Below are 71,878 nucleotides of genomic sequence, written 5' to 3' on the forward strand. Positions count from 1 at the left end.
GAGGCAGGGAATCAGAGGCAGGGAATCAGAGGCGGAGAATCAGAGGCCGGGAATCAGATATGGGGAAACAGAGGCGGGGAATCAGAGGCGGGGAAACAGAGGCGGGGAATCAGATATGGGGAATCAGAGGTGGGGAATCAGAGGTTGGGAATCAGAGGCAGGGAATCAGAGGCTGGGAATCAGATGCAGGGAATCAGATGCGGGGAATCAGAGGCGGGGAATCAGAGCTGGGGAATCAGAGGTGGGGAATCAGAGTTGGGGAATCAGAGTCGGGGACTTAGATATGGGGAAACAGAGGCGGGGAATCAGAGGCGGGGAAACAGATGCGGGGAATCAGAGGCGGGGTTTCAGAGCTGGGGAATCAGAGGCGGGGAATCAGAGTTGGGGAATCAGAGGCGGGGAATCAGATATGGGGAATCAGAGGCTGGGAATCAGAGGCGGGGAAACAGAGGCAGGGAATCAGATATGGGGAATCAGAGGTGGGGTATCAGGGGCAGGGAATCAGTGGCAGGGAATCAGAGGCGGGGAAACAGAGGCGGGGAATCAGAGGCAGGGAATCAGACACGGGGAATCAGATATGGGGAAACAGAGGCGGGGAATCAGAGGCGGGCAAACAGAGGCGGGGAATTAGATATGGGGAATCAGAGGTGGGGAATCAGAGGTGGTGAATCAGAGATGGGGAATCACAGGCGGGGAATCAGAGGCCGGGAATCAGATATGGGGAAACAGAGGCGGGGAATCCGAGGCGGGGAAACAGAGGCGGGGAATCAGATATGGGGAATCAGAGGTGGGGAATCAGAGGTTGGGAATCAGAGGCAGGGAATCAGAGGCTTGGAATCAGATGCAGGGTATCAGATGCGGGGAATCAGAGGCGGGGAATCATAGCTGGGGAATCAGAGGTGGGGAATCAGATTTGGGGAATCAGAGGTGGGGACTTAGATATTGGGAAACAGAGGCGGGGAATCAGATGCGGGGAAACAGAGGCGGGGAATCAGATATGGGGAATCAGAGGTGGGGAATCAGAGGCAGGGAATCAGATGTGCGGAATCAGAGATGGGGAATCAGAGGCAGGGAATCAGAATCAGAAGCAGGGAATCAGAGGCCGGGAATCAGAGGCCGGAATCAGATGCTGGGAATCAGAGGCCTGGAATCAGAGGCGGGGAATCAGAGGCAGGGAATCAGATGCGGGGAATCAGAGGCAGGGAATCAGAGCAGGGGAATCAGAGGCGGGGTATTAGAGTTGGGGAATCAGAGGCGGGGAATCAGATATGTGGAAACAGAGGTGGGGAATCAGAGGCGGGGAAACAGAGGCAGGGAATCAGATATGGGGAATCAGAGGTGGGGCATCAGAGGTTGTGAATCACAGATGGGGAATCAGAGGCGGGGAATCAGAGGCAGGGAATCAGACGCGGGGAATCAGAGGCGGGGATTCAGAGCTGGGGAATCAGAAGCGGGGAATCAGAGTTGGGGAATCAGAGGCGGGGAATCAGATATGGGGAATCAGAGGCAGGGAATCAGAGGCGGGGAATCAGAGACAGGGAATCAGACGCGGGGAATCTGAGGCGGGGAATCAGAGCTGGGGAATCAGAGGTGGGGAATCAGAGTTGGGGAATCAGAGGCAGGGAATTGGATGTGCGGAATCAGAGAGGGGGAATCAGAGGTGGGGAATCAGAGGCGGTGAATCAGAGATGGGGAATCAGAGGCGGGGAATCAGAGGCAGGAAATCAGACACGGGGATTCAGAGGCTGGGAATCAGACGGGGGGAATCAAATGCGGGGAATCAGAGCTGGGGAATCTGAGGCAGGGAATCAGAGTTGGGGATTCAGAGGCGGGGAATCAGATATGGGGAAACAGAGGCGGGGAATCAGAGGCGGGCAAACAGAGGCGGGGAATTAGATATGGGGAATCAGAGGTAGGGAATCAGAGGTGGTGAATCAGTGATGGGGAATCACAGGCAGGGAATCAGAGGCAGGGAATAGAACGCAGGGAATCAGAGGCAGGGAATCAGAGCTGGGGAATCAGAGGAGGGGATTCATAGTTTGGAATCAGAGGCGGGAATCAGATATGGGGAAACAGAGGCGGGGAATCAGAGGCGGTGAAACAGAGGCGGGGAATCAGATATGGGGAATCGGATGCAGGGAATCAGAGGCGGGGAATCAGAGCTGGGGAATCAGAGGCGGTGAATCAGAGTTGGGGCATCAGAGGTGGGGAATTAGACATAGGGAAACAGAGGCGGGGAATCAGAGGCGGGGAAACAGAGGCGGGGAATCAGATATGGGGAATCAGAGTGGGGGAATCAGAGGCAGGGAATCAGATGTGCGGAATCAGAGATGGGGAATAAGAGGCAGGGAATCAGAATCAGAAGCGGGGAATCAGAGGCCGGGAATCAGAGGCCGGGAATCAGATGCTGGGAATAAGAGGCCGGGAATCAGAGGTGGGGAATCAGATATGGGGAATCAGAGGTGGCGAATCAAAGGCGGTGAATCAGAGATGGGGAATCAGAGGCGGGGAATCAGAGACAGGGAATCAGATGCGGGGAATCAGAGGCGGGGAATCAGAGCTGGCGAATCAGAGGCTGGGAATCAGAGGTGGGCAATCAGAGGCGGGGAATCAGAAATGGGGAATCAGAGGCGGGGAATCAGAGGCGGGGAAACAGAGGCGGGGAATCAGAGGCGGGGATTCAGAGCTGGGGAATCAGAGGCGGGGAATCAGAGTTGGGGAATCAGAGGCAGGGAATCAGATATGGGGAATCAGAGGCGGGGAATCAGAGGCGGGGAAACAGAGGCGGGGAATCAGATGTGGGGAATCAGAGGTGGGGAATCAGGGACAGGGAATCAGTGGCAGGGAATCAGAGGCGGGGAATCAGAGGCGGGGAATCAAAGGCAGGGAATCAGACACGGGGAATCAGAGGCGGGGAATCAGAGATGGGGAATCAGAGGCGGGGAATCAGAGGCAGGGAATCGGATGCCGGGAATCAGAGTCGGGGAATCAGAGTTGGGGAATCAGAGGCGGGGAATCAGATATGGGGAAATAGAGGCGGGGAATCAGATATGGGGAATCAGAGGTGTGGAATCAGAGGTTGGGAATCAGAGGCAGGGAATCAGAGTCCGGGAAACTGAGGCGGGGAATCAGATATTGGGTATCAGAGCTGGGGAATCAGAGGCAGGGAATCAGAGGCAGGGAATCAGAGGCAGGGAATCAAACACGGGGAATCAGAGCTGGGGAATCAGAGGCGGGGAATCAGAGTTGGGAATAAGAGGCGGGGAATCAGAGGCGGGGAAACAGAGGCGGGGAATCAGATATGGGGAATCAGAGGTGGGGAATCCGAGGTTGGGAATCAGAGGCAGGGAATCAGAGGCGGAAAATCAGAGGCGGGGAATCAGAGGAAGGGAATCAGATGTGCGGAATCGGAGATGGGGAATCAGAGGCAGGGAATCAGAGGCGGGGAATCAGAGGCGGGGAATCAGAGGCCGGGAATCAGATATGGGGAAACAGAGGCGGGGAATCCGAGGTGGGGAAACAGAGGCGGGGAATCAAATATGGGGAATCAGAGGTGGGGAATCAGAGGTTGGGAATCAGAGGCAGGGAATCAGAGGCTTGGAATCAGATGCAGGGAATCAGATGCGGGGAATCAGAGGCGGGGAATCAGAGCTGGGGAATCAGAGGTGGGGAATCAGATTTGGGGAATCAGAGGCGGGGACTTAGATATTGGGAAACAGAGGCGGGGAATCAGAGGCGGGGAAACCCAGGCGGGGAATCAGATATGGGGAATCAGAGGTGGGGAATCAGAGGCAAGGAATCAGACGTGCAGAATCAGAGATGGGGAATCAGAGGCAGGGAATCAGAATCAGAAGCAGGGAATCAGAGGCCGGGAATCAGAGGCCGGAGTCAGATGCTGGGAATCAGAGGCCTGGAATCAGAGGCGGGGAATCAGAGGCAGGGAATCAGATGCGGGGAATCAGAGGCGGGGAATCAGAGCTGGGGAATCAGAGGCGGGGATTCAGAGTTGGGGAATCAGAGGCGGGGAATCAGAGGCGGGGAAACAGAGGCGGGGAATCAGATATGGGGAATCAGAGGTGGGGAATCAGAGGTTGGGAATCAGAAGCAGGGAATCAGAGGCGGGGAATCAGAGGCGGGGAATCAGAGGCAGGGAATCCGATGTGCGGAATCGGAGATGGGGAATCAGAGGCAGGGAATCAGAGGCGGGGAATCAGAGGCAGAGAATCAGAGGCCGGGAATCAGATATGGGGAAACAGAGGCGGGGAATCAGAGGCGGGGAAACAGAGGCGGGGAATCAGATATGGGGAATCAGAGGTGGGGAATCAGAGGTTGGGAATCAGAGGCAGGGAATCAGAGGCTGGGAATCAGATGCAGGGAATCAGATGCGGGGAATCAGAGGCGGGGAATCAGAGCTGGGGAATCAGAGGTGGGGAATCAGAGTTGGGGAATCAGAGTCGGGGACTTAGATATGGGGAAACAGAGGCGGGGAATCAGAGGCGGGGAAACAGACGCGGGGAATCAGAGGCGGGGTTTCAGAGCTGGGGAATCAGAGGCGGGGAATCAGAGTTGGGGAATCAGAGGCGGGGAATCAGATATGGGGAATCAGAGGCGGGGAATCAGAGGCGGGGAAACAGAGGCAGGGAATCAGATATGGGGAATCAGTGGTGGGGTATCAGGGGCAGGGAATCAGTGGCAGGGAATCAGAGGCGGGGAAACAGAGGCCGGGAATCAGAGGCAGGGAATCAGACACGGGGAATCAGATATGGGGAAACAGAGGCGGGGAATCAGAGGCGGGCAAACAGAGGCGGGGAATTAGATATGGGGAATCAGAGGTGGGGAATCAGAGGTGGTGAATCAGAGATGGGGAATCACAGGCGGGGAATCAGAGGCAGGGAATAGAACGCGGGGAATCAGAGGCGGGGAATCAGAGCTGGGGAATCAGAGGCGGGGAATCATAGTTGGGAATCAGAGGCGGGGAATCAGATATGGGGAAACAGAGGCGGGGAATCAAAGGCGGGGAAACAGAGGCGGGGAATCAGATATGGGGAATCGGATGCGGGGAATCAGAGGCGGGGAATAGGAGCTGGGGAATCAGAGGCGGGGTATCAGAGTTGGGGCATCTGAGGTGGGGTATTAGATATGGGGAAACAGAGGCGGGGAATCAGAGGCGGGGAAACAGAGGCGAGGAATCAGATATGGGGAATCAGAGGTGGGGAATCAGAGGCAGGGAATCAGATGTGCGGAATCAGAGATGGGGAATCAGAGGCAGGGAATCAGAATCACAAGCGGGGAATCAGAGGCCGGGAATCAGAGGTGGGGAATCAGAGTCCAGGAATCAGAGATGGGGATTCAGAGGCGGGGAATGATATATGGGGAATCAGAGGCGGGGAATCAGATGCGGGGTAACAGAGGTGGGGAATCAGATATGGGGAATCAGAGGTGGCGAATCAAAGGCGGTGAATCAGAGATGGGGAATCAGAGGCGGGGAATCAGAGGCAGGGAATCAAACACGGGGAATCAGAGGCGGGGAATCAGAGCTGGGGAATCAGAGGCGGGGAATCAGAGTTGGGGAATCAGAGGCGGGGAATCAGATATGGGGAAACAGGGGCGGGGAATCAGAGGCAGGGAAACAGAGGCGGGGAATCAGATATGGGGAATCAGGGGTGGGGAATCAGAGGTTGGGAATCAGAGGCAGGGAATCAGAGGCGTGGAAACAGAGGTGGGGATTCAGATATGGGGAATCAGAGGTGGGGAATCAGGGGCGTGGAATCAGAGGCAGGGAATTAGATGTGGTGAATCAGAGATGGGGAATCAGAGGCAGGGAATCAGAATCAGAAGCGGGGTATCAGTGGCCGGGAATCAGAGGAAGGTAATCAGAGGCAGGGGATCAAACACGGGGAATCAGAGACTGGGAATCAGAGCTGGGGAATCAGAGGCGGGGAATCAGAGCTGGGGAATCACAGGCGGGGAATCAGAGATGGGGAATCAGAGGCGGGGAATCAGAGGCAGGGAATCTGATGAGGGGAATCAGAGGCGGGGAATCAGAGCTGGCGAATCAGAGACGGGGAATCAGAGGTGGGCAATCAGAGGATGGGAATCAGATATGGGGAATCAGAGTCGGGGAATCAGAGCTGGGGAATCACAGGCGGGGAATCAGAGTTGGGGAATCAGAGGCGGGGAATCAGATATGGGGAAACAGAGGCGGTGAATCAGAGGCGGTGAAACAGAGGCGGGGAATCAGATATTGGGAATCAGAGGTGGGGAATCAGAGGTTGGGAATCAGAGGCCTGGAATCAGAGGCGTGGAATCAGAGGCAGGGAATCAGATGCGGGGAATCAGAGGGGGGGAATAATAGCTGGCGAATCAGAGGCGGGGAATCAGAGGTGGGCAATCAGAGGCCGGGAATCAGAGGTGGTGAATCAGAGATGGGGAATCAGAGGCGGGGAATCAGTGGCAGGGAATCAGATATGGGGAATCAGAGGCGTGGAATCAGAGGCAGGGAATCAGACACGGGGAATCAGACACGGGGAATCAGAGGTGGGGAATCAGAGATGGGGAATCAGAGGCGGTGAATCAGAGATGGGGAATCAGAGGCGGGGAATCAGAGGCAGGAAATCAGACACGGGGATTCAGAGGCTGGGAATCAGACGGGGGGAATCAAAGGCGGGGAATCAGAGCTGGGGAATCAGAGGCAGGGAATCAGAGGCGGGGAATCAGATATGGGGAATCAGAGGCTGGTATTCAGAGGCGGGGAATCAGAGGCAGGGAATCAGACACGGGGAATCAGAGGTGGGGAATCAGAGATGGGGAATCAGAGGCGGGGAATCAGATTTGGGGAATCAGAGGTGGGGTATCAGGGGCAGGGAATCAGTGGCAGGGAATCAGAGGCGGGGAAACAGAGGCGGGGAATCAGAGGCAGGGAATCAGACACGGGGAATCAGATATGGGGAAACAGAGGTGGGGAATCAGAGGCGGGCAAACAGAGGCGGGGAATTAGATATGGGGAATCAGAGGTGGGGAATCAGAGGTGGTGAATCAGAGATGGGGAATCACAGGCGGGGAATCAGAGGCAGGGAATAGAACGCGGGGAATCAGAGGCGGGGTATCAGAGTTGGGGCATCTGAGGTGGGGAATTAGATATGGGGAAACAGAGGCGGGGAATCAGAGGCGGGGAAACAGAGGCGAGGAATCAGATATGGGGAATCAGAGGTGGGGAATCAGAGGCAGGGAATCAGATGTGCGGAATCAGAGATGGGGAATCAGAGGCAGGGAATCAGAATCACAAGCGGGGAATCAGAGGCCGGGAATCAGAGGCCGGGATTCAGATGCCGGGAATAAGAGGCCGGGAATCAGAGGTGGGGAATCAGAGTCCGGGAATCAGAGATGGGGATTCAGAGGCGGGGAATGATATATGGGGAATCAGAGGCGGGGAATCAGAGGCGGGGTAACAGAGGTGGGGAATCAGATATGGGGAATCAGAGGTGGCGAATCAAAGGCGGTGAATCAGAGATGGGGAATCAGAGGCGGGGAATCAGAGGCAGGGAATCAAACACGGGGAATCAGAGGCGGGGAATCAGAGCTGGGGAATCAGAGGTGGGGAATCAGAGTTGGGGAATAAGAGGCGGGGAATCAGATATGGGGAAACAGGGGCGGGGAATCAGAGGCAGGGAAACAGGCGGGGAATCAGATATGGGGAATCAGGGGTGGGGAATCAGAGGTTGGGAATCAGAGGCAGGGAATAAGAGGCGTGGAAACAGAGGCGGGGATTCAGATATGGGGAATCAGAGGTGGGGAATCAGGGGCGTGGAATCAGAGACAGGGAATTAGATGTGGTGAATCAGAGATGGGGAATCAGAGGCAGGGAATCAGAATCAGAAGCGGGGTATCAGTGGCCGGGAATCAGAGGAAGGTAATCAGAGGCAGGGGATCAAACACAGGGAATCAGAGGCTGGGAATCAGAGCTGGGGAATCAGAGGCGGGGAATCAGAGCTGGGGAATCACAGGCGGGGAATCAGAGATGGGGAATCAGAGGCGGGGAATCAGAGGCAGGGAATCAGATGCGGGGAATCAGAGGCGGGGAATCAGAGCTGGCGAATCAGAGGCGGGGAATCAGAGGTGGGCAATCAGAGGATGGGAATTAGATATGGGGAATCAGAGGCGGGGAATCAGAGCTGGGGAATCACAGGCGGGGAATCAGAGTTGGGGAATCAGAGGCGGGGAATCAGATATGGGGAAACAGAGGCGGGGAATCAGAGGCGGTGAAACAGAGGCGGGGAATCAGATATTGGGAATCAGAGGTGGGGAATCAGAGGTTGGGAATCAGAGGCCTGGAATCAGAGGCGTGGAATCAGAGGCAGGGAATCAGATGCGGGGAATCAGAGGAGGGGAATCAGAGCTGGGGAATCAGAGGCGGGGTATTAGAGTTGGGGAATCAGAGGCGGGGAATCAGACGCGGGGAATCAGAGGGGGGGAATCATAGCTGGCGAATCAGAGGCGGGGAATCAGAGGTGGGCAATCAGAGGCCGGGAATCAGAGGTGGTGAATCAGAGATGGGGAATCAGAGGCGGGGAATCAGTGGCAGGGAATCAGATATGGGGAATCAGAGGCGTGGAATCAGAGGCAGGGAATCAGACACGGGGAATCAGACACGGGGAATCAGAGGTGGGGAATCAGAGATGGGGAATCAGAGGCGGTGAATCAGAGATGGGGAATCAGAGGCGGGGAATCAGAGGCAGGAAATCAGACACGGGGATTCAGAGGCTGGGAATCAGACAGGGGGAATCAAAGGCGGGGAATCAGAGCTGGGGAATCAGAAGCAGGGAATCAGAGGCGGTGAATCAGATATGGGGAATCAGAGGCTGGTATTCAGAGGCGGGGAATCAGAGGCAGGGAATCAGACACGGGGAATCAGAGGTGGGGAATCAGAGATGGGGAATCAGAGGCGGGGAATCAGAGTTGGGGAATCAGAGGCAGGGAATCGGATGTGCGGAATCAGAGATGGGGAATCAGAGGTGGGGAATCAGAGGCGGTGAATCAGAGATGGGGAATCAGAGGCGGGGAATCAGAGGCAGGAAATCAGACACGGGGATTCAGAGGATGGGAATCAGACGGGGGGAATCAAAGGCGGGGAATCAGAGCTGGGGAATCGGAGGCAGGGAATCAGAGTTGGGGATTCAGAGACGGGGAATCAGATATGGGGAAACAGAGGCGGGGAATCAGAGGCGGGCAAACAGAGGCGGGGAATTAGATATGGGGAATCAGATATGGGGAATCAGAGGTGGTGAATCAGTGATGGGGAATCACAGGCGGGGAATCAGAGGCAGGGAATAGAATGCAGGGAATCAGAGGCAGGGAATCAGAGCTGGGGAATCAGAGGCGGGGAATCATAGTTGGGAATCAGAGGCGGGGAATCAGATATGGGGAAACAGAGGCGGGGAAGCAGAGTAGGAGAATCAGAGGTGGGGAATCAGATATGGGGAAACAGGGGCGGGGAATCAGAGGCGGGGAAACAGAGGCGGGGAATCAGATATGGGGAATCAGAGGTGTGGAATCAGAGGTTGGGAATCAGAGGCGGGGAAACAGAGGAGGGGAATCAGATATGGGGAATCAGAGGTGGCGAACTAAAGGCGGTGAATCAGAGATGGGGAATCAGGGCAGGGAATCAGAGGCAGGGAATCAAACACGGGGAATCAGAGGCGTGGAATCAGAGCTGGGGAATCAGAGGCGGGGATTCAGAGTTGGGGAATCAGAGGCGGGGAATCAGAGGCGGGGAAACAGAGGCGGGGAATCAGATATGGGGAATCAGAGGTGGGGAATCAGAGGTTGGGAATCAGAAGCAGGGAATCAGAGGCGGGGAATCAGAGGCGGGGAATCAGAGGCAGGAAATCCGATGTGCGGAATCGGAAATGGGGAATCAGAGGCAGGGAATCAGAGGTGGGGAATCAGAGGCGGGGAATCAGAGGCCGGGAATCAGATATGGGGAAACAGAGGCGGGGAATCAGAGGCGGGGAAACAGAGGCGGGGTATCAGATATGGGGAATCAGAGGTGGGGAATCAGAGGTTGGGAATCAGAGGCAGGGAATCAGAGGCTGGGAATCAGATGCAGGGAATCAGATGCGGGGAATCAGAGGCGGGGAATCAGAGCTGGGGAATCAGAGGTGGGGAATCAGAGTTGGGGAATCAGAGTCGGGGACTTAGATATGGGGAAACAGAGGCAGGGAATCAGAGGCGGGGAAACAGACGCGGGGAATTAGAGGCGGGTATCAGAGCTGGGGAATCAGAGGTGGGGAATCAGAGTTGGCGAATCAGAGGCGGGGAATCAGAGGCGGGGAATCAGAGGCGGGGAATCAGAGGCGGGGAAACAGAGGCAGGGAATCAGATATTGGGAATCAGAGGTGGGGAATCAGGGGCAGGGAATCAGTGGCAGGGAATCAGAGGCGGGGAATCAGAGGCGGGGAATCAGAGGCAGGGAATCAGACACGGGGAATCAGATATGGGGAAACAGAGCTGGGGAATCAGAGGCGGGGAATCATAGTTGGGAATCAGAGGCGGGGAATCAGATATGGGGAAACAGAGGCGGGGAATCAAAGGCGGGGAAACAGAGGCGGGGAATCAGATATTGGGAATCGGATGCGGGGAATCAGAGGCGGGGAATCAGAGCTGGGGAATCAGAGGCGGGGTGTCAGAGTTGGGGCATCAGAGGTGGGGAATTAGATATGGGGAAACAGAGGCAGGGAATCAGAGGCGGGGAAACAGAGGTGGGGAATCAGATATGGGGAATCAGAGGTGGGGAATCAGAGGCAGGGAATCAGATGTGCGGAATCAGAGATGGGGAATCAGAGGCAGGGAATCAGAATCAGAAGCGGGGAACCAGAGGCCGGGAATCAGAGGCCGGTATTCAGATGCCGGGAATAAGAGGCCGGGAATCAGAGGTGGGGAATCAGAGTCCGGGAATCAGAGATGGGGATTCAGAGGCGGGGAATCAGAGGCGGGGTAACAGAGGTGGGGAATCAGATATGGGGAATCAGAGGTGTCGAATCAAAGGCGGTGAATCAGAGATGGGGAATCAGAGGCCGTGAATCAGAGGCAGGGAATCAAACACGGGGAATCAGAGGCGGGGAATCAGAGCTGGGGAATCAGAGGTGGGGAATCAGAGTTGGGGAATCAGAGGCGGGGTATCAGATATGGGGAAACAGGGGCGGAGAATCAGAGGCAGGGAAACAGAGGCGGGGAATCAGATATGGGGAATCAGGGGTGGGGAATCAGAGGTTGGGAATCAGAGGCGTGGAAACAGAGGCGGGGATTCAGATATGGGGAATCTGAGGTGGGGAATCAGGGGCGTGGAATCAGAGGCAGGGAATTAGATGTGGTGAATCAGAGATGGGGAATCAGAGGCAGGGAATCAGAATCAGAAGCGGGGTATCAGAGGCCGGGAATCAGAGGAAGGTAATCAGAGGCAGGGGATCAAACACGGGGAATCAGAGGCTGGGAATCAGAGCTGGGGAATCACAGGCGGGGAATCAGAGATGGGGAATCAGAGGCGGGGAATCAGAGGCAGGGAATCAGATGCGGGGAATCAGAGGCGGGGAATCAGAGCTGGCGAATCAGAGGCGGGGAATCAGAGGTGGGAAATCAGAGGATGGGAATCAGATATGGGGAATCATAGGCGGGGAATTAGAGCTGGGGAATCACAGGCGGGGAATCAGATTTGGGGAATCAGAGGCGGGGAATCAGATATGGGGAAACAGAGTCGGGGAATCAGAGGCGGTGAAACAGAGGCGGGGAATCAGATATGGGGAATCAGAGGTGGGGAATCAGAGGTTGGGAATCAGAGGCCTGGAATCAGAGGCGGGGAATCAGAGGCAGGGAATCAGATGCGGGGAATCAGAGGAGGGGAATCAGAGCTGGGGAATCAGAGGCGGGGAATCAGACGCGGGGAATCAGAGGGGGGGAATCATAGCTGGCGAATCAGAGGCGGGGAATCAGAGATGGGGAATCAGAGGCGGGGAATCAGTGGCAGGGAATCAGATATGGGGAATCAGAGGCGTGGAATCAGAGGCAGGGAATCAGACACGGGGAATCAGACACGGGGAATCAGAGGTGGGGAATCAGAGATGGGGAATCAGAGGCGGTGAATCAGAGATGGGGAATCAGAGGCGGGGAATCAGAGGCAGGAAATCAGACACGGGGATTCAGAGGCTGGGAATTAGACGGGGGGAATCAAAGGCGGGGAATCAGAGCTGGGGAATCAGAGGCAGGGAATCAGATGTGGGGAATCAGATATGGGGAATCAGAGGCTGGGATTCAGAGGCGGGGAATCAGAGGCAGGGAATCAGACACGGGGAATCAGAGGTGGGGAATCAGAGATGGGGAATTAGAGGCGGGGAATCAGAGGCAGGGAATCAGACGCGGGGAATCTGAGGCGGGGAATCAGAGCTGGGGAATCAGAGGTGGGGAATCAGAGTTGGGGAATCAGAGGAAGGGAATCGGATGTGCGGAATCAGAGATGGGGAATCAGATGTGGGGAATCAGATGAATCAGAGATGGGGAATCAGAGGCGGGGAATCAGAGGCAGGAAATCAGACACGGGGATTCAGAGGCTGGGAATCAGACGGGGGGAATCAAAGGCGGGGAATCAGAGCTGGGTAATCAGAGGCAGGGAATCAGAGTTGGGGATTCAGAGACGGGGAATCAGATATGGGGAAACAGAGGCGGGGAATCAGAGGCGGGCAAACAGAGGCGGGGAATTAGATATGGGGAATCAGAGGTGGGGAATCAGAGGTGGTGAATCAGTGATGGGGAATCACAGGCGGGGAATCAGAGGCAGGGAATAGAACGCAGGGAATCAGACGCAGGGAATCAGAGCTGGGGAATCAGAGGCGGGGAATCATAGTTGGGAATCAGAGGCGGGGAATCATATATGGGGAAACAGAGGCGGGGAATCAGAGGCGGGGAAACAGAGGCGGGGAATCAGATATGGGGAATCGGATGCGGGGAATCAGAGGCGGGGAATCAGAGCTGGGGAATCAGAGGCGGGGAATCAGAGTTGGGGCATCAGAGGTGGGGAATTAGATATAGGGAAACAGAGGTGGGGAATCAGAGGCGGGGAAACAGAGGCGGGGAATCAGATATGGGGAATCAGAGGTGGGGAATCAGAGGCAGGGAATCAGATGTGCGGAATCAGAGATGGGGAATCAGAGGCAGGGAATCAGAATCAGAAGCGGGGAATCAGAGGCCGGGAATCAGAGGCCGGGAATCAGATGCTGGGAATAAGAGGCCGGGAATCAGAGGTGGGGAATCAGAGTCCGGGAATCAGAGATGGGGATTCAGAGGCGGGGAATGAGATATGGAGAATCAGAGGCGGGGAATCAGAGGCCGGGAAACAGAGGTGGGGAATCAGATATGGGGAATCAGAGGTGGCGAATCAAAGGCGGTGAATCAGAGATGGGGAATCAGAGGCGGGGAATCAGAGGCAGGGAATCAGATGCGGGGAATCAGAGGCGGGGAATCAGAGCTGGCGAATCAGAGGCGGGGAATCAGAGGTGGGCAATCAGAGGCGGGGAATCAGATATGGGGAATCAGAGGCGGGGAATCAGAGGCGGGGAAACAGAGGCGGGGAATCAAATATAGGGAATCAGAGGTGGGGAATCAGAGGTTGTGAATCAGAGATGGGGAATCAAGGTGGGGAATCAGAGGCAGGGAATCAGACACGGGGAATCAGAGGCGGGGATTTAGAGCTGGGGAATCAGAGGCGGGGAATCAGAGTTGGGGAATCAGAGGCAGGGAATCAGATATGGGGAATCCGAGGCGGGGAATCAGAGGCGGGGAAACAGAGGCGGGGAATCAGATATGGGGAATCAGAGGTGGGGAATCAGGGGCAGGGAATCAGTGGCAGGGAATCAGAGGCGGGGAATCAGAGGCGGTGAATCAGAGGCAGGGAATCAGACACGGGGAATCAGAGGCGGGGAAACAGAGATGGGGAATCAGAGGCGGGGAATCAGAGGCAGGGAATCAGACGCCGGGAATCAGAGTCGGGGAATCAGAGCTGGGGAATCAGAGGCGGGGAATCAGAGTGGGGGAATCAGAGGCGGGGAATCAGATATGGGGAAATAGAGGCGGGGAATCAGATATGGGGAATCAGAGGTGTGGAATCAGAGGTGGCGAATCAAAGGCGGTGAAACAGAGATGGGGAATCAGGGCAGGGAATCAGAGGCAGGGAATCAAACACGGGGAATCAAAGCTGGCGAATCAGAGGCGGGGAATCAGAGTTGGGAATCAGAGGCGGGGAATCAGAGGCGGGGAAACAGAGGCGGGGAATCAGATATGGGGAATCAGAGGTGGGGAATCAGAGGTTGGAATCAGAGTCAGGGAATCAGAGGCGGGGAATCAGAGGCGGGGAATCAGAGGAAGGGAATCAGATGTGCGGAATCGGAGATGGGGAATCAGAGGCAGGGAATCAGAGGCGGGGAATCAGAGGCGGGGAATCAGAGGCCGGGAATCAGATATGGGGAAACCGAGGCGGGGAATCCGAGGCGGGGAAACAGAGTCGGGGAATCAGATATGGGGAATCAGAGGTGGGGAATCAGAGGTTGGGAATCAGAGGCAGGGAATCAGAGGCTTGGAATCAGATGCAGGGAATCAGATGCGGGGAATCAGAGGCGGGGAATCAGAGCTGGGAATCAGAGGTGGGGAATCAGATTTGGGGAATCAGAGGTGGGGACTTAGATATTGGGAAACAGAGGCGGGGAATCAGAGGCGGGGAAACAGAGGCTGGGAATCAGATATGGGGAATCAGAGGTGGGGAATCAGAGGCAGGGAATCAGATGTGCGGAATCAGAGATGGGGAATCAGAGGCAGGGAAACAGAATCAGAAGCAGGGAATCAGAGGCCGGGAATCAGAGGCCGGAATCAGATGCTGGGAATCAGAGGCCTGGAATCAGAGGCGGGGAATCAGAGGCAGGGAATCAGATGCGGGGAATCAGAGGCGGGGAATCAGAGCTGGGGAATCAGAGGCGGGGTATTAGAGTTGGGGAATCAGAGGCGGGGAATCAGATATGGGGAAACAGAGGTAGGGAATCAGAGGCGGGGAAACAGAGGCATGGAATCAGATATGGGGAATCAGAGGCGGGGAATCAGAGGTGGGGAATCATAGGCAGGGAATCGGATGTGCGGAATCAGAGATGGGGAATCAGAGGCCGGGAATCAGAGGTGGTGAATCAGAGATGGGGAATCAGAGGCGGGGAATCAGAGGCAGGGTATCAGACGCGGGGAATCAGAGGTGGGCAATCAGAGGCGGGGAATCAGATATGGGGAATCAGAGGCGGGGAATCAGAGGCGGGGAAACAGAGGCGGGGAATCAGATATGGGGAATCAGAGGTGGGGAATCAGAGGTTGTAAATCACAGATGGGGAATCAGAGGCGGGGAATCAGAGGCAGGGAATCAGATGCGGGGAATCAGAGGCGGGGATTCAGAGCTGGGGAATCAGAAGCGGGGAATCAGAGTTGGGGAATCAGAGGCGGGGAATCAGATATGGGGAATCAGAGGCAGGGAATCAGAGGCGGGGAATCAGAGGCAGGGAATCAGACGCGGGGAATCTGAGGCGGGGAATCAGACACGAGGTATCAGATATGGGGAAACAGAGCTGGGGAATCAGAGGCGGGGAATCATAGTTGGGAATCAGAGGCGGGGAATCAGATATGGGGAAACAGAGGCGGGGAATCAAAGGCGGGGAAACAGAGGCGGGGAATCAGATATTGGGAATCGGATGCGGGGAATCAGAGGCGGGGAATCAGAGCTGGGGAATCAGAGGCGGGGTGTCAGAGTTGGGGCATCAGAGGTGGGGAATTAGATATGGGGAAACAGAGGCAGGGAATCAGAGGCGGGGAAACAGAGGTGGGGAATCAGATATGGGGAATCAGAGGTGGGGAATCAGAGGCAGGGAATCAGATGTGCGGAATCAGAGATGGGGAATCAGAGGCAGGGAATCAGAATCAGAAGCGGGGAACCAGAGGCCGGGAATCAGAGGCCGGGATTCAGATGCCGGGAATAAGAGGCCGGGAATCAGAGGTGGGGAATCAGAGTCCGGGAATCAGAGATGGGGATTCAGAGGCGGGGAATCAGAGGCGGGGTAACAGAGGTGGGGAATCAGATATGGGGAATCAGAGGTGTCGAATCAAAGGCGGTGAATCAGAGATGGGGAATCAGAGGCCGTGAATCAGAGGCAGGGAATCAAACACGGGGAATCAGAGGCGGGGAATCAGAGCTGGGGAATCAGAGGTGGGGAATCAGAGTTGGGGAATCAGAGGCGGGGTATCAGATATGGGGAAACAGGGGCGGAGAATCAGAGGCAGGGAAACAGAGGCGGGGAATCAGATATGGGGAATCAGGGGTGGGGAATCAGAGGTTGGGAATCAGAGGCGTGGAAACAGAGGCGGGGATTCAGATATGGGGAATCTGAGGTGGGTAATCAGGGGCGTGGAATCAGAGGCAGGGAATTAGATGTGGTGAATCAGAGATGGGGAATCAGAGGCAGGGAATCAGAATCAGAAGCGGGGTATCAGAGGCCGGGAATCAGAGGAAGGTAATCAGAGGCAGGGGATCAAACACGGGGAATCAGAGGCTGGGAATCAGAGCTGGGGAATCACAGGCGGGGAATCAGAGATGGGGAATCAGAGGCGGGGAATCAGAGGCAGGGAATCAGATGCGGGGAATCAGAGGCGGGGAATCAGAGCTGGCGAATCAGAGGCGGGGAATCAGAGGTGGGAAATCAGAGGATGGGAATCAGATATGGGGAATCATAGGCGGGGAATTAGAGCTGGGGAATCACAGGCGGGGAATCAGATTTGGGGAATCAGAGGCGGGGAATCAGATATGGGGAAACAGAGTCGGGGAATCAGAGGCGGTGAAACAGAGGCGGGGAATCAGATATGGGGAATCAGAGGTGGGGAATCAGAGGTTGGGAATCAGAGGCCTGGAATCAGAGGCGGGGAATCAGAGGCAGGGAATCAGATGCGGGGAATCAGAGGAGGGGAATCAGAGCTGGGGAATCAGAGGCGGGGAATCAGACGCGGGGAATCAGAGGGGGGGAATCATAGCTGGCGAATCAGAGGCGGGGAATCAGAGATGGGGAATCAGAGGCGGGGAATCAGTGGCAGGGAATCAGATATGGGGAATCAGAGGCGTGGAATCAGAGGCAGGGAATCAGACACGGGGAATCAGACACGGGGAATCAGAGGTGGGGAATCAGAGATGGGGAATCAGAGGCGGTGAATCAGAGATGGGGAATCAGAGGCGGGGAATCAGAGGCAGGAAATCAGACACGGGGATTCAGAGGCTGGGAATTAGACGGGGGGAATAAAAGGCGGGGAATCAGAGCTGGGGAATCAGAGGCAGGGAATCAGATGTGGGGAATCAGATATGGGGAATCAGAGGCTGGGATTCAGAGGCGGGGAATCAGAGGCAGGGAATCAGACACGGGGAATCAGAGGTGGGGAATCAGAGATGGGGAATTAGAGGCGGGGAATCAGAGGCAGGGAATCAGACGCGGGGAATCTGAGGCGGGGAATCAGAGCTGGGGAATCAGAGGTGGGGAATCAGAGTTGGGGAATCAGAGGAAGGGAATCGGATGTGCGGAATCAGAGATGGGGAATCAGATGTGGGGAATCAGATGAATCAGAGATGGGGAATCAGAGGCGGGGAATCAGAGGCAGGAAATCAGACACGGGGATTCAGAGGCTGGGAATCAGACGGGGGGAATCAAAGGCGGGGAATCAGAGCTGGGTAATCAGAGGCAGGGAATCAGAGTTGGGGATTCAGAGACGGGGAATCAGATATGGGGAAACAGAGGCGGGGAATCAGAGGCGGGCAAACAGAGGCGGGGAATTAGATATGGGGAATCAGAGGTGGGGAATCAGAGGTGGTGAATCAGTGATGGGGAATCACAGGCGGGGAATCAGAGGCAGGGAATAGAACGCAGGGAATCAGATGCAGGGAATCAGAGCTGGGGAATCAGAGGCGGGGAATCATAGTTGGGAATCAGAGGTGGGGAATCATATATGGGGAAACAGAGGCGGGGAATCAGAGGTGGGGAAACAGAGGCGGGGAATCAGATATGGGGAATCGGATGCGGGGAATCAGAGGCGGGGAATCAGAGCTGGGGAATCAGAGGCGGGGAATCAGAGTTGGGGCATCAGAGGTGGGGAATTAGATATAGGGAAACAGAGGTGGGGAATCAGAGGCGGGGAAACAGAGGCGGGGAATCAGATATGGGGAATCAGAGGTGGGGAATCAGAGGCAGGGAATCAGATGTGCGGAATCAGAGATGGGGAATCAGAGGCAGGGAATCAGAATCAGAAGCGGGGAATCAGAGGCCGGGAATCAGAGGCCGGGAATCAGATGCTGGGAATAAGAGGCCGGGAATCAGAGGTGGGGAATCAGAGTCCGGGAATCAGAGATGGGGATTCAGAGGCGGGGAATGAGATATGGAGAATCAGAGGCGGGGAATCAGAGGCCGGGAAACAGAGGTGGGGAATCAGATATGGGGAATCAGAGGTGGCGAATCAAAGGCGGTGAATCAGAGATGGGGAATCAGAGGCGGGGAATCAGAGGCAGGGAATCAGATGCGGGGAATCAGAGGCGGGGAATCAGAGCTGGCGAATCAGAGGCGGGGAATCAGAGGTGGGCAATCAGAGGCAGGGAATCAGATGTGCGGAATCAGAGGCGGGGAATCAGAGGCAGGGAATCAGAATCAGAAGCGGGGAACCAGAGGCCGGGAATCAGAGGCCGGTATTCAGATGCCGGGAATAAGAGGCCGGGAATCAGAGGTGGGGAATCAGAGTCCGGGAATCAGAGATGGGGATTCAGAGGCGGGGAATCAGAGGCGGGGTAACAGAGGTGGGGAATCAGATATGGGGAATCAGAGGTGTCGAATCAAAGGCGGTGAATCAGAGATGGGGAATCAGAGGCCGTGAATCAGAGGCAGGGAATCAAACACGGGGAATCAGAGGCGGGGAATCAGAGCTGGGGAATCAGAGGTGGGGAATCAGAGTTGGGGAATCAGAGGCGGGGTATCAGATATGGGGAAACAGGGGCGGAGAATCAGAGGCAGGGAAACAGAGGCGGGGAATCAGATATGGGGAATCAGGGGTGGGGAATCAGAGGTTGGGAATCAGAGGCGTGGAAACAGAGGCGGGGATTCAGATATGGGGAATCTGAGGTGGGGAATCAGGGGCGTGGAATCAGAGGCAGGGAATTAGATGTGGTGAATCAGAGATGGGGAATCAGAGGCAGGGAATCAGAATCAGAAGCGGGGTATCAGAGGCCGGGAATCAGAGGAAGGTAATCAGAGGCAGGGGATCAAACACGGGGAATCAGAGGCTGGGAATCAGAGCTGGGGAATCACAGGCGGGGAATCAGAGATGGGGAATCAGAGGCGGGGAATCAGAGGCAGGGAATCAGATGCGGGGAATCAGAGGCGGGGAATCAGAGCTGGCGAATCAGAGGCGGGGAATCAGAGGTGGGAAATCAGAGGATGGGAATCAGATATGGGGAATCATAGGCGGGGAATTAGAGCTGGGGAATCACAGGCGGGGAATCAGATTTGGGGAATCAGAGGCGGGGAATCAGATATGGGGAAACAGAGTCGGGGAATCAGAGGCGGTGAAACAGAGGCGGGGAATCAGATATGGGGAATCAGAGGTGGGGAATCAGAGGTTGGGAATCAGAGGCCTGGAATCAGAGGCGGGGAATCAGAGGCAGGGAATCAGATGCGGGGAATCAGAGGAGGGGAATCAGAGCTGGGGAATCAGAGGCGGGGAATCAGACGCGGGGAATCAGAGGGGGGGAATCATAGCTGGCGAATCAGAGGCGGGGAATCAGAGATGGGGAATCAGAGGCGGGGAATCAGTGGCAGGGAATCAGATATGGGGAATCAGAGGCGTGGAATCAGAGGCAGGGAATCAGACACGGGGAATCAGACACGGGGAATCAGAGGTGGGGAATCAGAGATGGGGAATCAGAGGCGGTGAATCAGAGATGGGGAATCAGAGGCGGGGAATCAGAGGCAGGAAATCAGACACGGGGATTCAGAGGCTGGGAATTAGACGGGGGGAATCAAAGGCGGGGAATCAGAGCTGGGGAATCAGAGGCAGGGAATCAGATGTGGGGAATCAGATATGGGGAATCAGAGGCTGGGATTCAGAGGCGGGGAATCAGAGGCAGGGAATCAGACACGGGGAATCAGAGGTGGGGAATCAGAGATGGGGAATTAGAGGCGGGGAATCAGAGGCAGGGAATCAGACGCGGGGAATCTGAGGCGGGGAATCAGAGCTGGGGAATCAGAGGTGGGGAATCAGAGTTGGGGAATCAGAGGAAGGGAATCGGATGTGCGGAATCAGAGATGGGGAATCAGATGTGGGGAATCAGATGAATCAGAGATGGGGAATCAGAGGCGGGGAATCAGAGGCAGGAAATCAGACACGGGGATTCAGAGGCTGGGAATCAGACGGGGGGAATCAAAGGCGGGGAATCAGAGCTGGGTAATCAGAGGCAGGGAATCAGAGTTGGGGATTCAGAGACGGGGAATCAGATATGGGGAAACAGAGGCGGGGAATCAGAGGCGGGCAAACAGAGGCGGGGAATTAGATATGGGGAATCAGAGGTGGGGAATCAGAGGTGGTGAATCAGTGATGGGGAATCACAGGCGGGGAATCAGAGGCAGGGAATAGAACGCAGGGAATCAGACGCAGGGAATCAGAGCTGGGGAATCAGAGGCGGGGAATCATAGTTGGGAATCAGAGGCGGGGAATCATATATGGGGAAACAGAGGCGGGGAATCAGAGGCGGGGAAACAGAGGCGGGGAATCAGATATGGGGAATCGGATGCGGGGAATCAGAGGCGGGGAATCAGAGCTGGGGAATCAGAGGCGGGGAATCAGAGTTGGGGCATCAGAGGTGGGGAATTAGATATAGGGAAACAGAGGTGGGGAATCAGAGGCGGGGAAACAGAGGCGGGGAATCAGATATGGGGAATCAGAGGTGGGGAATCAGAGGCAGGGAATCAGATGTGCGGAATCAGAGATGGGGAATCAGAGGCAGGGAATCAGAATCAGAAGCGGGGAATCAGAGGCCGGGAATCAGAGGCCGGGAATCAGATGCTGGGAATAAGAGGCCGGGAATCAGAGGTGGGGAATCAGAGTCCGGGAATCAGAGATGGGGATTCAGAGGCGGGGAATGAGATATGGAGAATCAGAGGCGGGGAATCAGAGGCCGGGAAACAGAGGTGGGGAATCAGATATGGGGAATCAGAGGTGGCGAATCAAAGGCGGTGAATCAGAGATGGGGAATCAGAGGCGGGGAATCAGAGGCAGGGAATCAGATGCGGGGAATCAGAGGCGGGGAATCAGAGCTGGCGAATCAGAGGCGGGGAATCAGAGGTGGGCAATCAGAGGCGGGGAATCAGATATGGGGAATCAGAGGCGGGGAATCAGAGGCGGGGAAACAGAGGCGGGGAATCAAATATAGGGAATCAGAGGTGGGGAATCAGAGGTTGTGAATCAGAGATGGGGAATCAAGGTGGGGAATCAGAGGCAGGGAATCAGACACGGGGAATCAGAGGCGGGGATTTAGAGCTGGGGAATCAGAGGCGGGGAATCAGAGTTGGGGAATCAGAGGCAGGGAATCAGATATGGGGAATCCGAGGCGGGGAATCAGAGGCGGGGAAACAGAGGCGGGGAATCAGATATGGGGAATCAGAGGTGGGGAATCAGGGGCAGGGAATCAGTGGCAGGGAATCAGAGGCGGGGAATCAGAGGCGGTGAATCAGAGGCAGGGAATCAGACACGGGGAATCAGAGGCGGGGAAACAGAGATGGGGAATCAGAGGCGGGGAATCAGAGGCAGGGAATCAGACGCCGGGAATCAGAGTCGGGGAATCAGAGCTGGGGAATCAGAGGCGGGGAATCAGAGTGGGGGAATCAGAGGCGGGGAATCAGATATGGGGAAATAGAGGCGGGGAATCAGATATGGGGAATCAGAGGTGTGGAATCAGAGGTGGCGAATCAAAGGCGGTGAAACAGAGATGGGGAATCAGGGCAGGGAATCAGAGGCAGGGAATCAAACACGGGGAATCAAAGCTGGCGAATCAGAGGCGGGGAATCAGAGTTGGGAATCAGAGGCGGGGAATCAGAGGCGGGGAAACAGAGGCGGGGAATCAGATATGGGGAATCAGAGGTGGGGAATCAGAGGTTGGAATCAGAGTCAGGGAATCAGAGGCGGGGAATCAGAGGCGGGGAATCAGAGGAAGGGAATCAGATGTGCGGAATCGGAGATGGGGAATCAGAGGCAGGGAATCAGAGGCGGGGAATCAGAGGCGGGGAATCAGAGGCCGGGAATCAGATATGGGGAAACCGAGGCGGGGAATCCGAGGCGGGGAAACAGAGTCGGGGAATCAGATATGGGGAATCAGAGGTGGGGAATCAGAGGTTGGGAATCAGAGGCAGGGAATCAGAGGCTTGGAATCAGATGCAGGGAATCAGATGCGGGGAATCAGAGGCGGGGAATCAGAGCTGGGAATCAGAGGTGGGGAATCAGATTTGGGGAATCAGAGGTGGGGACTTAGATATTGGGAAACAGAGGCGGGGAATCAGAGGCGGGGAAACAGAGGCTGGGAATCAGATATGGGGAATCAGAGGTGGGGAATCAGAGGCAGGGAATCAGATGTGCGGAATCAGAGATGGGGAATCAGAGGCAGGGAAACAGAATCAGAAGCAGGGAATCAGAGGCCGGGAATCAGAGGCCGGAATCAGATGCTGGGAATCAGAGGCCTGGAATCAGAGGCGGGGAATCAGAGGCAGGGAATCAGATGCGGGGAATCAGAGGCGGGGAATCAGAGCTGGGGAATCAGAGGCGGGGTATTAGAGTTGGGGAATCAGAGGCGGGGAATCAGATATGGGGAAACAGAGGTAGGGAATCAGAGGCGGGGAAACAGAGGCATGGAATCAGATATGGGGAATCAGAGGCGGGGAATCAGAGGTGGGGAATCATAGGCAGGGAATCGGATGTGCGGAATCAGAGATGGGGAATCAGAGGCCGGGAATCAGAGGTGGTGAATCAGAGATGGGGAATCAGAGGCGGGGAATCAGAGGCAGGGTATCAGACGCGGGGAATCAGAGGTGGGCAATCAGAGGCGGGGAATCAGATATGGGGAATCAGAGGCGGGGAATCAGAGGCGGGGAAACAGAGGCGGGGAATCAGATATGGGGAATCAGAGGTGGGGAATCAGAGGTTGTAAATCACAGATGGGGAATCAGAGGCGGGGAATCAGAGGCAGGGAATCAGATGCGGGGAATCAGAGGCGGGGAATCAGAGCTGGGGAATCAGAAGCGGGGAATCAGAGTTGGGGAATCAGAGGCGGGGAATCAGATATGGGGAATCAGAGGCAGGGAATCAGAGGCGGGGAATCAGAGGCAGGGAATCAGACGCGGGGAATCTGAGGCGGGGAATCAGACACGAGGTATCAGATATGGGGAAACAGAGCTGGGGAATCAGAGGCGGGGAATCATAGTTGGGAATCAGAGGCGGGGAATCAGATATGGGGAAACAGAGGCGGGGAATCAAAGGCGGGGAAACAGAGGCGGGGAATCAGATATTGGGAATCGGATGCGGGGAATCAGAGGCGGGGAATCAGAGCTGGGGAATCAGAGGCGGGGTGTCAGAGTTGGGGCATCAGAGGTGGGGAATTAGATATGGGGAAACAGAGGCAGGGAATCAGAGGCGGGGAAACAGAGGTGGGGAATCAGATATGGGGAATCAGAGGTGGGGAATCAGAGGCAGGGAATCAGATGTGCGGAATCAGAGATGGGGAATCAGAGGCAGGGAATCAGAATCAGAAGCGGGGAACCAGAGGCCGGGAATCAGAGGCCGGGATTCAGATGCCGGGAATAAGAGGCCGGGAATCAGAGGTGGGGAATCAGAGTCCGGGAATCAGAGATGGGGATTCAGAGGCGGGGAATCAGAGGCGGGGTAACAGAGGTGGGGAATCAGATATGGGGAATCAGAGGTGTCGAATCAAAGGCGGTGAATCAGAGATGGGGAATCAGAGGCCGTGAATCAGAGGCAGGGAATCAAACACGGGGAATCAGAGGCGGGGAATCAGAGCTGGGGAATCAGAGGTGGGGAATCAGAGTTGGGGAATCAGAGGCGGGGTATCAGATATGGGGAAACAGGGGCGGAGAATCAGAGGCAGGGAAACAGAGGCGGGGAATCAGATATGGGGAATCAGGGGTGGGGAATCAGAGGTTGGGAATCAGAGGCGTGGAAACAGAGGCGGGGATTCAGATATGGGGAATCTGAGGTGGGTAATCAGGGGCGTGGAATCAGAGGCAGGGAATTAGATGTGGTGAATCAGAGATGGGGAATCAGAGGCAGGGAATCAGAATCAGAAGCGGGGTATCAGAGGCCGGGAATCAGAGGAAGGTAATCAGAGGCAGGGGATCAAACACGGGGAATCAGAGGCTGGGAATCAGAGCTGGGGAATCACAGGCGGGGAATCAGAGATGGGGAATCAGAGGCGGGGAATCAGAGGCAGGGAATCAGATGCGGGGAATCAGAGGCGGGGAATCAGAGCTGGCGAATCAGAGGCGGGGAATCAGAGGTGGGAAATCAGAGGATGGGAATCAGATATGGGGAATCATAGGCGGGGAATTAGAGCTGTGGAATCACAGGCGGGGAATCAGATTTGGGGAATCAGAGGCGGGGAATCAGATATGGGGAAACAGAGTCGGGGAATCAGAGGCGGTGAAACAGAGGCGGGGAATCAGATATGGGGAATCAGAGGTGGGGAATCAGAGGTTGGGAATCAGAGGCCTGGAATCAGAGGCGGGGAATCAGAGGCAGGGAATCAGATGCGGGGAATCAGAGGAGGGGAATCAGAGCTGGGGAATCAGAGGCGGGGAATCAGACGCGGGGAATCAGAGGGGGGGAATCATAGCTGGCGAATCAGAGGCGGGGAATCAGAGATGGGGAATCAGAGGCGGGGAATCAGTGGCAGGGAATCAGATATGGGGAATCAGAGGCGTGGAATCAGAGGCAGGGAATCAGACACGGGGAATCAGACACGGGGAATCAGAGGTGGGGAATCAGAGATGGGGAATCAGAGGCGGTGAATCAGAGATGGGGAATCAGAGGCGGGGAATCAGAGGCAGGAAATCAGACACGGGGATTCAGAGGCTGGGAATTAGACGGGGGGAATAAAAGGCGGGGAATCAGAGCTGGGGAATCAGAGGCAGGGAATCAGATGTGGGGAATCAGATATGGGGAATCAGAGGCTGGGATTCAGAGGCGGGGAATCAGAGGCAGGGAATCAGACACGGGGAATCAGAGGTGGGGAATCAGAGATGGGGAATTAGAGGCGGGGAATCAGAGGCAGGGAATCAGACGCGGGGAATCTGAGGCGGGGAATCAGAGCTGGGGAATCAGAGGTGGGGAATCAGAGTTGGGGAATCAGAGGAAGGGAATCGGATGTGCGGAATCAGAGATGGGGAATCAGATGTGGGGAATCAGATGAATCAGAGATGGGGAATCAGAGGCGGGGAATCAGAGGCAGGAAATCAGACACGGGGATTCAGAGGCTGGGAATCAGACGGGGGGAATCAAAGGCGGGGAATCAGAGCTGGGTAATCAGAGGCAGGGAATCAGAGTTGGGGATTCAGAGACGGGGAATCAGATATGGGGAAACAGAGGCGGGGAATCAGAGGCGGGCAAACAGAGGCGGGGAATTAGATATGGGGAATCAGAGGTGGGGAATCAGAGGTGGTGAATCAGTGATGGGGAATCACAGGCGGGGAATCAGAGGCAGGGAATAGAACGCAGGGAATCAGATGCAGGGAATCAGAGCTGGGGAATCAGAGGCGGGGAATCATAGTTGGGAATCAGAGGTGGGGAATCATATATGGGGAAACAGAGGCGGGGAATCAGAGGTGGGGAAACAGAGGCGGGGAATCAGATATGGGGAATCGGATGCGGGGAATCAGAGGCGGGGAATCAGAGCTGGGGAATCAGAGGCGGGGAATCAGAGTTGGGGCATCAGAGGTGGGGAATTAGATATAGGGAAACAGAGGTGGGGAATCAGAGGCGGGGAAACAGAGGCGGGGAATCAGATATGGGGAATCAGAGGTGGGGAATCAGAGGCAGGGAATCAGATGTGCGGAATCAGAGATGGGGAATCAGAGGCAGGGAATCAGAATCAGAAGCGGGGAATCAGAGGCCGGGAATCAGAGGCCGGGAATCAGATGCTGGGAATAAGAGGCCGGGAATCAGAGGTGGGGAATCAGAGTCCGGGAATCAGAGATGGGGATTCAGAGGCGGGGAATGAGATATGGAGAATCAGAGGCGGGGAATCAGAGGCCGGGAAACAGAGGTGGGGAATCAGATATGGGGAATCAGAGGTGGCGAATCAAAGGCGGTGAATCAGAGATGGGGAATCAGAGGCGGGGAATCAGAGGCAGGGAATCAGATGCGGGGAATCAGAGGCGGGGAATCAGAGCTGGCGAATCAGAGGCGGGGAATCAGAGGTGGGCAATCAGAGGCGGGGAATCAGATATGGGGAATCAGAGGCGGGGAATCAGAGGCGGGGAAACAGAGGCGGGGAATCAAATATAGGGAATCAGAGGTGGGGAATCAGAGGTTGTGAATCAGAGATGGGGAATCGAGGTGGGGAATCAGAGGCAGGGAATCAGACACGGGGAATCAGAGGCGGGGATTTAGAGCTGGGGAATCAGAGGCGGGGAATCAGAGTTGGGGAATCAGAGGCAGGGAATCAGATATGGGGAATCCGAGGCGGGGAATCAGAGGCGGGGAAACAGAGGCGGGGAATCAGATATGGGGAATCAGAGGTGGGGAATCAGGGGCAGGGAATCAGTGGCAGGGAATCAGAGGCGGGGAATCAGAGGCGGTGAATCAGAGGCAGGGAATCAGACACGGGGAATCAGAGGCGGGGAATCAGAGATGGGGAATCAGAGGCGGGGAATCAGAGGCAGGGAATCGGACGCCGGGAATCAGAGTCGGGGAATCAGAGCTGGGGAATCAGAGGCGGGGAATCAGAGTGGGGGAATCAGAGGCGGGGAATCAGATATGGGGAAATAGAGGCGGGGAATCAGATATGGGGAATCAGAGGTGTGGAATCAGAGGTGGCGAATCAAAGGCGGTGAAACAGAGATGGGGAATCAGGGCAGGGAATCAGAGGCAGGGAATCAAACACGGGGAATCAGAGCTGGCGAATCAGAGGCGGGGAATCAGAGTTGGGAATCAGAGGCGGGGAATCAGAGGCGGGGAAACAGAGGCGGGGAATCAGATATGGGGAATCAGAGGTGGGGAATCAGAGGTTGGGAATCAGAGTCAGGGAATCAGAGGCGGGGAATCAGAGGCGGGGAATCAGAGGAAGGGAATCAGATGTGCGGAATCGGAGATGGGGAATCAGAGGCAGGGAATCAGAGGCGGGGAATCAGAGGCGGGGAATCAGAGGCCGGGAATCAGATATGGGGAAACCGAGGCGGGGAATCCGAGGCGGGGAAACAGAGTCGGGGAATCAGATATGGGGAATCAGAGGTGGGGAATCAGAGGTTGGGAATCAGAGGCAGGGAATCAGAGGCTTGGAATCAGATGCAGGGAATCAGATGCGGGGAATCAGAGGCGGGGAATCAGAGCTGGGGAATCAGAGGTGGGGAATCAGATTTGGGGAATCAGAGGTGGGGACTTAGATATTGGGAAACAGAGGCGGGGAATCAGAGGCGGGGAAACAGAGGCTGGGAATCAGATATGGGGAATCAGAGGTGGGGAATCAGAGGCAGGGAATCAGATGTGCGGAATCAGAGATGGGGAATCAGAGGCAGGGAAACAGAATCAGAAGCAGGGAATCAGAGGCCGGGAATCAGAGGCCGGAATCAGATGCTGGGAATCAGAGGCCTGGAATCAGAGGCGGGGAATCAGAGGCAGGGAATCAGATGCGGGGAATCAGAGGCGGGGAATCAGAGCTGGGGAATCAGAGGCGGGGTATTAGAGTTGGGGAATCAGAGGCGGGGAATCAGATATGGGGAAACAGAGGTAGGGAATCAGAGGCGGGGAAACAGAGGCATGGAATCAGATATGGGGAATCAGAGGCGGGGAATCAGAGGTGGGGAATCATAGGCAGGGAATCGGATGTGCGGAATCAGAGATGGGGAATCAGAGGCCGGGAATCAGAGGTGGTGAATAAGAGATGGGGAATCAGAGGCGGGGAATCAGAGGCAGGGTATCAGACGCGGGGAATCAGAGGTGGGCAATCAGAGGCGGGGAATCAGATATGGGGAATCAGAGGCGGGGAATCAGAGGCGGGGAAACAGAGGCGGGGAATCAGATATGGGGAATCAGAGGTGGGGAATCAGAGGTTGTAAATCACAGATGGGGAATCAGAGGCGGGGAATCAGAGGCAGGGAATCAGATGCGGGGAATCAGAGGCGGGGATTCAGAGCTGGGGAATCAGAAGCGGGGAATCAGAGTTGGGGAATCAGAGGCGGGGAATCAGATATGGGGAATCAGAGGCAGGGAATCAGAGGCGGGGAATCAGAGGCAGGGAATCAGACGCGGGGAATCTGAGGCGGGGAATCAGAGCTGGGGAATCAGAGCTGGGGAATCAGAGTTGGGGAATCAGAGGCAGGGAATTGGATGTGCGGAATCAGAGATGGGGAATCAGAGGTGGGGTATCAGAGGCGGTGAATCAGAGATGGGGAATCAGAGGCGGGGAATCAGAGGCAGGAAATCAGACACGGGGATTCAGAGGCTGGGAATCAGACGGGGGGTATCAAAGGCGGGTAATCAGAGCTGGGTAATCTGAGGCAGGGAATCAGAGTTGGGGATTCAGAGGCGGGGAATCAGATATGGGGAAACAGAGGCGGGGAATCAGAGGCGGGCAAACAGAGGCGGGGAATTAGATATGGGGAATCAGAGGTAGGGAATCAGAGGTGGTGAATCAGTGATGGGGAATCACAGGTGGGGAATCAGAGGCAGGGAATAGAACGCGGGGAATCAGAGGCAGGGAATCAGAGCTGGGGAATCAGAGGCGGGGAATCATAGTTGGGAATCAGAGGCGGGAATCAGATATGGGGAAACAGAGGCGGGGAATCAGAGGCGGGGAAACAGAGGCGGGGAATCAGATATGGGGAATCGGATGCAGGGAATCAGAGGCGGGGAATCAGAGCTGGGGAATCAGAGGCGGGGAATCAGAGTTGGGGCATCAGAGGTGGGGAATTAGATATAGGGAAACAGAGGCGGGGAATCAGAGGCGGGGAAACAGAGGCGGGGATTCAGATATGGGGAATCAGAGGTGGGGAATCAGAGGCAGGGAATCAGATGTGCGGAATCAGAGATGGGGAATCAGAGGCAGGGAATCAGAATCAGAAGCGGGGAATCAGAGGCCGGGAATCAGAGGCCGGGAATCAGATGCTGGGAATAAGAAGCCGGGAATCAGAGGAGGGGAATCAGAGTCCGGGAATCAGAGATGGGGATTCAGAGGCGGGGAATCAGATATGGAGAATCAGGGATGGGGAATCAGAGGCGGGGAATCAGAGGCAGGGAATCGGACGCCGGGAATCAGAGGCGGGGAATCAGAGCTGGGGAATCAGAGGCGGGGAATCAGAGTTGGGGAATCAGAGGCGGGGAATCAGATATGGGGAAATAGAGGCGGGGAATCAGATATGGGGAATCAGAGGTGTGGAATCAGAGGTTGGGAATCAGAGGCAGGGAATCAGAGGCGGGGAAACAGAGGCGGGGAATCAGATATGGGGAATCAGAGGTGGCGAATCAAAGGCGGTGAAACAGAGATGGGGAATCAGGGCAGGGAATGAGAGGCAGGGAATCAGAGCTGGGGATACAGAGGCGGGGAATCAGATATGGGAAATCAGAGGTGGGGAATCAGGGGCGGGGAATCAGTGGCAGGGAATCAGAGCTGGGGAATCAGAGGTGGGGAATCAGAGCTGGGGAAACAGAGGCGGGGAATCAGATATGGGGAATCAGAGGTGGGGAATCGGGGGCGGGGAATCAGTGGCAGGGAATCAGAGGCCGGGAATAAAAGGCGGGGAATCAGAGCTGGGGAATCAGAGGCGGGGAATCAGAGTTGGGGAATCAGAGGAGGGGAATCAGATATGGGGAAACAGAGGCCGGGAATCAGAGGCAGGGTAACAGAGGCGGGGAATCAGATATGGGGAATCAGAGGTGGGGAATTAGAGGTTGCGAATCAGAGGCGGGGAAACAGAGGCGGGGAATCAAATATAGGGAATCAGAGGTGGGGAATCAGAGGTTGTGAATCAGAGATGGGGAATCAAGGCGGGGAATCAGAGGCAGGGAATCAGACGCGGGGAATCAGAGGCGGGGATTCAGAGCTGGGGAATCAGAGGCGGTGAATCAGAGTTGGGGAATCAGAGGCAGGGAATCAGATATGGGGAATCAGAGGCGGGGAATCAGAGGCGGGGAAACAGAGGCGGGGAATCAGATATGGGGAATCAGAATTGGGGAATCAGGGGCAGGGAATCAGTGGCAGGGAATCAGAGGCGGGGAATCAGAGGCGGGGAATCAGAGGCAGGGAATCAGACACGGGGAATCGGAGGCGGGGAATCAGAGATGGGGAATCAGAGGCGGGGAATCAGAGGCAGGGAATCGGACTCCGGGAATCAGAGTCGGGGAATCAGAGCTGGGGAATCAGAGGCGGGGAATCAGAGTTGGGGAATCAGAGGCGGGGAATCAGATATGGGGAAATAGAGGCGGGGAATCAGATATGGGGAATCAGAGGTGTGGAATCAGAGGTTGGGAATCAGAGGCAGGGAATCAGAGTCGGGGAAACAGAGGCGGGGAATCAGATATGGGGAATCAGAGGTGGCGAATCAAAGGCGGTGAAACAGAGATGGGGAATCAGGGCAGGGAATCAGAGGCAGGGAATCAAACACGGGGAATCAGAGCTGGGGAATCAGAGGCGGGGAATCAGAGTTGGGAATCAGAGGCGGGGAATCAGAGTCGGGGAAACAGAGGCGGGGAATCAGATATGGGGAATCAGAGGTGGGGAATCCGAGGTTGGGAATCAGAGGCAGGGAATCAAAGGCGGGGAATCAGAGGCGGGGAATCAGAGGAAGGGAATCAGATGTGCGGAATCGGAGATGGGGAATCAGAGGCAGGGAATCAGAGGCGGGGAATCAGAGGCGGGGAATCAGAGGCCGGGAATCAGATATGGGGAAACAGAGGCGGGAATCCGAGGCGGGGAATCAGAGGCGGGGAATCAGATATGGGGAATCAGAGGTGGGGAATCAGAGGTTGGGAATCAGAGGCAGGGAATCAGAGGCTTGGAATCAGATGCAGGGAATCAGATGCGGGGAATCAGAGGCGGGGAATCAGAGCTGGTGAATCAGAGGTGGGGAATCAGATTTGGGGAATCAGAGGCGGGGACTTAGATATTGGGAAACAGAGGCGGGGATTCAGAGGCGGGGAAACCCAGGCGGGGAATCAGATATGGGGAATCAGAGGTGGGGAATCAGAGGCAAGGAATCAGATGTGCGGAATCAGAGATGGGGAATCAGAGGCAGGGAATCAGAATCAGAAGCAGGGAATCAGAGGCCGGGAATCAGAGGCCGGAATCAGATGCTGGGAATCAGAGGCCTGGAATCAGAGGCGGGGAATCAGAGGCAGGGAATCAGATGCGGGGAATCAGAGGCGGGGAATCAGAGCTGGGGAATCAGAGGTGGGGTATTAGAGTTGGGGAATCAGAGGCGGGGAATCAGATATGGGGAAACAGAGGTGGGGAATCAGAGGCGGGGAAACAGAGGCAGGGAATCAGATATGGGGAATCAGAGGTGGGGAATCAGAGATGGGGAATCAGAGGCGGTGAATCAGAGATGGGGAATCAGAGGCGGGGAATCAGAGGCAGGAAATCAGACACGGGGATTCAGAGGCTGGGAATCAGACGGGGGGAATCAAAGGCGGGGAATCAGAGCTGGGGAATCAGAGGCAGGGAATCAGAGGCGGGGAATCAGATATGGGGAATCAGAGGCTGGGATTCAGAGGCGGGGAATCAGAGGCAGGGAATCAGACACGGGGAATCAGAGGTGGGGAATCAGAGATGGGGAATCAGAGGCGGGGAATCAGAGGCAGGGAATCAGAAGCGATGAATCTGAGGCGGGGAATCAGAGCTGGGGAATCAGAGGTGGGGAATCAGAGTTGGGGAATCAGAGGCAGGGAATCGGATGTGCGGATTCAGAGATGGGGAATCAGATGTGGGGAATCAGAGGAATCAGAGATGGGGAATCAGAGGCGGGGAATCAGAGGCAGGAAATCAGACACGGGGATTCAGAGGCTGGGAATCAGACGGGGGGAATCAAAGGCGGGGAATCAGAGCAGGGGAATCAAGAGGCAGGGAATCAGAGTTGGGGATTCAGAGACGGGGATTCAGATATGGGGAAACAGAGGCGGGGAATCAGAGGCGGGCAAACAGAGGCGGGGAATTAGATATGGGGAATCAGAGGTGGTGAAACAGTGATGGGGAATCACAGGCGGGGAATCAGAGGCAGGGAATAGAACGCAGGGAATCAGACGCAGGGAATCAGAGCTGGGGAATCAGAGGCGGGGAATCATAGTTGGGAATCAGAGGTGGGGAATCAGATATGGGGAAACAGAGGCGGGGAAACAGAGGCAGGGAATCAGATATGGGGAATCGGATGCGGGGAATCAGAGGCGGGGAATCAGAGCTGGGGAATCAGAGGCGGGGAATCAGAGTTGGGGCATCAGAGGTGGGGAATTAGATATAGGGAAACAGAGGCGGGAAATCAGAGGCGGGGAAACAGAGGCGGGGAATCAGATATGGGGAATCAGAGGTGGGGAATCAGAGGCAGGGAATCAGATGTGCGGAATCAGAGATGGGGAATCAGAGGCAGGGAATCAGAATCAGAAGCGGGGAATCAGAGGCCGTGAATCAGAGGCCGGGAATCAGATGCTGGGAATAAGAGGCCGGGAATCAGAGGTGGGGAATCAGAGTCCGGGAATCAGAGATGGGGATTCAGAGGCGGGGAATGAGATATGGAGAATCAGAGGCGGGGAATCAGAGGCCGGGAAACAGAGGTGGGGAATCAGATATGGGGAATCAGAGGTGGCGAATCAAAGGCGGTGAATCAGAGATGGGGAATCAGAGGCGGGGAATCAGAGGCAGGGAATCAGATGCGGGGAATCAGAGGCGGGGAATCAGAGCTGGCGAATCAGAGGCGGGGAATCAGAGGTGGGCAATCAGAGGCGGGGAATCAGATATGGGGAATCAGAGGCGGGGAATCAGAGGCGGGGAAACAGAGGCGGGGAATCAAATATATGGAATCAGAGGTGGGGAATCAGAGGTTGTGAATCAGAGATGGGGAATCAAGGCGGGGAATCAGAGGCAGGGAATCAGACACGGGGAATCAGAGGCGGGGATTCAGAGCTGGGGAATCAGAGGCGGGGAATCAGAGTTGGGGAATCAGAGGCAGGGAATCAGATATGGGGAATCAGAGGCGGGGAATCAGAGGCGGGGAAACAGAGGAGGGGAATCAGATATGGGGAATCAGAGGTGGGGAATCAGGGGCAGGGAATCAGTGGCAGGGAATCAGAGGCGGGGAATCAGAGGCGGGGAATCAGAGGCAGGGAATCAGACACGGGGAATCAGAGGCGGGGAATCAGAGATGGGGAATCAGAGGCGGGGAATCAGAGGCAGGGAATCGGACGCCGGGAATCAGAGTCGGGGAATCAGAGCTGGGGAATCAGAGGCGGGGAATCAGAGTTGGGGAATCAGAGGCGGGGATTCAGATATGGGGAAATAGAGGCGGGGAATCAGATATGGGGAATCAGAGGTGTGGAATCAGAGGTTGGGAATCAGAGGAAGGGAATCAGAGTCGGGGAAACAGAGGCAGGGAATCAGATATGTGGAATCAGAGGTGGCGAATCAAAGGCGGTGAAACAGAGATGGGGAATCAGGGCAGGGAATGAGAGGCAGGGAATCAAACACGGGGAATCAGAGCTGGGGAATCAAAGGCGGGGAATCAGAGGCAGGGAATCAGAGGCAGGGAATCAGAGGCAGGGAATCAGAGGCGGGGAATCAGAGGCGGGGAATCAGAGGAAGGGAATCAGATGTGCGGAATCGGAGATGGGGAATCAGAGGCAGGGAATCAGAGGCGGGGAATCAGAGGCGGGGAATCAGAGGCCGGGAATCAGATATGGGGAAACTGAGGCGGGGAATCCGAGGCGGGGAAACAGAGGCGGGGAATCAGATATGGGGAATCAGAGGTGGGGAATCAGAGGTTGGGAATCAGAGGCAGGGAATCAGAGGCTTGGAATCAGATGCAGGGAATCAGATGCGGGGCATCAGAGGCGGGGAATCAGAGCTGGGGAATCAGAGGTGGGGAATCAGATTTGGGGAATCAGAGGTGGGGACTTAGATATTGGGAAACAGTGGCGGGGAATCAGAGGCGGGGAAAGAGGCGGGGAATCAGATATGGGGAATCAGAGGTGGGGAATCAGAGGCAGGGAATCAGAATCAGAAGCAGGGAATCAGAGGCCGGGAATCAGAGGCCGGAATCAGATGATGGGAATCAGAGGCCTGGAATCAGAGGCGGGGAATCAGAGGCAGGGAATCAGATGAGGGGAATCAGAGGCGGGGAATCAGAGCTGGGGAATCAGAGGCGGGGTATTAGAGTTGGGGAATCAGAGGCGGGGAATCAGATATGGGGAAACAGAGGTAGGGAATCAGAGGCGGGGAAACAGAGGCAGGGAATCAGATATGGGGAATCAGAGGCGGGGAATCAGAGGTGGGGATACATAGGCAGGGAATCGGATGTGCGGAATCAGAGATGGGGAATCAGAGGCCAGGAATCAGAGGTGGTGAATCAGAGATGGGGAATCAGAGGCGGGGAATCAGAGGCAGGGTATCAGATGCGGGGAATCAGAGGTGGGCAATCAGAGGCGGGGAATCAGATATGGGGAATCAGAGGCGGGGAATCAGAGGCGGGGAAACAGAGGCGGGGAATCAGATATGGGGAATCAGAGGTGGGGCATCATAGGTTGTGAATCACAGATGGGGAATCAGAGGCGGGGAATCAGAGGCAGGGAATCAGACGCGGGGAATCAGAGGCGGGGATTCAGAGCTGGGGAATCAGAAGCGGGGAATCAGAGTTGGGGAATCAGAGGCGGGGAATCAGATATGGGGAATCAGAGGCAGGGAATCAGAGGCGGGGAATCAGAGGCAGGGAATCAGACGCGGGGAATCTGAGGCGGGGAATCAGAGCTGGGGAATCAGAGGTGGGGAATCAGAGTTGGGGAATCAGAGGCAGGGAATTGGATGTGCGGAATCAGAGATTGGGAATCAGAGGTGGGGAATCAGAGGCGGTGAATCAGAGATGGGGAATCAGAGGCGGGGAATCAGAGGCAGGAAATCAGACACGGGGATTCAGAGGCTGGGAATCAGAGGCAGGGAATCAGACGCCGGGAATCTGAGGCGGAGAATCAGAGCTGGGGAATCTGAGGCAGGGAATCAGAGTTGGGGATTCAGAGGCGGGGAATCAGATATGGGGAAACAGAGGCGGGGAATCAGAGGCGGGCAAACAGAGGCGGGGAATTAGATATGGGGAATCAGAGGTAGGGAATCAGAGGTGGTGAATCAGTGATGGGGAATCACAGGCGGGGAATCAGAGGCAGGAAATAGAACGCGGGGAATCAGAGGCAGGGAATCAGAGCTGGGGAATCAGAGGCGGGGAATCATAGTTGGGAATCAGAGGCGGGAATTAGATATGGGGAAACAGAGGCGGGGAATCAGAGGCGGGGAAACAGAGGCGGGGAATCAGATATGGGGAATCGGATGCAGGGAATCAGAGGCGGGGAATCAGAGCTGGGGAATCAGAGGCGGGGAATCAGAGTTGGGGCATCAGAGGTGGGGAATTAGATATAGGGAAACAGAGGTGGGGAATCAGAGGCGGGGAAACAGAGGCGGGGAATCAGATATGGGGAATCAGAGGTGGGGAATCAGAGGCAGGGAATCAGATGTGCGGAATCAGAGATGGGGAATCAGAGGCAGGGAATCAGAATCAGAAGCGGGGAATCAGAGGCCGGCAATCAGAGGCCGGGAATCAGATGCTGGGAATAAGAGGCCGGGAATCAGAGGTGGGGAATCAGAGTCCGGGAATCAGAGATGGGGATTCAGAGGCGGGGAATGAGATATGGAGAATCAGAGGCGGGGAATCAGAGGCCGGGAAACAGAGGTGGGGAATCAGATATGGGGAATCAGAGGTGGCGAATCAAAGGCGGTGAATCAGAGATGGGGAATCAGAGGCGGGGAATCAGAGGCAGGGAATCAGATGCGGGGAATCAGAGGCGGGGAATCAGAGCTGGCGAATCAGAGGCGGGGAATCAGAGGTGGGCAATCAGAGGCGGGGAATCAGATATGGGGAATCAGAGGCGGGGAATCAGAGGCGGGGAAACAGAGGCGGGGAATCAAATATAGGGAATCAGAGGTGGGGAATCAGAGGTTGTGAATCAGAGATGGGGAATCAAGGTGGGGAATCAGAGGCAGGGAATCAGACACGGGGAATCAGAGGCGGGGATTTAGAGCTGGGGAATCAGAGGCGGGGAATCAGAGTTGGGGAATCAGAGGCAGGGAATCAGATATGGGGAATCCGAGGCGGGGAATCAGAGGCGGGGAAACAGAGGCGGGGAATCAGATATGTGGAATCAGAGGTGGCGAATCAAAGGCGGTGAAACAGAGATGGGGAATCAGGGCAGGGAATGAGAGGCAGGGAATCAAACACGGGGAATCAGAGCTGGGGAATCAAAGGCGGGGAATCAGAGGCAGGGAATCAGAGGCAGGGAATCAGAGGCAGGGAATCAGAGGCGGGGAATCAGAGGCGGGGAATCAGAGGAAGGGAATCAGATGTGCGGAATCGGAGATGGGGAATCAGAGGCAGGGAATCAGAGGCGGGGAATCAGAGGCGGGGAATCAGAGGCCGGGAATCAGATATGGGGAAACTGAGGCGGGGAATCCGAGGCGGGGAAACAGAGGCGGGGAATCAGATATGGGGAATCAGAGGTGGGGAATCAGAGGTTGGGAATCAGAGGCAGGGAATCAGAGGCTTGGAATCAGATGCAGGGAATCAGATGCGGGGCATCAGAGGCGGGGAATCAGAGCTGGGGAATCAGAGGTGGGGAATCAGATTTGGGGAATCAGAGGTGGGGACTTAGATATTGGGAAACAGTGGCGGGGAATCAGAGGCGGGGAAAGAGGCGGGGAATCAGATATGGGGAATCAGAGGTGGGGAATCAGAGGCAGGGAATCAGAATCAGAAGCAGGGAATCAGAGGCCGGGAATCAGAGGCCGGAATCAGATGATGGGAATCAGAGGCCTGGAATCAGAGGCGGGGAATCAGAGGCAGGGAATCAGATGAGGGGAATCAGAGGCGGGGAATCAGAGCTGGGGAATCAGAGGCGGGGTATTAGAGTTGGGGAATCAGAGGCGGGGAATCAGATATGGGGAAACAGAGGTAGGGAATCAGAGGCGGGGAAACAGAGGCAGGGAATCGGATGTGCGGATTCAGAGATGGGGAATCAGATGTGGGGAATCAGAGGAATCAGAGATGGGGAATCAGAGGCGGGGAATCAGAGGCAGGAAATCAGACACGGGGATTCAGAGGCTGGGAATCAGACGGGGGGAATCAAAGGCGGGGAATCAGAGCAGGGGAATCAAGAGGCAGGGAATCAGAGTTGGGGATTCAGAGACGGGGATTCAGATATGGGGAAACAGAGGCGGGGAATCAGAGGCGGGCAAACAGAGGCGGGGAATTAGATATGGGGAATCAGAGGTGGTGAAACAGTGATGGGGAATCACAGGCGGGGAATCAGAGGCAGGGAATAGAACGCAGGGAATCAGACGCAGGGAATCAGAGCTGGGGAATCAGAGGCGGGGAATCATAGTTGGGAATCAGAGGTGGGGAATCAGATATGGGGAAACAGAGGCGGGGAAACAGAGGCAGGGAATCAGATATGGGGAATCGGATGCGGGGAATCTGAGGCGGGGAATCAGAGCTGGGGAATCAGAGGCGGGGAATCAGAGTTGGGGCATCAGAGGTGGGGAATTAGATATAGGGAAACAGAGGCGGGAAATCAGAGGCGGGGAAACAGAGGCGGGGAATCAGATATGGGGAATCAGAGGTGGGGAATCAGAGGCAGGGAATCAGATGTGCGGAATCAGAGATGGGGAATCAGAGGCAGGGAATCAGAATCAGAAGCGGGGAATCAGAGGCCGTGAATCAGAGGCCGGGAATCAGATGCTGGGAATAAGAGGCCGGGAATCAGAGGTGGGGAATCAGAGTCCGGGAATCAGAGATGGGGATTCAGAGGCGGGGAATGAGATATGGAGAATCAGAGGCGGGGAATCAGAGGCCGGGAAACAGAGGTGGGGAATCAGATATGGGGAATCAGAGGTGGCGAATCAAAGGCGGTGAATCAGAGATGGGGAATCAGAGGCGGGGAATCAGAGGCAGGGAATCAGATGCGGGGAATCAGAGGCGGGGAATCAGAGCTGGCGAATCAGAGGCGGGGAATCAGAGGTGGGCAATCAGAGGCGGGGAATCAGATATGGGGAATCAGAGGCGGGGAATCAGAGGCGGGGAAACAGAGGCGGGGAATCAAATATATGGAATCAGAGGTGGGGAATCAGAGGTTGTGAATCAGAGATGGGGAATCAAGGCGGGGAATCAGAGGCAGGGAATCAGACACGGGGAATCAGAGGCGGGGATTCAGAGCTGGGGAATCAGAGGCGGGGAATCAGAGTTGGGGAATCAGAGGCAGGGAATCAGATATGGGGAATCAGAGGCGGGGAATCAGAGGCGGGGAAACAGAGGAGGGGAATCAGATATGGGGAATCAGAGGTGGGGAATCAGGGGCAGGGAATCAGTGGCAGGGAATCAGAGGCGGGGAATCAGAGGCGGGGAATCAGAGGCAGGGAATCAGACACGGGGAATCAGAGGCGGGGAATCAGAGATGGGGAATCAGAGGCGGGGAATCAGAGGCAGGGAATCGGACGCCGGGAATCAGAGTCGGGGAATCAGAGCTGGGGAATCAGAGGCGGGGAATCAGAGTTGGGGAATCAGAGGCGGGGATTCAGATATGGGGAAATAGAGGCGGGGAATCAGATATGGGGAATCAGAGGTGTGGAATCAGAGGTTGGGAATCAGAGGAAGGGAATCAGAGTCGGGGAAACAGAGGCAGGGAATCAGATATGTGGAATCAGAGGTGGCGAATCAAAGGCGGTGAAACAGAGATGGGGAATCAGGGCAGGGAATGAGAGGCAGGGAATCAAACACGGGGAATCAGAGCTGGGGAATCAAAGGCGGGGAATCAGAGGCAGGGAATCAGAGGCAGGGAATCAGAGGCAGGGAATCAGAGGCGGGGAATCAGAGGCGGGGAATCAGAGGAAGGGAATCAGATGTGCGGAATCGGAGATGGGGAATCAGAGGCAGGGAATCAGAGGCGGGGAATCAGAGGCGGGGAATCAGAGGCCGGGAATCAGATATGGGGAAACTGAGGCGGGGAATCCGAGGCGGGGAAACAGAGGCGGGGAATCAGATATGGGGAATCAGAGGTGGGGAATCAGAGGTTGGGAATCAGAGGCAGGGAATCAGAGGCTTGGAATCAGATGCAGGGAATCAGATGCGGGGCATCAGAGGCGGGGAATCAGAGCTGGGGAATCAGAGGTGGGGAATCAGATTTGGGGAATCAGAGGTGGGGACTTAGATATTGGGAAACAGTGGCGGGGAATCAGAGGCGGGGAAAGAGGCGGGGAATCAGATATGGGGAATCAGAGGTGGGGAATCAGAGGCAGGGAATCAGAATCAGAAGCAGGGAATCAGAGGCCGGGAATCAGAGGCCGGAATCAGATGATGGGAATCAGAGGCCTGGAATCAGAGGCGGGGAATCAGAGGCAGGGAATCAGATGAGGGGAATCAGAGGCGGGGAATCAGAGCTGGGGAATCAGAGGCGGGGTATTAGAGTTGGGGAATCAGAGGCGGGGAATCAGATATGGGGAAACAGAGGTAGGGAATCAGAGGCGGGGAAACAGAGGCAGGGAATCAGATATGGGGAATCAGAGGCGGGGAATCAGAGGTGGGGATACATAGGCAGGGAATCGGATGTGCGGAATCAGAGATGGGGAATCAGAGGCCAGGAATCAGAGGTGGTGAATCAGAGATGGGGAATCAGAGGCGGGGAATCAGAGGCAGGGTATCAGATGCGGGGAATCAGAGGTGGGCAATCAGAGGCGGGGAATCAGATATGGGGAATCAGAGGCGGGGAATCAGAGGCGGGGAAACAGAGGCGGGGAATCAGATATGGGGAATCAGAGGTGGGGCATCATAGGTTGTGAATCACAGATGGGGAATCAGAGGCGGGGAATCAGAGGCAGGGAATCAGACGCGGGGAATCAGAGGCGGGGATTCAGAGCTGGGGAATCAGAAGCGGGGAATCAGAGTTGGGGAATCAGAGGCGGGGAATCAGATATGGGGAATCAGAGGCAGGGAATCAGAGGCGGGGAATCAGAGGCAGGGAATCAGACGCGGGGAATCTGAGGCGGGGAATCAGAGCTGGGGAATCAGAGGTGGGGAATCAGAGTTGGGGAATCAGAGGCAGGGAATTGGATGTGCGGAATCAGAGATTGGGAATCAGAGGTGGGGAATCAGAGGCGGTGAATCAGAGATGGGGAATCAGAGGCGGGGAATCAGAGGCAGGAAATCAGACACGGGGATTCAGAGGCTGGGAATCAGAGGCAGGGAATCAGACGCCGGGAATCTGAGGCGGAGAATCAGAGCTGGGGAATCTGAGGCAGGGAATCAGAGTTGGGGATTCAGAGGCGGGGAATCAGATATGGGGAAACAGAGGCGGGGAATCAGAGGCGGGCAAACAGAGGCGGGGAATTAGATATGGGGAATCAGAGGTAGGGAATCAGAGGTGGTGAATCAGTGATGGGGAATCACAGGCGGGGAATCAGAGGCAGGAAATAGAACGCGGGGAATCAGAGGCAGGGAATCAGAGCTGGGGAATCAGAGGCGGGGAATCATAGTTGGGAATCAGAGGCGGGAATTAGATATGGGGAAACAGAGGCGGGGAATCAGAGGCGGGGAAACAGAGGCGGGGAATCAGATATGGGGAATCGGATGCAGGGAATCAGAGGCGGGGAATCAGAGCTGGGGAATCAGAGGCGGGGAATCAGAGTTGGGGCATCAGAGGTGGGGAATTAGATATAGGGAAACAGAGGTGGGGAATCAGAGGCGGGGAAACAGAGGCGGGGAATCAGATATGGGGAATCAGAGGTGGGGAATCAGAGGCAGGGAATCAGATGTGCGGAATCAGAGATGGGGAATCAGAGGCAGGGAATCAGAATCAGAAGCGGGGAATCAGAGGCCGGCAATCAGAGGCCGGGAATCAGATGCTGGGAATAAGAGGCCGGGAATCAGAGGTGGGGAATCAGAGTCCGGGAATCAGAGATGGGGATTCAGAGGCGGGGAATGAGATATGGAGAATCAGAGGCGGGGAATCAGAGGCCGGGAAACAGAGGTGGGGAATCAGATATGGGGAATCAGAGGTGGCGAATCAAAGGCGGTGAATCAGAGATGGGGAATCAGAGGCGGGGAATCAGAGGCAGGGAATCAGATGCGGGGAATCAGAGGCGGGGAATCAGAGCTGGCGAATCAGAGGCGGGGAATCAGAGGTGGGCAATCAGAGGCGGGGAATCAGATATGGGGAATCAGAGGCGGGGAATCAGAGGCGGGGAAACAGAGGCGGGGAATCAAATATAGGGAATCAGAGGTGGGGAATCAGAGGTTGTGAATCAGAGATGGGGAATCAAGGTGGGGAATCAGAGGCAGGGAATCAGACACGGGGAATCAGAGGCGGGGATTTAGAGCTGGGGAATCAGAGGCGGGGAATCAGAGTTGGGGAATCAGAGGCAGGGAATCAGATATGGGGAATCCGAGGCGGGGAATCAGAGGCGGGGAAACAGAGGCGGGGAATCAGATATGTGGAATCAGAGGTGGCGAATCAAAGGCGGTGAAACAGAGATGGGGAATCAGGGCAGGGAATGAGAGGCAGGGAATCAAACACGGGGAATCAGAGCTGGGGAATCAAAGGCGGGGAATCAGAGGCAGGGAATCAGAGGCAGGGAATCAGAGGCAGGGAATCAGAGGCGGGGAATCAGAGGCGGGGAATCAGAGGAAGGGAATCAGATGTGCGGAATCGGAGATGGGGAATCAGAGGCAGGGAATCAGAGGCGGGGAATCAGAGGCGGGGAATCAGAGGCCGGGAATCAGATATGGGGAAACTGAGGCGGGGAATCCGAGGCGGGGAAACAGAGGCGGGGAATCAGATATGGGGAATCAGAGGTGGGGAATCAGAGGTTGGGAATCAGAGGCAGGGAATCAGAGGCTTGGAATCAGATGCAGGGAATCAGATGCGGGGCATCAGAGGCGGGGAATCAGAGCTGGGGAATCAGAGGTGGGGAATCAGATTTGGGGAATCAGAGGTGGGGACTTAGATATTGGGAAACAGTGGCGGGGAATCAGAGGCGGGGAAAGAGGCGGGGAATCAGATATGGGGAATCAGAGGTGGGGAATCAGAGGCAGGGAATCAGAATCAGAAGCAGGGAATCAGAGGCCGGGAATCAGAGGCCGGAATCAGATGATGGGAATCAGAGGCCTGGAATCAGAGGCGGGGAATCAGAGGCAGGGAATCAGAGGTGGGGAATCAGAGTCCGGGAATCAGAGATGGGGATTCAGAGGCGGGGAATGAGATATGGAGAATCAGAGGCGGGGAATCAGAGGCCGGGAAACAGAGGTGGGGAATCAGATATGGGGAATCAGAGGTGGCGAATCAAAGGCGGTGAATCAGAGATGGGGAATCAGAGGCGGGGAATCAGAGGCAGGGAATCAGATGCGGGGAATCAGAGGCGGGGAATCAGAGCTGGCGAATCAGAGGCGGGGAATCAGAGGTGGGCAATCAGAGGCGGGGAATCAGATATGGGGAATCAGAGGCGGGGAATCAGAGGCGGGGAAACAGAGGCGGGGAATCAAATATAGGGAATCAGAGGTGGGGAATCAGAGGTTGTGAATCAGAGATGGGGAATCAAGGTGGGGAATCAGAGGCAGGGAATCAGACACGGGGAATCAGAGGCGGGGATTTAGAGCTGGGGAATCAGAGGCGGGGAATCAGAGTTGGGGAATCAGAGGCAGGGAATCAGATATGGGGAATCCGAGGCGGGGAATCAGAGGCGGGGAAACAGAGGCGGGGAATCAGATATGTGGAATCAGAGGTGGCGAATCAAAGGCGGTGAAACAGAGATGGGGAATCAGGGCAGGGAATGAGAGGCAGGGAATCAAACACGGGGAATCAGAGCTGGGGAATCAAAGGCGGGGAATCAGAGGCAGGGAATCAGAGGCAGGGAATCAGAGGCAGGGAATCAGAGGCGGGGAATCAGAGGCGGGGAATCAGAGGAAGGGAATCAGATGTGCGGAATCGGAGATGGGGAATCAGAGGCAGGGAATCAGAGGCGGGGAATCAGAGGCGGGGAATCAGAGGCCGGGAATCAGATATGGGGAAACTGAGGCGGGGAATCCGAGGCGGGGAAACAGAGGCGGGGAATCAGATATGGGGAATCAGAGGTGGGGAATCAGAGGTTGGGAATCAGAGGCAGGGAATCAGAGGCTTGGAATCAGATGCAGGGAATCAGATGCGGGGCATCAGAGGCGGGGAATCAGAGCTGGGGAATCAGAGGTGGGGAATCAGATTTGGGGAATCAGAGGTGGGGACTTAGATATTGGGAAACAGTGGCGGGGAATCAGAGGCGGGGAAAGAGGCGGGGAATCAGATATGGGGAATCAGAGGTGGGGAATCAGAGGCAGGGAATCAGAATCAGAAGCAGGGAATCAGAGGCCGGGAATCAGAGGCCGGAATCAGATGATGGGAATCAGAGGCCTGGAATCAGAGGCGGGGAATCAGAGGCAGGGAATCAGATGAGGGGAATCAGAGGCGGGGAATCAGAGCTGGGGAATCAGAGGCGGGGTATTAGAGTTGGGGAATCAGAGGCGGGGAATCAGATATGGGGAAACAGAGGTAGGGAATCAGAGGCGGGGAAACAGAGGCAGGGAATCGGATGTGCGGATTCAGAGATGGGGAATCAGATGTGGGGAATCAGAGGAATCAGAGATGGGGAATCAGAGGCGGGGAATCAGAGGCAGGAAATCAGACACGGGGATTCAGAGGCTGGGAATCAGACGGGGGGAATCAAAGGCGGGGAATCAGAGCAGGGGAATCAAGAGGCAGGGAATCAGAGTTGGGGATTCAGAGACGGGGATTCAGATATGGGGAAACAGAGGCGGGGAATCAGAGGCGGGCAAACAGAGGCGGGGAATTAGATATGGGGAATCAGAGGTGGTGAAACAGTGATGGGGAATCACAGGCGGGGAATCAGAGGCAGGGAATAGAACGCAGGGAATCAGACGCAGGGAATCAGAGCTGGGGAATCAGAGGCGGGGAATCATAGTTGGGAATCAGAGGTGGGGAATCAGATATGGGGAAACAGAGGCGGGGAAACAGAGGCAGGGAATCAGATATGGGGAATCGGATGCGGGGAATCAGAGGCGGGGAATCAGAGCTGGGGAATCAGAGGCGGGGAATCAGAGTTGGGGCATCAGAGGTGGGGAATTAGATATAGGGAAACAGAGGCGGGAAATCAGAGGCGGGGAAACAGAGGCGGGGAATCAGATATGGGGAATCAGAGGTGGGGAATCAGAGGCAGGGAATCAGATGTGCGGAATCAGAGATGGGGAATCAGAGGCAGGGAATCAGAATCAGAAGCGGGGAATCAGAGGCCGTGAATCAGAGGCCGGGAATCAGATGCTGGGAATAAGAGGCCGGGAATCAGAGGTGGGGAATCAGAGTCCGGGAATCAGAGATGGGGATTCAGAGGCGGGGAATGAGATATGGAGAATCAGAGGCGGGGAATCAGAGGCCGGGAAACAGAGGTGGGGAATCAGATATGGGGAATCAGAGGTGGCGAATCAAAGGCGGTGAATCAGAGATGGGGAATCAGAGGCGGGGAATCAGAGGCAGGGAATCAGATGCGGGGAATCAGAGGCGGGGAATCAGAGCTGGCGAATCAGAGGCGGGGAATCAGAGGTGGGCAATCAGAGGCGGGGAATCAGATATGGGGAATCAGAGGCGGGGAATCAGAGGCGGGGAAACAGAGGCGGGGAATCAAATATATGGAATCAGAGGTGGGGAATCAGAGGTTGTGAATCAGAGATGGGGAATCAAGGCGGGGAATCAGAGGCAGGGAATCAGACACGGGGAATCAGAGGCGGGGATTCAGAGCTGGGGAATCAGAGGCGGGGAATCAGAGTTGGGGAATCAGAGGCAGGGAATCAGATATGGGGAATCAGAGGCGGGGAATCAGAGGCGGGGAAACAGAGGAGGGGAATCAGATATGGGGAATCAGAGGTGGGGAATCAGGGGCAGGGAATCAGTGGCAGGGAATCAGAGGCGGGGAATCAGAGGCGGGGAATCAGAGGCAGGGAATCAGACACGGGGAATCAGAGGCGGGGAATCAGAGATGGGGAATCAGAGGCGGGGAATCAGAGGCAGGGAATCGGACGCCGGGAATCAGAGTCGGGGAATCAGAGCTGGGGAATCAGAGGCGGGGAATCAGAGTTGGGGAATCAGAGGCGGGGATTCAGATATGGGGAAATAGAGGCGGGGAATCAGATATGGGGAATCAGAGGTGTGGAATCAGAGGTTGGGAATCAGAGGAAGGGAATCAGAGTCGGGGAAACAGAGGCAGGGAATCAGATATGTGGAATCAGAGGTGGCGAATCAAAGGCGGTGAAACAGAGATGGGGAATCAGGGCAGGGAATGAGAGGCAGGGAATCAAACACGGGGAATCAGAGCTGGGGAATCAAAGGCGGGGAATCAGAGGCAGGGAATCAGAGGCAGGGAATCAGAGGCAGGGAATCAGAGGCGGGGAATCAGAGGCGGGGAATCAGAGGAAGGGAATCAGATGTGCGGAATCGGAGATGGGGAATCAGAGGCAGGGAATCAGAGGCGGGGAATCAGAGGCGGGGAATCAGAGGCCGGGAATCAGATATGGGGAAACTGAGGCGGGGAATCCGAGGCGGGGAAACAGAGGCGGGGAATCAGATATGGGGAATCAGAGGTGGGGAATCAGAGGTTGGGAATCAGAGGCAGGGAATCAGAGGCTTGGAATCAGATGCAGGGAATCAGATGCGGGGCATCAGAGGCGGGGAATCAGAGCTGGGGAATCAGAGGTGGGGAATCAGATTTGGGGAATCAGAGGTGGGGACTTAGATATTGGGAAACAGTGGCGGGGAATCAGAGGCGGGGAAAGAGGCGGGGAATCAGATATGGGGAATCAGAGGTGGGGAATCAGAGGCAGGGAATCAGAATCAGAAGCAGGGAATCAGAGGCCGGGAATCAGAGGCCGGAATCAGATGATGGGAATCAGAGGCCTGGAATCAGAGGCGGGGAATCAGAGGCAGGGAATCAGATGAGGGGAATCAGAGGCGGGGAATCAGAGCTGGGGAATCAGAGGCGGGGTATTAGAGTTGGGGAATCAGAGGCGGGGAATCAGATATGGGGAAACAGAGGTAGGGAATCAGAGGCGGGGAAACAGAGGCAGGGAATCAGATATGGGGAATCAGAGGCGGGGAATCAGAGGTGGGGATACATAGGCAGGGAATCGGATGTGCGGAATCAGAGATGGGGAATCAGAGGCCAGGAATCAGAGGTGGTGAATCAGAGATGGGGAATCAGAGGCGGGGAATCAGAGGCAGGGTATCAGATGCGGGGAATCAGAGGTGGGCAATCAGAGGCGGGGAATCAGATATGGGGAATCAGAGGCGGGGAATCAGAGGCGGGGAAACAGAGGCGGGGAATCAGATATGGGGAATCAGAGGTGGGGCATCATAGGTTGTGAATCACAGATGGGGAATCAGAGGCGGGGAATCAGAGGCAGGGAATCAGACGCGGGGAATCAGAGGCGGGGATTCAGAGCTGGGGAATCAGAAGCGGGGAATCAGAGTTGGGGAATCAGAGGCGGGGAATCAGATATGGGGAATCAGAGGCAGGGAATCAGAGGCGGGGAATCAGAGGCAGGGAATCAGACGCGGGGAATCTGAGGCGGGGAATCAGAGCTGGGGAATCAGAGGTGGGGAATCAGAGTTGGGGAATCAGAGGCAGGGAATTGGATGTGCGGAATCAGAGATTGGGAATCAGAGGTGGGGAATCAGAGGCGGTGAATCAGAGATGGGGAATCAGAGGCGGGGAATCAGAGGCAGGAAATCAGACACGGGGATTCAGAGGCTGGGAATCAGAGGCAGGGAATCAGACGCCGGGAATCTGAGGCGGAGAATCAGAGCTGGGGAATCTGAGGCAGGGAATCAGAGTTGGGGATTCAGAGGCGGGGAATCAGATATGGGGAAACAGAGGCGGGGAATCAGAGGCGGGCAAACAGAGGCGGGGAATTAGATATGGGGAATCAGAGGTAGGGAATCAGAGGTGGTGAATCAGTGATGGGGAATCACAGGCGGGGAATCAGAGGCAGGAAATAGAACGCGGGGAATCAGAGGCAGGGAATCAGAGCTGGGGAATCAGAGGCGGGGAATCATAGTTGGGAATCAGAGGCGGGAATTAGATATGGGGAAACAGAGGCGGGGAATCAGAGGCGGGGAAACAGAGGCGGGGAATCAGATATGGGGAATCGGATGCAGGGAATCAGAGGCGGGGAATCAGAGCTGGGGAATCAGAGGCGGGGAATCAGAGTTGGGGCATCAGAGGTGGGGAATTAGATATAGGGAAACAGAGGTGGGGAATCAGAGGCGGGGAAACAGAGGCGGGGAATCAGATATGGGGAATCAGAGGTGGGGAATCAGAGGCAGGGAATCAGATGTGCGGAATCAGAGATGGGGAATCAGAGGCAGGGAATCAGAATCAGAAGCGGGGAATCAGAGGCCGGCAATCAGAGGCCGGGAATCAGATGCTGGGAATAAGAGGCCGGGAATCAGAGGTGGGGAATCAGAGTCCGGGAATCAGAGATGGGGATTCAGAGGCGGGGAATGAGATATGGAGAATCAGAGGCGGGGAATCAGAGGCCGGGAAACAGAGGTGGGGAATCAGATATGGGGAATCAGAGGTGGCGAATCAAAGGCGGTGAATCAGAGATGGGGAATCAGAGGCGGGGAATCAGAGGCAGGGAATCAGATGCGGGGAATCAGAGGCGGGGAATCAGAGCTGGCGAATCAGAGGCGGGGAATCAGAGGTGGGCAATCAGAGGCGGGGAATCAGATATGGGGAATCAGAGGCGGGGAATCAGAGGCGGGGAAACAGAGGCGGGGAATCAAATATAGGGAATCAGAGGTGGGGAATCAGAGGTTGTGAATCAGAGATGGGGAATCAAGGTGGGGAATCAGAGGCAGGGAATCAGACACGGGGAATCAGAGGCGGGGATTTAGAGCTGGGGAATCAGAGGCGGGGAATCAGAGTTGGGGAATCAGAGGCAGGGAATCAGATATGGGGAATCCGAGGCGGGGAATCAGAGGCGGGGAAACAGAGGCGGGGAATCAGATATGTGGAATCAGAGGTGGCGAATCAAAGGCGGTGAAACAGAGATGGGGAATCAGGGCAGGGAATGAGAGGCAGGGAATCAAACACGGGGAATCAGAGCTGGGGAATCAAAGGCGGGGAATCAGAGGCAGGGAATCAGAGGCAGGGAATCAGAGGCAGGGAATCAGAGGCGGGGAATCAGAGGCGGGGAATCAGAGGAAGGGAATCAGATGTGCGGAATCGGAGATGGGGAATCAGAGGCAGGGAATCAGAGGCGGGGAATCAGAGGCGGGGAATCAGAGGCCGGGAATCAGATATGGGGAAACTGAGGCGGGGAATCCGAGGCGGGGAAACAGAGGCGGGGAATCAGATATGGGGAATCAGAGGTGGGGAATCAGAGGTTGGGAATCAGAGGCAGGGAATCAGAGGCTTGGAATCAGATGCAGGGAATCAGATGCGGGGCATCAGAGGCGGGGAATCAGAGCTGGGGAATCAGAGGTGGGGAATCAGATTTGGGGAATCAGAGGTGGGGACTTAGATATTGGGAAACAGTGGCGGGGAATCAGAGGCGGGGAAAGAGGCGGGGAATCAGATATGGGGAATCAGAGGTGGGGAATCAGAGGCAGGGAATCAGAATCAGAAGCAGGGAATCAGAGGCCGGGAATCAGAGGCCGGAATCAGATGATGGGAATCAGAGGCCTGGAATCAGAGGCGGGGAATCAGAGGCAGGGAATCAGATGAGGGGAATCAGAGGCGGGGAATCAGAGCTGGGGAATCAGAGGCGGGGTATTAGAGTTGGGGAATCAGAGGCGGGGAATCAGATATGGGGAAACAGAGGTAGGGAATCAGAGGCGGGGAAACAGAGGCAGGGAATCAGATATGGGGAATCAGAGGCGGGGAATCAGAGGTGGGGATACATAGGCAGGGAATCGGATGTGCGGAATCAGAGATGGGGAATCAGAGGCCAGGAATCAGAGGTGGTGAATCAGAGATGGGGAATCAGAGGCGGGGAATCAGAGGCAGGGTATCAGATGCGGGGAATCAGAGGTGGGCAATCAGAGGCGGGGAATCAGATATGGGGAATCAGAGGCGGGGAATCAGAGGCGGGGAAACAGAGGCGGGGAATCAGATATGGGGAATCAGAGGTGGGGCATCATAGGTTGTGAATCACAGATGGGGAATCAGAGGCGGGGAATCAGAGGCAGGGAATCAGACGCGGGGAATCAGAGGCGGGGATTCAGAGCTGGGGAATCAGAAGCGGGGAATCAGAGTTGGGGAATCAGAGGCGGGGAATCAGATATGGGGAATCAGAGGCAGGGAATCAGAGGCGGGGAATCAGAGGCAGGGAATCAGACGCGGGGAATCTGAGGCGGGGAATCAGAGCTGGGGAATCAGAGGTGGGGAATCAGAGTTGGGGAATCAGAGGCAGGGAATTGGATGTGCGGAATCAGAGATTGGGAATCAGAGGTGGGGAATCAGAGGCGGTGAATCAGAGATGGGGAATCAGAGGCGGGGAATCAGAGGCAGGAAATCAGACACGGGGATTCAGAGGCTGGGAATCAGAGGCAGGGAATCAGACGCCGGGAATCTGAGGCGGAGAATCAGAGCTGGGGAATCTGAGGCAGGGAATCAGAGTTGGGGATTCAGAGGCGGGGAATCAGATATGGGGAAACAGAGGCGGGGAATCAGAGGCGGGCAAACAGAGGCGGGGAATTAGATATGGGGAATCAGAGGTAGGGAATCAGAGGTGGTGAATCAGTGATGGGGAATCACAGGCGGGGAATCAGAGGCAGGAAATAGAACGCGGGGAATCAGAGGCAGGGAATCAGAGCTGGGGAATCAGAGGCGGGGAATCATAGTTGGGAATCAGAGGCGGGAATTAGATATGGGGAAACAGAGGCGGGGAATCAGAGGCGGGGAAACAGAGGCGGGGAATCAGATATGGGGAATCGGATGCAGGGAATCAGAGGCGGGGAATCAGAGCTGGGGAATCAGAGGCGGGGAATCAGAGTTGGGGCATCAGAGGTGGGGAATTAGATATAGGGAAACAGAGGTGGGGAATCAGAGGCGGGGAAACAGAGGCGGGGAATCAGATATGGGGAATCAGAGGTGGGGAATCAGAGGCAGGGAATCAGATGTGCGGAATCAGAGATGGGGAATCAGAGGCAGGGAATCAGAATCAGAAGCGGGGAATCAGAGGCCGGCAATCAGAGGCCGGGAATCAGATGCTGGGAATAAGAGGCCGGGAATCAGAGGTGGGGAATCAGAGTCCGGGAATCAGAGATGGGGATTCAGAGGCGGGGAATGAGATATGGAGAATCAGAGGCGGGGAATCAGAGGCCGGGAAACAGAGGTGGGGAATCAGATATGGGGAATCAGAGGTGGCGAATCAAAGGCGGTGAATCAGAGATGGGGAATCAGAGGCGGGGAATCAGAGGCAGGGAATCAGATGCGGGGAATCAGAGGCGGGGAATCAGAGCTGGCGAATCAGAGGCGGGGAATCAGAGGTGGGCAATCAGAGGCGGGGAATCAGATATGGGGAATCAGAGGCGGGGAATCAGAGGCGGGGAAACAGAGGCGGGGAATCAAATATAGGGAATCAGAGGTGGGGAATCAGAGGTTGTGAATCAGAGATGGGGAATCAAGGTGGGGAATCAGAGGCAGGGAATCAGACACGGGGAATCAGAGGCGGGGATTTAGAGCTGGGGAATCAGAGGCGGGGAATCAGAGTTGGGGAATCAGAGGCAGGGAATCAGATATGGGGAATCCGAGGCGGGGAATCAGAGGCGGGGAAACAGAGGCGGGGAATCAGATATGGGGAATCAGAGGTGGGGAATCAGGGGCAGGGAATCAGTGGCAGGGAATCAGAGGCGGGGAATCAGAGGCGGTGAATCAGAGGCAGGGAATCAGACACGGGGAATCAGAGGCGGGGAATCAGAGATGGGGAATCAGAGGCGGGGAATCAGAGGCAGGGAATCGGACGCCGGCAATCAGAGTCGGGGAATCAGAGCTGGGGAATCAGAGGCGGGGAATCAGAATGGGGGAATCAGAGGCGGGGAATCAGATATGGGGAAATAGAGGCGGGGAATCAGATATGGGGAATCAGAGGTGTGGAATCAGAGGTGGCGAATCAAAGGCGGTGAAACAGAGATGGGGAATCAGGGCAGGGAATCAGAGGCAGGGAATCAAACACGGGGAATCAGAGCTGGCGAATCAGAGGCGGGGAATCAGAGTTGGGAATCAGAGCCGGGGAATCAGAGGCGGGGAAACAGAGGCGGGGAATCAGATATGGGGAATCAGAGGTGGGGAATCAGAGGTTGGGAATCAGAGTCAGGGAATCAGAGGCGGGGAATCAGAGGAAGGGAATCAGATGTGCGGAATCGGAGATGGGGAATCAGAGGCAGGGAATCAGAGGCGGGGAATCAGAGGCGGGGAATCAGAGGCCGGGAATCAGATATGGGGAAACCGAGGCGGGGAATCCGAGGCGGGGAAACAGAGTCGGGGAATCAGATATGGGGAATCAGAGGTGGGGAATCAGAGGTTGGGAATCAGAGGCAGGGAATCAGAGGCTTGGAATCAGATGCAGGGAATCAGATGCGGGGAATCAGAGGCGGGGAATCAGAGCTGGGGAATCAGAGGTGGGGAATCAGATTTGGGGAATCAGAGGTGGGGACTTAGATATTGGGAAACAGAGGCGGGGAATCAGAGGCGGGGAAACAGAGGCTGGGAATCAGATATGGGGAATCAGAGGTGGGGAATCAGAGGCAGGGAATCAGATGTGCGGAATCAGAGATGGGGAATCAGAGGCAGGGAAACAGAATCAGAAGCAGGGAATCAGAGGCCGGGAATCAGAGGCCGGAATCAGATGCTGGGAATCAGAGGCCTGGAATCAGAGGCGGGGAATCAGAGGCAGGGAATCAGATGCGGGGAATCAGAGGCGGGGAATCAGAGCTGGGGAATCAGAGGCGGGGTATTAGAGTTGGGGAATCAGAGGCGGGGAATCAGATATGGGGAAACAGAGGTAGGGAATCAGAGGCGGGGAAACAGAGGCATGGAATCAGATATGGGGAATCAGAGGCGGGGAATCAGAGGTGGGGAATCATAGGCAGGGAATCGGATGTGCGGAATCAGAGATGGAAAATCAGAGGCCGGGAATCAGAGGTGGTGAATCAGAGATGGGGAATCAGAGGCGGGGAATCAGAGGCAGGGTATCAGACGCGGGGAATCAGAGGTGGGCAATCAGAGGCGGGGAATCAGATATGGGGAATCAGAGGCGGGGAATCAGAGGCGGGGAAACAGAGGCGGGGAATCAGATATGGGGAATCAGAGGTGGGGAATCAGAAGTTGTAAATCACAGATGGGGAATCAGAGGCGGGGAATCAGAGGCAGGGAATCAAATGCGGGGAATCAGAGGCGGGGATTTAGAGCTGGGGAATCAGAAGCGGGGAATCAGAGTTGGGGAATCAGAGGCGGGGAATCAGATATGGGGAATCAGAGGCAGGGAATCAGAGGCGGGGAATCAGAGGCAGGGAATCAGACGCGGGGAATCTGAGGCGGGGAATCAGAGCTGGGGAATCAGAGCTGGGGAATCAGAGTTGGGGAATCAGAGGCAGGGAATTGGATGTGCGGAATCAGAGATGGGGAATCAGAGGTGGGGTATCAGAGGCGGTGAATAAGAGATGGGGAATCAGAGGCGGGGAATCAGAGGCAGGAAATCAGACACGGGGATTCAGAGGCTGGGAATCAGACGGGGGTATCAAAGGCGGGTAATCAGAGCTGGGTAATCTGAGGCAGGGAATCAGAGTTGGGGATTCAGAGGCGGGGAATCAGATATGGGGAAACAGAGGCGGGGAATCAGAGGCGGGCAAACAGAGGCGGGGAATTAGATATGGGGAATCAGAGGTAGGGAATCAGAGGTGGTGAATCAGTGATGGGGAATCACAGGTGGGGAATCAGAGGCAGGGAATAGAATGCGGGGAATCAGAGGCAGGGAATCAGAGGTGGGGAATCAGAGGCGGGGAATCATAGTTGGGAATCAGAGGCGGGAATCAGATATGGGGAAACAGAGGCGGGGAATCAGAGGCGGGGAAACAGAGGCGGGGAATCAGATATGGGGAATCGGATGCAGGGAATCAGAGGCGGGGAATCAGAGCTGGGGAATCAGAGGCGGGGAATCAGAGTTGGGGCATCAGAGGTAGGGAATTAGATATAGGGAAACAGAGGCGGGGAATCAGAGGCGGGGAAACAGAGGCGGGGATTCAGATATGGGGAATCAGAGGTGGGGAATCAGAGGCAGGGAATCAGATGTGCGGAATCAGAGATGGGGAATCAGAGGCAGGGAATCAGAATCAGAAGCGGGGAATCAGAGGCCGGGAATCAGAGGCCGGGAATCAGATGCTGGGAATAAGAAGCCGGGAATCAGAGGAGGGGAATCAGAGTCCGGGAATCAGAGATGGGGATTCAGAGGCGGGGAATCAGATATGGAGAATCAGGGATGGGGAATCAGAGGCGGGGAATCAGAGGCAGGGAATCGGACGCCGGGAATCAGAGGCGGGGAATCAGAGCTGGGGAATCAGAGGCGGGGAATCAGAGTTGGGGAATCAGAGGCGGGGAATCAGATATGGGGAAATAGAGGCGGGGAATCAGATATGGGGAATCAGAGGTGTGGAATCAGAGGTTGGTAATCAGAGGCAGGGAATCAGAGGCGGGGAAACAGAGGCGGGGAATCAGATATGGGGAATCAGAGGTGGCGAATCAAAGGCGGTGAAACAGAGATGGGGAATCAGGGCAGGGAATCAGAGGCAGGGAATCAGAGCTGGGGATACAGAGGCGGGGAATCAGATATGGGAAATCAGAGGTGGGGAATCAGGGGCGGGGAATCAGTGGCAGGGAATCAGAGCTGGGGAATCAGAGGTGGGGAATCAGAGCTGGGGAAACAGAGGCGGGGAATCAGATATGGGGAATCAGAGGTGGGGAATCGGGGGCGGGGAATCAGTGGCAGGGAATCAGAGGCCGGGAATAAAAGGCGGGGAATCAGAGCTGGGGAATCAGAGGCGGGGAATCAGAGTTGGGGAATCAGAGGAGGGGAATCAGATATGGGGAAACAGAGGCCGGGAATCAGAGGCAGGGTAACAGAGGCGGGGAATCAGATATGGGGAATCAGAGGTGGGGAATTAGAGGTTGCGAATCAGAGGCGGGGAAACAGAGGCGGGGAATCAAATATAGGGAATCAGAGGTGGGGAATCAGAGGTTGTGAATCAGAGATGGGGAATCAAGGCGGGGAATCAGAGGCAGGGAATCAGACGCGGGGAATCAGAGGCGGGGATTCAGAGCTGGGGAATCAGAGGCGGTGAATCAGAGTTGGGGAATCAGAGGCAGGGAATCAGATATGGGGAATCAGAGGCGGGGAATCAGAGGCGGGGAAACAGAGGCGGGGAATCAGATATGGGGAATCAGAATTGGGGAATCAGGGGCAGGGAATCAGTGGCAGGGAATCAGAGGCGGGGAATCAGAGGCGGGGAATCAGAGGCAGGGAATCAGACACGGGGAATCGGAGGCGGGGAATCAGAGATGGGGAATCAGAGGCGGGGAATCAGAGGCAGGGAATCGGACTCCGGGAATCAGAGTCGGGGAATCAGAGCTGGGGAATCAGAGGCGGGGAATCAGAGTTGGGGAATCAGAGGCGGGGAATCAGATATGGGGAAATAGAGGCGGGGAATCAGATATGGGGAATCAGAGGTGTGGAATCAGAGGTTGGGAATCAGAGGCAGGGAATCAGAGTCGGGGAAACAGAGGCGGGGAATCAGATATGGGGAATCAGAGGTGGCGAATCAAAGGCGGTGAAACAGAGATGGGGAATCAGGGCAGGGAATCAGAGGCAGGGAATCAAACACGGGGAATCAGAGCTGGGGAATCAGAGGCGGGGAATCAGAGTTGGGAATCAGAGGCGGGGAATCAGAGTCGGGGAAACAGAGGCGGGGAATCAGATATGGGGAATCAGAGGTGGGGAATCCGAGGTTGGGAATCAGAGGCAGGGAATCAAAGGCGGGGAATCAGAGGCGGGGAATCAGAGGAAGGGAATCAGATGTGCGGAATCGGAGATGGGGAATCAGAGGCAGGGAATCAGAGGCGGGGAATCAGAGGCGGGGAATCAGAGGCCGGGAATCAGATATGGGGAAACAGAGGCGGGAATCCGAGGCGGGGAATCAGAGGCGGGGAATCAGATATGGGGAATCAGAGGTGGGGAATCAGAGGTTGGGAATCAGAGGCAGGGAATCAGAGGCTTGGAATCAGATGCAGGGAATCAGATGCGGGGAATCAGAGGCGGGGAATCAGAGCTGGGGAATCAGAGGTGGGGAATCAGATTTGGGGAATCAGAGGCGGGGACTTAGATATTGGGAAACAGAGGCGGGGAATCAGAGGCGGGGAAACCCAGGCGGGGAATCAGATATGGGGAATCAGAGGTGGGGAATCAGAGGCAAGGAATCAGATGTGCGGAATCAGAGATGGGGAATCAGAGGCAGGGAATCAGAATCAGAAGCAGGGAATCAGAGGCCGGGAATCAGAGGCCGGAATCAGATGCTGGGAATCAGAGGCCTGGAATCAGAGGCGGGGAATCAGAGGCAGGGAATCAGATGCGGGGAATCAGAGGCGGGGAATCAGAGCTGGGGAATCAGAGGTGGGGTATTAGAGTTGGGGAATCAGAGGCGGGGAATCAGATATGGGGAAACAGAGGTGGGGAATCAGAGGCGGGGAAACAGAGGCAGGGAATCAGATATGGGGAATCAGAGGTGGGGAATCAGAGATGGGGAATCAGAGGCGGTGAATCAGAGATGGGGAATCAGAGGCGGGGAATCAGAGGCAGGAAATCAGACACGGGGATTCAGAGGCTGGGAATCAGACGGGGGGAATCAAAGGCGGGGAATCAGAGCTGGGGAATCAGAGGCAGGGAATCAGAGGCGGGGAATCAGATATGGGGAATCAGAGGCTGGGATTCAGAGGCGGGGAATCAGAGGCAGGGAATCAGACACGGGGAATCAGAGGTGGGGAATCAGAGATGGGGAATCAGAGGCGGGGAATCAGAGGCAGGGAATCAGAAGCGATGAATCTGAGGCGGGGAATCAGAGCTGGGGAATCAGAGGTGGGGAATCAGAGTTGGGGAATCAGAGGCAGGGAATCGGATGTGCGGATTCAGAGATGGGGAATCAGATGTGGGGAATCAGAGGAATCAGAGATGGGGAATCAGAGGCGGGGAATCAGAGGCAGGAAATCAGACACGGGGATTCAGAGGCTGGGAATCAGACGGGGGGAATCAAAGGCGGGGAATCAGAGCAGGGGAATCAAGAGGCAGGGAATCAGAGTTGGGGATTCAGAGACGGGGAATCAGATATGGGGAAACAGAGGCGGGGAATCAGAGGCGGGCAAACAGAGGCGGGGAATTAGATATGGGGAATCAGAGGTGGGGAATCAGAGGTGGTGAAACAGTGATGGGGAATCACAGGCGGGGAATCAGAGGCAGGGAATAGAACGCAGGGAATCAGACGCAGGGAATCAGAGCTGGGGAATCAGAGGCGGGGAATCATAGTTGGGAATCAGAGGTGGGGAATCAGATATGGGGAAACAGAGGCGGGGAAACAGAGGCAGGGAATCAGATATGGGGAATCGGATGCGGGGAATCAGAGGCGGGGAATCAGAGCTGGGGAATCAGAGGCGGGGAATCAGAGTTGGGGCATCAGAGGTGGGGAATTAGATATAGGGAAACAGAGGCGGGAAATCAGAGGCGGGGAAACAGAGGCGGGGAATCAGATATGGGGAATCAGAGGTGGGGAATCAGAGGCAGGGAATCAGATGTGCGGAATCAGAGATGGGGAATCAGAGGCAGGGAATCAGAATCAGAAGCGGGGAATCAGAGGCCGTGCATCAGAGGCCGGGAATCAGATGCTGGGAATAAGAGGCCGGGAATCAGAGGTGGGGAATCAGAGTCCGGGAATCAGAGATGGGGATTCAGAGGCGGGGAATGAGATATGGAGAATCAGAGGCGGGGAATCAGAGGCCGGGAAACAGAGGTGGGGAATCAGATATGGGGAATCAGAGGTGGCGAATCAAAGGCGGTGAATCAGAGATGGGGAATCAGAGGCGGGGAATCAGAGGCAGGGAATGAGATGCGGGGAATCAGAGGCGGGGAATCAGAGCTGGCGAATCAGAGGCGGGGAATCAGAGGTGGGCAATCAGAGGCGGGGAATCAGATATGGGGAATCAGAGGCGGGGAATCAGAGGCGGGGAAACAGAGGCGGGGAATCAAATATAGGGAATCAGAGGTGGGGAATCAGAGGTTGTGAATCAGAGATGGGGAATCAAGGCGGGGAATCAGAGGCAGGGAATCAGACACGGGGAATCAGAGGCGGGGATTCAGAGCTGGGGAATCAGAGGCGGGGAATCAGAGTTGGGGAATCAGAGGCAGGGAATCAGATATGGGGAATCAGAGGCGGGGAATCAGAGGCGGGGAAACAGAGGAGGGGAATCAGATATGGGGAATCAGAGGTGGGGAATCAGGGGCAGGGAATCAGTGGCAGGGAATCAGAGGCGGGGAATCAGAGGCGGGGAATCAGAGGCAGGGAATCAGACACGGGGAATCAGAGGCGGGGAATCAGAGATGGGGAATCAGAGGCGGGGAATCAGAGGCAGGGAATCGGACGCCGGGAATCAGAGTCGGGGAATCAGAGCTGGGGAATCAGAGGCGGGGAATCAGAGTTGGGGAATCAGAGGTGGGGATTCAGATATGGGGAAATAGAGGCGGGGAATCAGATATGTGGAATCAGAGGTGTGGAATCAGAGGTTGGGAATCAGAGGAAGGGAATCAGAGTCGGGGAAACAGAGGCAGGGAATCAGATATGTGGAATCAGAGGTGGCGAATCAAAGGCGGTGAAACAGAGATGGGGAATCAGGGCAGGGAATCAGAGGCAGGGAATCAAACACGGGGAATCAGAGCTGGGGAATCAAAGGCGGGGAATCAGAGTTGGGAATCAGAGGCAGGGAATCAGAGGCAGGGAATCAGAGGCGGGGAATCAGAGGCGGGGAATCAGAGGAAGGGAATCAGATGTGCGGAATCGGAGATGGGGAATCAGAGGCAGGGAATCAGAGGCGGGGAATCAGAGGCGGGGAATCAGAGGCCGGGAATCAGATATGGGGAAACTGAGGCGGGGAATCCGAGGCGAGGAAACAGAGGCGGGGAATCAGATATGGGGAATCAGAGGTGGGGAATCAGAGGTTGGGAATCAGAGGCAGGGAATCAGAGGCTTGGAATCAGATGCAGGGAATCAGATGCGGGGCATCAGAGGCGGGGAATCAGAGCTGGGGAATCAGAGGTGGGGAATCAGATTTGGGGAATCAGAGGTGGGGACTTAGATATTGGGAAACAGAGGCGGGGAATCAGAGGCGGGGAAAGAGGCGGGGAATCAGATATGGGGAATCAGAGGTGGGGAATCAGAGGCAGGGAATCAGAATCAGAAGCAGGGAATCAGAGGCCGGGAATCAGAGGCCGGAATCAGATGATGGGAATCAGAGGCCTGGAATCAGAGGCGGGGAATCAGAGGCAGGGAATCAGATGCGGGGAATCAGAGGCGGGGAATCAGAGCTGGGGAATCAGAGGCGGGGTATTAGAGTTGGGGAATCAGAGGCGGGGAATCAGATATGGGGAAACAGAGGTAGGGAATCAGAGGCGGGGAAACAGAGGCAGGGAATCAGATATGGGGAATCAGAGGCGGGGAATCAGAGGTGGGGATACATAGGCAGGGAATCGGATGTGCGGAATCAGAGATGGGGAATCAGAGGCCAGGAATCAGAGGTGGTGAATCAGAGATGGGGAATCAGAGGCGGGGAATCAGAGGCAGGGTATCAGACGCGGGGAATCAGAGGTGGGCAATCAGAGGCGGGGAATCAGATATGGGGAATCAGAGGCGGGGAATCAGAGGCGGGGAAACAGAGGCGGGGAATCAGATATGGGGAATCAGAGGTGGGGCATCATAGGTTGTGAATCACAGATGGGGAATCAGAGGCGGGGAATCAGAGGCAGGGAATCAGACGCGGGGAATCAGAGGCGGGGATTCAGAGCTGGGGAATCAGAAGCGGGGAATCAGAGTTGGGGAATCAGAGGCGGGGAATCAGATATGGGGAATCAGAGGCAGGGAATCAGAGGCGGGGAATCAGAGGCAGGGAATCAGACGCGGGGAATCTGAGGCGGGGAATCAGAGCTGGGGAATCAGAGGTGGGGAATCAGAGTTGGGGAATCAGAGGCAGGGAATTGGATGTGCGGAATCAGAGATTGGGAATCAGAGGTGGGGAATCAGAGGCGGTGAATCAGAGATGGGGAATCAGAGGCGGGGAATCAGAGGCAGTAAATCAGACACGGGGATTCAGAGGCTGGGAATCAGAGGCAGGGAATCAGACGCCGGGAATCTGAGGCGGGGAATCAGAGCTGGGGAATCTGAGGCAGGGAATCAGAGTTGGGGATTCAGAGGCGGGGAATCAGATATGGGGAAACAGAGGCGGGGAATCAGAGGCGGGCAAACAGAGGCGGGGAATTAGATATGGGGAATCAGAGGTAGGGAATCAGAGGTGGTGAATCAGTGATGGGGAATCACAGGCGGGGAATCAGAGGCAGGAAATAGAACGCGGGGAATCAGAGGCAGGGAATCAGAGCTGGGGAATCAGAGGCGGGGAATCATAGTTGGGAATCAGAGGCGGGAATCAGATATGGGGAAACAGAGGCGGGGAATCAGAGGCGGGGAAACAGAGGCGGGGAATCAGATATGGGGAATCGGATGCAGGGAATCAGAGGCGGGGAATCAGAGCTGGGGAATCAGAGGCGGGGAATCAGAGTTGGGGCATCAGAGGTGGGGAATTAGATATAGGGAAACAGAGGCGGGGAATCAGAGGCGGGGAAACAGAGGCGGGGAATCAGATATGGGGAATCAGAGGTGGGGAATCAGAGGCAGGGAATCAGATGTGCGGAATCAGAGATGGGGAATCAGAGGCAGGGAATCAGAAGCGGGGAATCAGATGCCGGGAATCAGAGGCCGGGAATCAGATGCTGGGAATAAGAGGCCGGGAATCAGAGGAGGGGAATCAGAGTCCGGGAATCAGAGATGGGGATTAAGAGGCGGGGAATGAGATATGGAGAATCAGAGGCGGGGAATAAGAGGCGGGGAAACAGAGGTGGGGAATCAGATATGGGGAATCAGAGGTGGCGAATCAAAGGCAGTGAATCAGAGATGGGGAATCAGAGGCGGGGAATCAGAGGCAGGGAATCAGATGCGGGGAATCAGAGGCAGGGAATCAGAGCTGGCGAATCAGAGGCTGGGAATCAGAGGTGGGCAATCAGAGGCGGGGAATCAGATATGGGGAATCAGAGGCGGGGAATCAGAGGCGGGGAAACAGAGGCGGGGAATCAAATATAGGGAATCAGAGGTGGGGAATCAGAGGTTGTGAATCAGAGATGGGGAATCAAGGCGGGGAATCAGAGGCAGGGAATCAGACGCGGGGAAACAGAGGCGGGGATTCAGAGCTAGGGAATCAGAGGCGGGGAATCAGAGTTGGGGAATCAGATATGGGGAATCAGAGGCGGGGAATCAGAGGCGGGGAAACAGAGGCGGGGAATCAGATATGGGGAATCAGAGGTGGGGCATCATAGGTTGTGAATCACAGATGGGGAATCAGAGGCGGGGAATCAGAGGCAGGGAATCAGACGCGGGGAATCAGAGGCGGGGATTCAGAGCTGGGGAATCAGAAGCGGGGAATCAGAGTTGGGGAATCAGAGGCGGGGAATCAGATATGGGGAATCAGAGGCAGGGAATCAGAGGCGGGGAATCAGAGGCAGGGAATCAGACGCGGGGAATCTGAGGCGGGGAATCAGAGCTGGGGAATCAGAGGTGGGGAATCAGAGTTGGGGAATCAGAGGCAGGGAATTGGATGTGCGGAATCAGAGATTGGGAATCAGAGGTGGGGAATCAGAGGCGGTGAATCAGAGATGGGGAATCAGAGGCGGGGAATCAGAGGCAGGAAATCAGACACGGGGATTCAGAGGCTGGGAATCAGAGGCAGGGAATCAGACGCCGGGAATCTGAGGCGGGGAATCAGAGCTGGGGAATCTGAGGCAGGGAATCAGAGTTGGGGATTCAGAGGCGGGGAATCAGATATGGGGAAACAGAGGCGGGGAATCAGAGGCGGGCAAACAGAGGCGGGGAATTAGATATGGGGAATCAGAGGTAGGGAATCAGAGGTGGTGAATCAGTGATGGGGAATCACAGGCGGGGAATCAGAGGCAGGAAATAGAACGCGGGGAATCAGAGGCAGGGAATCAGAGCTGGGGAATCAGAGGCGGGGAATCATAGTTGGGAATCAGAGGCGGGAATCAGATATGGGGAAACAGAGGCGTGGAATCAGAGGCGGGGAAACAGAGGCGGGGAATCAGATATGGGGAATCGGATGCAGGGAATCAGAGGCGGGGAATCAGAGCTGGGGAATCAGAGGCGGGGAATCAGAGTTGGGGCATCAGAGGTGGGGAATTAGATATAGGGAAACAGAGGCGGGGAATCAGAGGCGGGGAAACAGAGGCGGGGAATCAGATATGGGGAATCAGAGGTGGGGAATCAGAGGCAGGGAATCAGATGTGCGGAATCAGAGATGGGGAATCAGAGGCAGGGAATCAGAAGCGGGGAATCAGAGGCCGGGAATCAGAGGCCGGGAATCAGATGCTGGGAATAAGAGGCCGGGAATCAGAGGAGGGGAATCAGAGTCCGGGAATCAGAGATGGGGATTAAGAGGCGGGGAATGAGATATGGAGAATCAGAGGCGGGGAATAAGAGGCGGGGAAACAGAGGTGGGGAATAAGATATGGGGAATCAGAGGTGGCGAATCAAAGGCAGTGAATCAGAGATGGGGAATCAGAGGCGGGGAATCAGAGGCAGGGAATCAGATGCGGGGAATCAGAGGCAGGGAATCAGAGCTGGCGAATCAGAGGCTGGGAATCAGAGGTGGGCAATCAGAGGCGGGGAATCAGATATGGGGAATCAGAGGCGGGGAATCAGAGGCGGGGAAACAGAGGCGGGGAATCAAATATAGGGAATCAGAGGTGGGGAATCAGAGGTTGTGAATCAGAGATTGGGAATCAAGGCGGGGAATCAGAGGCAGGGAATCAGACGCGGGGAAACAGAGGCGGGGATTCAGAGCTAGGGAATCAGAGGCGTGGAATCAGAGTTGGGGAATCAGAGGCAGGGAATCAGATATGGGGAATCAGAGGCGGGGAATCAGAGGCCGGGAATCAGATATGGGGAAACAGAGGCGGGGAATCCGAGGCGGGGAAACAGAGGCGGGGAATCAGATATGGGGAATCAGAGGTGGGGAATCAGAGGTTGGGAATCAGAGGCAGGGAATCAGAGGCTTGGAATCAGATGCAGGGTATCAGATGCGGGGAATCAGAGGCGGGGAATCAGAGCTGGGGAATCAGAGGTGGGGAATCAGATTTGGGGAATCAGAGGTGGAGACTTAGATATTGGGAAACAGAGGCGGGGAATCAGAGGCGGGGAAACAGAGGCGGGGAATCAGATATGGGGAATCAGAGGTGGGGAATCAGAGGCAGGGAATCAGATGTGCGGAATCAGAGATGGGGAATCAGAGGCAGGGAATCAGAATCAGAAGAAGGGAATCAGAGGCCGGGAATCAGAGGCCGGAATCAGATGCTGGGAATCAGAGGCCTGGAATCAGAGGCGGGGAATCAGAGGCAGGGAATCAGATGCGGGGAATCAGAGGCGGGGAATCAGAGCTGGGGAATCAGAGGCGGGGTATTAGAGTTGGGGAATCAGAGGCGGGGAATCAGATATGGGGAAACAGAGGTGGGGAATCAGAGGCGGGGAAACAGAGGCAGGGAATCAGATATGGGGAATGAGAGGTGGGGCATCAGAGGTTGTGAATCACAGATGGGGAATCAGAGGCGGGGAATCAGAGGCAGGGAATCAGACGCGGGGAATCAGAGGCGGGGATTCAGAGCTGGGGAATCAGAAGCGGGGAATCAGAGTTGGGGAATCAGAGGCGGGGAATCAGATATGGGGAATCAGAGGCAGGGAATCAGAGGCGGGGAATCAGAGGCAGGGAATCGGACGCGGGGAATCTGAGGCGGGGAATCAGAACTGGGGAATCAGAGGTGGGGAATCAGAGTTGGGGAATCAGAGGCAGGGAATTGGATGTGCGGAATCAGAGAGGGGGAATCAGAGGTGGGGAATCAGAGGCGGTGAATCAGAGATGGGGAATCACAGGCGGGGAATCAGAGGCAGGAAATCAGACACGGGGATTCAGAGGCTGGGAATCAGACGGGGGGAATCAAAGGCGGGGAATCAGAGCTGCGGAATCTGAGGCAGGGAATCAGAGTTGGGGATTCAGAGGCGGGGAATCAGATATGGAGAATCAGAGGCGGGGAATAAGAGGCGGGGAAACAGAGGTGGGGAATCAGATATGGGGAATCAGAGGTGGCGAATCAAAGGCAGTGAATCAGAGATGGGGAATCAGAGGCGGGGAATCAGAGGCAGGGAATCAGATGCGGGGAATCAGAGGCAGGGAATCAGAGCTGGCGAATCAGAGGCTGGGAATCAGAGGTGGGCAATCAGAGGCGGGGAATCAGATATGGGGAATCAGAGGCGGGGAATCAGAGGCGGGGAAACAGAGGCGGGGAATCAAATATAGGGAATCAGAGGTGGGGAATCAGAGGTTGTGAATCAGAGATGGGGAATCAAGGCGGGGAATCAGAGGCAGGGAATCAGACGCGGGGAAACAGAGGCGGGGATTCAGAGCTAGGGAATCAGAGGCGGGGAATCAGAGTTGGGGAATCAGAGGCAGGGAATCAGATATGGGGAATCAGAGGCGGGGAATCAGAGGCCGGGAATCAGATATGGGGAAACAGAGGCGGGGAATCCGAGGCGGGGAAACAGAGGCGGGGAATCAGATATGGGGAATCAGAGGTGGGGAATCAGAGGTTGGGAATCAGAGGCAGGGAATCAGAGGCTTGGAATCAGATGCAGGGTATCAGATGCGGGGAATCAGAGGCGGGGAATCAGAGCTGGGGAATCAGAGGTGGGGAATCAGATTTGGGGAATCAGAGGTGGAGACTTAGATATTGGGAAACAGAGGCGGGGAATCAGAGGCGGGGAAACAGAGGCGGGGAATCAGATATGGGGAATCAGAGGTGGGGAATCAGAGGCAGGGAATCAGATGTGCGGAATCAGAGATGGGGAATCAGAGGCAGGGAATCAGAATCAGAAGAAGGGAATCAGAGGCCGGGAATCAGAGGCCGGAATCAGATGCTGGGAATCAGAGGCCTGGAATCAGAGGCGGGGAATCAGAGGCAGGGAATCAGATGCGGGGAATCAGAGGCGGGGAATCAGAGCTGGGGAATCAGAGGCGGGGTATTAGAGTTGGGGAATCAGAGGCGGGGAATCAGATATGGGGAAACAGAGGTGGGGAATCAGAGGCGGGGAAACAGAGGCAGGGAATCAGATATGGGGAATCAGAGGTGGGGCATCAGAGGTTGTGAATCACAGATGGGGAATCAGAGGCGGGGAATCAGAGGCAGGGAATCAGACGCGGGGAATCAGAGGCGGGGATTCAGAGCTGGGGAATCAGAAGCGGGGAATCAGAGTTGGGGAATCAGAGGCGGGGAATCAGATATGGGGAATCAGAGGCAGGGAATCAGAGGCGGGGAATCAGAGGCAGGGAATCGGACGCGGGGAATCTGAGGCGGGGAATCAGAGCTGGGGAATCAGAGGTGGGGAATCAGAGTTGGGGAATCAGAGGCAGGGAATTGGATGTGCGGAATCAGAGAGGGGGAATCAGAGGTGGGGAATCAGAGGCGGTGAATCAGAGATGGGGAATCACAGGCGGGGAATCAGAGGCAGGAAATCAGACACGGGGATTCAGAGGCTGGGAATCAGACGGGGGGAATCAAAGGCGGGGAATCAGAGCTGCGGAATCTGAGGCAGGGAATCAGAGTTGGGGATTCAGAGGCGGGGAATCAGATATGGGGAAACAGAGGCGGGGAATCAGAGGCGGGCAAACAGAGGCGGGGAATTAGATATGGGGAATCAGAGGTAGGGAATCAGAGGTGGTGAATCAGTGATGGGGAATCACAGGCGGGGAATCAGAGGCAGGGAATAGGACGCGGGGAATCAGAGGCAGGGAATCAGAGCTGGGGAATCAGAGGAGGGGATTCATAGTTGGGAATCAGAGGCGGGAATCAGATATGGGGAAACAGAGGCGGGGAATCGGAGGCGGTGAAACAGAGGCGGGGAATCAGATATGGGGAATCGGATGCAGGGAATCAGAGGCGGGGAATCAGAGCTGGGGAATCAGAGGCGGGGAATCAGAGTTGGGGCATCAGAGGTGGGGAATTAGATATAGGGAAACAGAGGCGGGGAATCAGAGGTGGGGAAACAGATGCGGGGAATCAGATATGGGGAATCAGAGGTGGGGAATCAGAGGCAGGGAATCAGATGTGCGGAATCAGAGATGGGGAATAAGAGGCAGGGAATCAGAATCAGAAGCGGGGAATCAGAGGCCGGGAATCAGAGGCCGGGAATCAGATGCTGGGAATAAGAGGCCGGGAATCAGAGGTGGGGAATCAGATATGTGGAATCAGAGGTGGCGAATCAAAGGCGGTGAATCAGAGGCGGGGAATCAGAGGCGGGGAATCAGAGGCAGGGAATCAGATGCGGGGAATCAGAGGCGGGGAATCAGAGCTGGCGAATCAGAGGCTGGGAATCAGAGGTGGGCAATCAGAGGCGGGGAATCAGATATGGGGAATCAGAGTCGGGGAATCAGAGGCGGGGAAACAGAGGCGGGGAATCAAATATAGGGAATCAGAGGTGGGGAATCAGAGGTTGTGAATCAGAGATGGGGAATCAAGGCGGGGAATCAGAGGCAGGGAATCAGACGCGGGGAATCAGAGGCGGGGATTCAGAGCTGGGGAATCAGAGGCGAGGAATCAGAGTTGGGGAATCAGAGGCAGGGAATCAGATATGGGGAATCAGAGGCGGGGAATCAGAGGCGGGGAAACAGAGGCGGGGAATCAGATGTGGGGAATCAGAGATGGGGAATCAGGGGCAGGAAATCAGTGGCAGGGAATCAGAGGCGGGGAATCAGAGCGGGGAATCAAAGGCAGGGAATCAGACACGGGGAATCAGAGGCGGGGAATCAGAGATGGGGAATCAGAGGCGGGGAATCAGAGGCAGGGAATCGGATGCCGGGAATCAGAGTCGGGGAATCAGAGCTGGGGAATCAGAGGCGGGGAATCAGAGTTGGGGAATCAGAGGCGGGGTATCAGATATGGGGAAATAGAGGCGGGGAATCAGATATGGGGAATCAGAGGTGTGGAATCAGAGGTTGTGAATCAGAGGCAGGGAATCAGAGTCGGGGAAACAGAGGCGGGGAATCAGATATGGGGAATCAGAGGTGGCGAATCAAAGGCGGTGAAACAGAGATGGGGAATCAGGGCAGGGAATCAGAGGCAGGGAATCAAACACGGGGTATCAGAGCTGGGGAATCAGAGGCGGGGAATCAGAGTTGGGAATCAGAGGCGGGGAATCAGAGGCGGGGAAACAGAGGCAGGGAATCAGATATGGGGAATCAGAGGCAGGGAATCAGATGTGCGGAATCAGAGATGGGGAATCAGAGGCAGGGAATCAGAATCAGAAGAAGGGAATCAGAGGCCGGGAATCAGAGGCCGGAATCAGATGCTGGGAATCAGAGGCCTGGAATCAGAGGCGGGGAATCAGAGGCAGGGAATCAGATGCGGGGAATCAGAGGCGGGGAATCAGAGCTGGGGAATCAGAGGCGGGGTATTAGAGTTGGGGAATCAGAGGCGGGGAATCAGATATGGGGAAACAGAGGTGGGGAATCAGAGGCGGGGAAACAGAGGCAGGGAATCAGATATGGGGAATGAGAGGTGGGGCATCAGAGGTTGTGAATCACAGATGGGGAATCAGAGGCGGGGAATCAGAGGCAGGGAATCAGACGCGGGGAATCAGAGGCGGGGATTCAGAGCTGGGGAATCAGAAGCGGGGAATCAGAGTTGGGGAATCAGAGGCGGGGAATCAGATATGGGGAATCAGAGGCAGGGAATCAGAGGCGGGGAATCAGAGGCAGGGAATCGGACGCGGGGAATCTGAGGCGGGGAATCAGAACTGGGGAATCAGAGGTGGGGAATCAGAGTTGGGGAATCAGAGGCAGGGAATTGGATGTGCGGAATCAGAGAGGGGGAATCAGAGGTGGGGAATCAGAGGCGGTGAATCAGAGATGGGGAATCACAGGCGGGGAATCAGAGGCAGGAAATCAGACACGGGGATTCAGAGGCTGGGAATCAGACGGGGGGAATCAAAGGCGGGGAATCAGAGCTGCGGAATCTGAGGCAGGGAATCAGAGTTGGGGATTCAGAGGCGGGGAATCAGATATGGAGAATCAGAGGCGGGGAATAAGAGGCGGGGAAACAGAGGTGGGGAATCAGATATGGGGAATCAGAGGTGGCGAATCAAAGGCAGTGAATCAGAGATGGGGAATCAGAGGCGGGGAATCAGAGGCAGGGAATCAGATGCGGGGAATCAGAGGCAGGGAATCAGAGCTGGCGAATCAGAGGCTGGGAATCAGAGGTGGGCAATCAGAGGCGGGGAATCAGATATGGGGAATCAGAGGCGGGGAATCAGAGGCGGGGAAACAGAGGCGGGGAATCAAATATAGGGAATCAGAGGTGGGGAATCAGAGGTTGTGAATCAGAGATGGGGAATCAAGGCGGGGAATCAGAGGCAGGGAATCAGACGCGGGGAAACAGAGGCGGGGATTCAGAGCTAGGGAATCAGAGGCGGGGAATCAGAGTTGGGGAATCAGAGGCAGGGAATCAGATATGGGGAATCAGAGGCGGGGAATCAGAGGCCGGGAATCAGATATGGGGAAACAGAGGCGGGGAATCCGAGGCGGGGAAACAGAGGCGGGGAATCAGATATGGGGAATCAGAGGTGGGGAATCAGAGGTTGGGAATCAGAGGCAGGGAATCAGAGGCTTGGAATCAGATGCAGGGTATCAGATGCGGGGAATCAGAGGCGGGGAATCAGAGCTGGGGAATCAGAGGTGGGGAATCAGATTTGGGGAATCAGAGGTGGAGACTTAGATATTGGGAAACAGAGGCGGGGAATCAGAGGCGGGGAAACAGAGGCGGGGAATCAGATATGGGGAATCAGAGGTGGGGAATCAGAGGCAGGGAATCAGATGTGCGGAATCAGAGATGGGGAATCAGAGGCAGGGAATCAGAATCAGAAGAAGGGAATCAGAGGCCGGGAATCAGAGGCCGGAATCAGATGCTGGGAATCAGAGGCCTGGAATCAGAGGCGGGGAATCAGAGGCAGGGAATCAGATGCGGGGAATCAGAGGCGGGGAATCAGAGCTGGGGAATCAGAGGCGGGGTATTAGAGTTGGGGAATCAGAGGCGGGGAATCAGATATGGGGAAACAGAGGTGGGGAATCAGAGGCGGGGAAACAGAGGCAGGGAATCAGATATGGGGAATCAGAGGTGGGGCATCAGAGGTTGTGAATCACAGATGGGGAATCAGAGGCGGGGAATCAGAGGCAGGGAATCAGACGCGGGGAATCAGAGGCGGGGATTCAGAGCTGGGGAATCAGAAGCGGGGAATCAGAGTTGGGGAATCAGAGGCGGGGAATCAGATATGGGGAATCAGAGGCAGGGAATCAGAGGCGGGGAATCAGAGGCAGGGAATCGGACGCGGGGAATCTGAGGCGGGGAATCAGAGCTGGGGAATCAGAGGTGGGGAATCAGAGTTGGGGAATCAGAGGCAGGGAATTGGATGTGCGGAATCAGAGAGGGGGAATCAGAGGTGGGGAATCAGAGGCGGTGAATCAGAGATGGGGAATCACAGGCGGGGAATCAGAGGCAGGAAATCAGACACGGGGATTCAGAGGCTGGGAATCAGACGGGGGGAATCAAAGGCGGGGAATCAGAGCTGCGGAATCTGAGGCAGGGAATCAGAGTTGGGGATTCAGAGGCGGGGAATCAGATATGGGGAAACAGAGGCGGGGAATCAGAGGCGGGCAAACAGAGGCGGGGAATTAGATATGGGGAATCAGAGGTAGGGAATCAGAGGTGGTGAATCAGTGATGGGGAATCACAGGCGGGGAATCAGAGGCAGGGAATAGGACGCGGGGAATCAGAGGCAGGGAATCAGAGCTGGGGAATCAGAGGAGGGGATTCATAGTTGGGAATCAGAGGCGGGAATCAGATATGGGGAAACAGAGGCGGGGAATCGGAGGCGGTGAAACAGAGGCGGGGAATCAGATATGGGGAATCGGATGCAGGGAATCAGAGGCGGGGAATCAGAGCTGGGGAATCAGAGGCGGGGAATCAGAGTTGGGGCATCAGAGGTGGGGAATTAGATATAGGGAAACAGAGGCGGGGAATCAGAGGCGGGGAAACAGATGCGGGGAATCAGATATGGGGAATCAGAGGTGGGGAATCAGAGGCAGGGAATCAGATGTGCGGAATCAGAGATGGGGAATAAGAGGCAGGGAATCAGAATCAGAAGCGGGGAATCAGAGGCCGGGAATCAGAGGCCGGGAATCAGATGCTGGGAATAAGAGGCCGGGAATCAGAGGTGGGGAATCAGATATGTGGAATCAGAGGTGGCGAATCAAAGGCGGTGAATCAGAGGCGGGGAATCAGAGGCGGGGAATCAGAGGCAGGGAATCAGATGCGGGGAATCAGAGGCGGGGAATCAGAGCTGGCGAATCAGAGGCTGGGAATCAGAGGTGGGCAATCAGAGGCGGGGAATCAGATATGGGGAATCAGAGTCGGGGAATCAGAGGCGGGGAAACAGAGGCGGGGAATCAAATATAGGGAATCAGAGGTGGGGAATCAGAGGTTGTGAATCAGAGATGGGGAATCAAGGCGGGGAATCAGAGGCAGGGAATCAGACGCGGGGAATCAGAGGCGGGGATTCAGAGCTGGGGAATCAGAGGCGAGGAATCAGAGTTGGGGAATCAGAGGCAGGGAATCAGATATGGGGAATCAGAGGCGGGGAATCAGAGGCGGGGAAACAGAGGCGGGGAATCAGATGTGGGGAATCAGAGATGGGGAATCAGGGGCAGGAAATCAGTGGCAGGGAATCAGAGGCGGGGAATCAGAGCGGGGAATCAAAGGCAGGGAATCAGACACGGGGAATCAGAGGCGGGGAATCAGAGATGGGGAATCAGAGGCGGGGAATCAGAGGCAGGGAATCGGATGCCGGGAATCAGAGTCGGGGAATCAGAGCTGGGGAATCAGAGGCGGGGAATCAGAGTTGGGGAATCAGAGGCGGGGTATCAGATATGGGGAAATAGAGGCGGGGAATCAGATATGGGGAATCAGAGGTGTGGAATCAGAGGTTGTGAATCAGAGGCAGGGAATCAGAGTCGGGGAAACAGAGGCGGGGAATCAGATATGGGGAATCAGAGGTGGCGAATCAAAGGCGGTGAAACAGAGATGGGGAATCAGGGCAGGGAATCAGAGGCAGGGAATCAAACACGGGGAATCAGAGCTGGGGAATCAGAGGCGGGGAATCAGAGTTGGGAATCAGAGGCGGGGAATCAGAGGCGGGGAAACAGAGGCAGGGAATCAGATATGGGGAATCAGAGGCAGGGAATCAGAATCAGAAGAAGGGAATCAGAGGCCGGGAATCAGAGGCCGGAATCAGATGCTGGGAATCAGAGGCCTGGAATCAGAGGCGGGGAATCAGAGGCAGGGAATCAGATGCGGGGAATCAGAGGCGGGGAATCAGAGCTGGGGAATCAGAGGCGGGGTATTAGAGTTGGGGAATCAGAGGCGGGGAATCAGATATGGGGAAACAGAGGTGGGGAATCAGAGGCGGGGAAACAGAGGCAGGGAATCAGATATGGGGAATCAGAGGTGGGGCATCAGAGGTTGTGAATCACAGATGGGGAATCAGAGGCGGGGAATCAGAGGCAGGGAATCAGACGCGGGGAATCAGAGGCAGGGATTCAGAGCTGGGGAATCAGAAGCGGGGAATCAGAGTTGAGGAATCAGAGGCGGGGAATCAGATATGGGGAATCAGAGGCAGGGAATCAGAGGCGGGGAATCAGAGGCAGGGAATCAGACGCGGGGAA

Source organism: Narcine bancroftii, chromosome 4, assembly GCF_036971445.1.
Source record: "Narcine bancroftii isolate sNarBan1 chromosome 4, sNarBan1.hap1, whole genome shotgun sequence".
NCBI lineage: Eukaryota > Metazoa > Chordata > Chondrichthyes > Torpediniformes > Narcinidae > Narcine > Narcine bancroftii.